Source organism: Ceratotherium simum, chromosome 2, assembly GCF_057802395.1.
Source record: "Ceratotherium simum simum isolate JZ-2026a chromosome 2, ASM5780239v1, whole genome shotgun sequence".
NCBI classification, from domain to species: Eukaryota; Metazoa; Chordata; class Mammalia; order Perissodactyla; family Rhinocerotidae; genus Ceratotherium; species Ceratotherium simum.
This window is the reverse complement of record NC_141901.1, coordinates 1,284,893-1,355,394: the sequence shown is the minus strand read 5'-3', so window position 1 is coordinate 1,355,394 and position 70,502 is coordinate 1,284,893. Positions and strand designations below refer to the sequence as shown.

The window sequence follows — 70,502 nt, the reverse complement described above, 5'->3', positions numbered from 1 at the left end:
TGTGCATGTGCATGTGGGGGAGGGGGTTTATTTAACCCATTGATGGATGTTTCCAGTCTGCCCACAGCACTCCCAGTGTCACTCCAACTGCCCATATCCTCAGAGGTTGGCCTTCCTGCCCCTGGAAGAGAGGAGGTTCCTCCTCCTCCTCCGGAGGTTGATCCTTCAGAGTGTAAACCTGGTGCTCCAAAAAGCCAGAGTGCCAAAAAGCAAAGGGGCCCCCAGAAGAGCCAGAGGCATCTCCTCCCTTTTCCTGAGCTTTCCCCACCCCTCCAGCTCCTTTTGAAGAACTGGCCCCTGGTGAAGTGGGGGGTGGGGGCAGGGAGCTGCAGGGCTGACTCAAAGTTATTGCCAGGACAGCTCAGGTACCCCCTGTTGTCACCTAACACCACCAACTAACAAACCAGACCTGTCAACCAGAAATAAACTTATGGAACTCGTTCTCCAAGAGAGGCAGCACAAAGTACCACGGTGGGCTATAGACCAGCTCTGCCATTAACCACTGCAAGGTCTCAGGGTCTCCACCCACAAAATGAGGGGCTTTGTCCAGATAAGTCTAGTCTATGTGTAAGGAGATGGGGGAAAGGGCGAGACACTCCCCCAGCTGATTGTCTACCTTCCTGGGAGCCCTACAAGATCAGGATGCAAAAGATGGAGGTAGGCCTCGATGGGCAGTGGGGAGATGGAGTGTATTTAGAGCAGGACAGGCCTCTGTCTTTCCCTTCCAGAGATTTAGGGCAGAGAGAGAGAGCAGACCTCCTGGGGCTATTCACGTGGGGAGGAGGTGAGGGTGGTTAAATGAATCAAGTCTTAGAATGGCCCTTCTAGGCCCCCTACCCCAGACCCCCTAAGGTGGCAGCACTACGTGTCCTGTGCCAACTGCAGTGTGGAGCCTCGGATCACCAGAGCACACCACTGGCTCAGAGGATGCAGACGGGCCCCAAATAAAGCTGCAGCAGAACTCAAGTCCAATGGTAACTGAATTCGGGATCCTCCTTGAACTTGAAGGTGAAGCTGCTTAGGCTTAGAATAATCAAATAAACACAGTAAGTTCATAGTCCTGCCTCAGAGGGTAGATAACCCACTTAGAAGACAATACCCCAAGAGGAGGCACAGGCTGGAAATATAGAGAGCTCCCAAATGAGATTATAACGATTCCCTGAAAATGGATTCACTGTAGGTTAGAAGAACTAAAGTATTTTAGCTATATTCCTAATATTTGAGAATGCCAGGAGAATCCAGCCCGTCTGCACCCACCCTGGACATCACACGAGAGATCAAAGCCGGGCCGGGGCTGACAGATGGTGGTCACAAAAGCTGAAGCTTCCTTTTTTCTTTAAACCAAGAAATGGACATGGGTGCAATCCACAGCCCTTATTCAGATTTCACCGGTTTTACGTGTGTGTGTGTGTGTGTGTGTGTTTCATGCAATTTTATCACACACGTAGATTCGTGGAACCACCACTATAATCAAGACACAGAACTCCTCCATTCACAGAGATCCCTTTACAGTCACACTTGCCCCTCTTCTCCTCCTTAACGCCCCTCCTCCCCAACCCCTGGCAACCACTAATCTGTTCTCCATCTGTATAATTGTGTCATTTTGAGAACGCCATATAAATGGAATCATGCAGTATGTGACCTTCTGAAATTGACTTTTTTCACTCAACATAATGCCCTTGAGATCCATCCAAAGTGTTGTGTGTATCAATAGTTCATTCCCTTTTTGTTTCTGAGTCGTATTCTGCGGCATGGATGTACCACAGTTTGTCTAACCATTCACCCGTTGAATGACATTTAGGCTGTTTCCAATTTGGGGCTCTTACGAATAAAATTGCTTTGAATACTCATGTACAAGATTTTATATGGACATAAGTTTTCATTTCTTCAGGAAACACCTAGGAAGGTGATTGCTGGATCATATGGTAAGTATATGTTTAGTTTTTGAGAAACAGCAGTTGGGGGCAAATGGACAGATAGGCACATCTGGGAACCGCAGGGGTCTCCATCGCGTGGCAGAGGCGTCCACTATGTCTAGGCCGGGGCCTGCTGGGAAAAAAACTGATACTTATCGCCCTGCAGAGGCTGAGCCTTCAGCTGACACAGCCGGGAAACGACCAAAGGCAACCGGAAGGAAGAGCTCTCTGAACTCCGGAGCTATTCAACGCGATCTAGGGAGAATCAGAACCAAAATATAAACAACAGAGTGATACTGGCCTCCAATAAACCCCTAACCACGCTAGAAAGATGGGCTGCCCAGAATGATTTTTAAGCTCTAATCATGTGCTGGTAAATCAGAGCCCTGTGCATAAAGAGCACAATCGGAGAGGCTTCACTGTTCACTAACGAGCCTCCCCCAGGCTCTGCCTCACCTGACTGGAGAAGCTGCCAAGTGGAGGGCACCGGGTCTTTCACTCACTCCCTCAACAAACATTTGGTGAGGCCCTCCTATGTGTGCAGCACTCTGCTAGGCTTCTGACCTGACCAGAAGAAGCCGGTGTCTGGACAGGTGGTCACCATTTGGAGGTGAAACATAAGTTCTGCAGAGCAAGAGGATGTTGAGAGCTGTTCTAGGGTACCTTAAGAAAATTAGCATCTCTACTGCTAGAGCTTCCTAACAGAGGGCAGACTACAGGACACATGGAGGAGGCAGGGTTCGGGGACCTTAAGAACAATGGCTAACACTTATTGAGTACCGCGTCACACGCCAGGTGCCAGCACTGTGCAGGCATTTGATACTAATTTAATAGTGTAAGATGCACACGACATATACTTACTGAATTTCCTACTATGGGCCGAATGACCAAAGAAGACTCTGATTTCATGGGATGGGGAGAGCGACTTGGACAAGAGACAAAACGGTCCTTGAAGAGTCCCAGCCCAGCACCGCCAACGCTTTTCTGCTTTCTTGTGCTAGATATTAGGGCAGTGATTCCATGACTCTCCAATGGGGAGGGATGGGGGAGCTTAATCTCCAATTTGGGATTCACATAGAGATTGAAAAAGCGTATCCAAAATGATACTATAATTCTATATTTGGAAAATAAAAATTATTTTATTTTATAATACAAACTACAGTAAGTCAGGCCTGATAAAATGGTCTTAGCTGGTGCAGACACATAGAAAAACAGTAATTCTCAAAGAGGGCAAAGTTCTGGGGCAAGATGCAGCAGAATCTCTGAAAGCGTGTGCTATTTCTATACTTATCACAAAGAGAGCTCCAGTGAAAAGAAAGAAAATTTACAACACTGTATTTACATTGTATCACATTCACCCTGGCCCTACTCACTTTCTTAAATGATAGACCCTCGCCCAGCCAAAGTCAGAAAGCATGAGCTTCAGAGCACCAGTCAGGGGGCCTTAGATGTCTCCTGCCCCATCTTTCCTTGGCTAACCTTGTCCCCTTCTTGCAAGAAGCCCTTTGTGATGTCAAGTTGTTCCCCTGTTCTCTGAAGGTTGTACAAGGAGGGAAGCACCTCTCGCTCCGGAAACCGACCAGAGCAGCCCTGGCTGAAAGGTCCCCTCTGTTGGCGAACTTGTCAAAGTTCTGCCTGCGTGGAGGGGTCCTGCCGCCTCAGACATTCCCTTTGGCAAATCTGGCAGCAGGAGGACAGGGAGGCTCGTAGTGGGAGACCATAGAGTCTCCACCCTGAAGCACCCACTAAACAGCATCTGGCAGCCCCTAGAATGTTCTAAACCTCAATCAGTGGAAAAGGAGCAAGATCAGCTTCTTCTCTTTGTCCTTAAGAAAAAAAGATACATTCCAGATAATTTCACCGTAATGAAAGAGGAAGAACCGCTGAAGTAGCAAAGGAAATAAATTAATGCCATCTCAGCCAAAATCACACACAATTAAAACCTGGATCTGAATGTACTTTCCTGTGCAGAGAGAGCATCTTGAAAATGACATGCATTAGTCATCCACTCCAGCCACCCTACTCGATTTGTGGGGAGAGCATCTCTGACATTGCGGGGGTGCAGGGAAGGAGAGGGGCTGGGGGGCCTGGCCCAGGTCCTCCGCTTTCTGTTGCCCCATCTGGAGTCTGACGATGCCACTAGCCCAGGGCGGAGGCATCCAGGGGAGCCAGTTGGAAGAGCCTCCTCCAGAGGCCACTCACCATCTTCCCTTCCAGGGTGGGACCCACCAGGCAGAGGCAGGTGTCTGGGGTCTGTGAAGGGATGTGGACCATTAGCATTCCTGCAGAAGTACACAGCAGTAGCCCAGCTTCCGGACTCTCTGCCTGGGGTCCTGGCCTGCCAGGAGGCCAGCATTTGGGGGTCACCCTTCATGTCCTGTCCTCAGGCCGCTCGGTCTCCCCCCACTCAGGTGGAGCTGAGCTCCTTTTCTTCTCCCTCCTACTTTTCTCCTTCCTCTCCTTATCATTTTTCTTCTTCAGAAAAGAAAAGAAGACCCCCAGCAAAGGAGATGGGTTTATAGTGCCTGAAGAAAAAAAGACAGAAAAGACTTGAGGAACCGAAAGGCCCCCAGCTGCCTACACACAGAGGCTGGTGACCAGCGACGGGCTGTTCTTCATCTCCCCTGAGGTTAGAACAGGAAGAAGGGGCAGGAGGAGCCATAAGGATAAAACATGAGGACGAGCTTTCTGAGAGTGAAGATTTTAATCCCGTTGACAAGTGGCTCTCGGGAATGGTGGGATCTCTTTTCTATGAGAGGCGGGGAGCTGCGGAGGGGAGAAAAAAAGGAAAAAACAAGAAAACCCGCGTGAACTTTGACTGGAGGATGTGGGCTGAGTCTGGTTGTGGCCTCTCCCCAGCTGGGAGACTAGCTGCCGTGAACCTTAGGAGGACTCGGGAGACGGCACGCTGAAGGCTCCCCGCACAGAAGCAGGGGCTCGCTGTTGGTTCTGCTCACCTTGCTTATCACGCAGGACAGCTCCTCAGGACAGCAGAATGGACCAAGCTGACCTCTGCCTGAAGAACCGTTTACTCTGGGATCAGGACTGTGCCCAGCCCAGGCCTTCCTCAGCCCGCTCTCCCGCTGTCCATTTTAAGGCCTAAGTGTCAGGATTTAGGGCCCAGGATGCTTGCTTTAGGCTGCACAGCAGGGCTGGCACTAGGGTGAGGCAGGGAAGCGTCTGGAGCCGACATTTAAGGAGGTGCCCACTCTCGGGGTCCTGCAAGTGCAGGGTCAGCCCCTGAGGGAGAGTGCTTTCTTAAATTTGTGCCCTAGGCAGCTAGCCTGCCTCATTCTGGTTCTAGTCTTGCTGCTCAGCCCTCTACCTTTGCTGTTCGATGTGTTTCTGGACGGGAAGAATATAATAGCCCTTGACGAAGCTACAATCCCGGGGGGTCATCTGGACTCATTAGTTTTTACCCATTGACTTCTCCCTAAACCTATGGAGGTGAGATGGAAAGGACAAAGTCAGACAGAGTTGGAACCACCCAATCGATAATACTGCTGGATCTGGGGGACAACTCAGACACTTACCCCTGCCCTGAGCACTCCAGGGTGGGGACCCCCAACCCAGGGACTGGGATATATGGGAGATTCTGTCCTATGCACAGAGAGCCTACGGGAAGTCTGCCATGAGCAAGGTCCTGTGCTGGGCACTCTGGGGAAATAGTAATGAATGATACAGTTCCTTGGAGGAGTTTATAATTAAGTAGGAAGGCGGGATACCCAGACAAAGTACCTTTTCAGACAAAGCGCAAATGATTGCAAATAAACATAAAGTGGCATAAACCAAGACTATTCCTGCAGAAGGGAAACAGAGTGGAGTGACCAGAATCAGGAGTGAATGGGGAAAAGCTTCCTGGGAGGAGCTGAACTTCCTCCATAGTTTACAAATAGTGTTCCTCAAAGTGTGGTCCTCAGAATCACTTAGGGAGCTGGTCAAAAATGCGGTTCAGGAGCCCTACTTCAGACCCACTGGGTGGGATCCAGGAAACTGCATTTTAATCAGTTCCCCAGGTGGTTCTTGTGCACACACACTTTTAGAAGCACGAGTTTAGAAAGCAAAAATAGACCCAGGGGGTGGCTACCAGGACACACCTCAGGAACGATCTCTGGAGAGCCCTGGGAGCTCTAAGATCTGTGTTAGAATTCATTCAAATATTGGAAGTGAGATCATAAAGAGTCCTTCTCTGAGAGAAAATAAGGAGGAAAATATAGAGGTCAGAAACAGTGCAAAGAGAAAGGCAGGATCAGGATACGTGGAGTTCTAGTTCCTTTGCCCTGTGAACCATTTCTGAAATGAAATGTTCAGAAATGAATAGAGTCTGATTGGAAAAGAAGACAATCAACAGAACTAACGCCAAGTAAAAAGGCTGGATTTGGGTCAATACTTTATTCTTATCATGTGACATACTCTGTGTGTACCTTATTTGCAGGCTCTGGGAAGAAATAGGCAAGGTGCCATAGAGATGCCTGGTGAGAAATACATTGAACACTGTGACTCAGTACACACTTGTGCTTACAAGAAACTGGAACACAAGTGTTAGTGGAATATGTTCTATCCCATTTTATTTCATTTTTTTAAAGTTCTTATTGTGTCCCACTAATGGGTCTCCACCTGCAGTTTGAAAACATTGAAGTAGATGGGAGGTGGTTCATGAACACTTAGGAACAGTCTTCTTGGCAGCCTGTGGGTTACAGTAAGGTGGGTCAACAGTCAAATGAGAAAGTCCTTGAGGGTCCCGGGGACTGACCTCTCAGGAACCCTAACCATTCTTCTCTCCTGCCTTCAATTATCTTCTCAAAAACTTCCTCCTCCAGAAAGCCATTCCAGATCAGCCTCATCCAACTTCAAGTACTACAAGCCCTCTCGTGTCCCCCATTCCTGGTGTATGTGTAGACAGCCCTTAACTTAGAGACAAGCACTTCAGAGTGGGCCAGGGGGACCCGCAAAGGATGCTGCCTGGTTGGTCTGTTTTCAGATGTGCCATGGGGCACAAAACACTTATTCCCCAGCTTCGGACCTCTGAGAGCCTCCTTCTTGCCTATACGGGTTCCCTATGGAGGGAAGGGGAGTCTCTCCAGTCCTCTCCATGGCTCCCTCCTCCTCCCCAAAATAGCATTTCTCCCAGGAATCTTTTGAATACATTCAATTAAACAGAATGGGATTTGGTTACCATATTGCCCAGTTTAGCTGTTTTATATACTCAAATTCAATTTAACAAATACAGAGTACAGGTGTATCATTTACAGTTGATTAAATATGGTGCTTATGGTGTTTATACTTTTTCCTATAAAAAGTTGGGCACCAGGACCTTGGTGAGGAATGTAATTTCCATTATCACATTGTTTCTGGGCAAAAACAGATTCAACCTACATCATTTTTACCTGCAGCGCCTTTTCCAGGAATATAACCCAAGACGAATCTGAGGACTCCCTGCAGCTACACACAGCTCTGCCATCTGCAGTGCCCTCCTATCCTTCTAGTTCTCTGTGCTCCAAGGGTGTTTGTGGATCCTGGGAGCTCCCCGAGGGCAGGGGCCAGGGGAGGATCCGGGTTTTGTGAGGCCCTCTTAAGACAAAGAACACATACAAAATTAAGTCCAGTGGTGATATTTCTTTAGAGCCAGGAAGATCATAACAATTTATGTAAGCCTTGGAAATTCAGATCCCTTTCTTCTGACATCTCTTCATTCGGTTTACCAGAAATGCTCACATAAAAATGTTTCCTGTTTGCAAACTGGCCTCCTCTACCCACTTGGAACATTCCACAACTTCCAGCTCTCATAGCCAACCCTCCCCTCATCCCCCATGTGAGCAACCCTAAAGCTTAAGCGTCATCAACTCCATCGTGAACCTGCCTCTGGCAAGGACCCCGTATTCTCCTTTCACCGTTGTCCCCAACAACCAGAGAACAGGGCTCTGCACTCACTGAGCCCAGGCAGGGAGAGGTCAGAGAGCACTGGGCACACCAGGCCAGCGTGTCTTAAAGCAAGGTTAATCTGGTCACCTGAATCAGAATCACCTGGAGAGTTTGTCAAAATGCAGATTCCAAGAACTACGGAATCTGACTCCAGTGTAAAGCGGGTGAGTCTGCTTTTGTACACATACTCTAGGTGATGCTTCAACCTGAGGACCACTGCTCTAGGGCCACGCTCTCTACCTAGTTGGGTCACTGGTGGGACAACAGTCCTCAGTGACTCCAAAGGCCCAATCTAGGGCCTGCTGAGATGGGAGCCGGGCAGAGGCTGCATCCAGCAGAGGAGGGCCTACTGAGGAGGAGGCTCCACATCTCGAGCCTCCCTTCTCTGACTTGGCTTATCTGCCAGGCTCCAGGAGGAGCCCTCCTCTCCTTACTGCCCCCGCCACACAAACAGCATGCCTACCAGCTCAGTGTCTGATCCCTACATTAAAGAGCCAAATAGAGATGAGCTGAGGATCATCTGGAGCAGCATGTAATCCCAGCATCCTTCTCCCAAAACACTCTGGTGTCACAGAGTCCCATGCTCCCTGGCAGGAAGTCATGCATGGCTAAGCCTAGAGATTAAACTTAGAGGGCAAAAGGTCACTAACAAGGCCATTAAGTCCTCTGGGTAATTATGTAAGAGCTTCCAAAGGACTGAATTGAGTCTCCATCTTTTCCTGGGAAAGGATCTGGCTCAGGATGGCAGCCATGGGAGCCGGGTTGAGAGAGAAGGAGTACCATTTACTGAGACTTGCTGTGTGTCAGACACCACCTCATCGCCGGACAAGTGTAACCCGTCACCTCGCACAACGATCCTGTGAGGACGGATTAATGCCCTTACCATTACCCTTGTCTGAAAGGAGTGTTGCAGGGCAGTGGTTCAGTGCTTGGGCCCCACCATCAGATACTCCTGGGTTCACATCTCAGCTCTACCGTGTACTAGTTATGTAATTGTTGAATCTCTTTTTTCTCCTATCTCCAGAGTCCTAGGGTTGGTGGAATCTTCAATGAGCTGAGGCATAAATGTGCTCATCATCATGCCTTACACGTAGTAGGTGTTCAACAGTATGACTTGCTCTTACTTGAATTAGTATTTTTACATAGGAAAGAATTGGAGCTCAGAGAAGTTAAATACTTTCCCTAAAGCAACACAGAGTAAGTGATAAGCAGAGGTTCAACCTCTGGCTCTAAAACCTATGCTCTTTCCTCAGTCCCATTGGGTTATAAGAAATTTGGAGTCAGCTCAAGAGAAAGTTGCCCCATTCTCTCCCCGTAGGCAATGCAATTCCCTTATCCTTTACCCAGCCTGTGTCTTATGGGTCCACCATTCAGGAACCAGCCCCTTGGCAAATGTTACTTGCTGTTCCCCATTTATTCTTCAATAATCAGTTATTGAGCATTTGACTTGATGCTGTGTAGGACAACCTCACCCTCCAGAAGACTTCAGTCTGGTTGGGAGCTAAGACACGCTAGGCAGCATGCATACGTGCTGGGAGTCTGGGTCACCAGGTCGCTGGGCTGGTAAAGGACTGGTAACATTTCCTTCTTTTCATGACAGGCTGTGTACAGTGACATAGGCCCTCAGGATGGTGAGGTGGCTCCACTGAATTCACAAGGGACCCAAATACTCATGCTCAAGAGCTTGGAGTCAAGTTTTGACCCCTTTCACTCAGTCTCAAATTTGGCCAAGTCTTCCTTACAAAGGTCCACTGCATTTACTCTCCATTCTCACTGCTCCCCTTCCCCTCCTGCCTATGGCGGCCTCCCACCTTCCTGCCTCTTTCATCCCAAATCACGTGTGCACTGGGCCGCAGCTAAACTGCTCAGCCTGGCGATTCAGGCTCTTCATCAGCTGCTCCCACTCCGCACGCCCAGTATGGTGCTATAGCAAGGGCACTGCGGGCTCAGAGAAGAGGGTTGAAATCTGCCTAGAGATCCCAAACTTTCTGAGCCTCCATTCTCCTGTCTGTTAAATGGGGTCCAAGTCCATTCAGAGGATAAAGTGAGAGATACATGAAAAGGCCTGGCATCCAATTGCAGCTCTCTGTAAACCACCCTGCAACCCTCCAACCCTGCCCCGCCCCCCATTCTACTCTGCTGGTCTCTACTTTCCTGCATTTGCAAGTCCCTGTTTCCTCTGTCAGTTCAAATCCTATCACACCATCTAGGCTCAGTTTGAAGCTCAACTCCTCCGTAAAACCTTCCACGAATAACCCTAGCCCATAATGGCCTTTCTTTCTGTATGTCTATGGCACTTCCAGTGCCTTGAAATCTTAAAATTTGTTTCAAACAGTTCCACCTTGTTCCTCTAAGCTCCCCAGGCCATTATGGCCCACAAGCGGGGGTGGAGGGTGGGGCTTGCCGGGGTTAGGTGGTGCAGTGGGAACTGCCTACTGGCTTATTGACTATACGAAGGCAAGAACCCCTCTGCGTCACAGAACACGCAGACCTTCAAGCCCACTTTACAAAAGCCTCCAGGCATGGAGTTACCACTGGTTGTGCCCTCGGAAAAGATAGAGCCAGAAAGCTCTGTCTGTGTTCTGTCCTGTGCTCCGCTCACAGGAGGCATTGAGCTCAGCCCTGGATGAAGGAAGACAGACAGATGCCACTGCTGGCAGGACTCACCATACCTTGGGCTCACCCTCATCCCTCCCCTATTGTTGGTTCTGCAAGCTCTGGTCAGGACCATCAGCCGGGTGTGGCCTGTCACCGAGCTGAGCTTGTTGTCCATTCTGAGTGTCCAGGTTGAAGGCCCCACTAAGGCATGGGCCTTCAGCCCTCACTCCAGCAGGAGACCCACTCTCCCAAGCCCAGACTAGTAGCAGTGACTCAGCCTTTGGAAGTCACCAGGCAGCGGCCCGGCACTCACCTTCAGCATGGATCAGCTCCTGCTCTCCTTTCCCAGTTCATAACGCCCAGCCTACTGGATGGACATCCCCAAAGCCAAGCCCTTGCGTGGGCTTGCCAGCTGCTACCTACACCTATGTAGATTAACATCCTTTGCTAAGGGCCAAGATGGGATCTTCCAGGATGCCAGAACTGCCCAGCTCAGGGGGCAATGCTGGAAGGGCTTAAGAACTCAGGGTGGGTAGTCCACTCCATTCTTTAGGATGAGAGGTGCCTGCGCTCATGGACAAATTCTAACCCACCAGCCAGCAGCGGCATCTGTCTTCCTTCATCCAGGGCTGAGCTCAATGCCTCTTAGGAGCTGAGCGCAGGACAGAACGCTGCATTCCTTAGTCCACTGTTCACTTCGGAGGGGAGCACCACGCAAAGCAAAAATGTGGCCTTGGGTGCATGCCGTGCCTGTGCGCTGTACCTGTCCTCTAAAGGCTGCTGAATTTCCCCTCTATCCTCCTGGCCTTTGCAACAGGGTAAGAGACAACATCAGAAGACCATCCCTTTCTCTCAGACCCAGGCGCTGTGCCCCCTTCTCCTTTCAGCCAAGCCTTGCTTCTAAAGGCGCAAGAACACCACCGGCCCGGATACTCAAGCTTTAGCATCTGGCCCCACCCAACTTCTGCCTGCGGAGTGTTCACGTGTGTTAGGGAGAGGGGGGGCCCCTGGCCACTCAGGAGTTAAAACGGCAGCGGGACCGGAGGGGGTGGCGGGGCATGCAGACGGGGAGGAGGCAACCGGAGCGGGCTGGGGAGGCTGGGAGAGCGGCGGAGCTGCGAGTGAGGAGGGGCGCGCGGCGGGGGCGCCGCGAGGGCCTGCTCGGTGCACTTGCGAACGCGCGGAGCGCAAGAGGGAGCGCCCGGCTCTCGCCCGCCAGCGTCCGGCCACGACGCGCGGAGGGCGCGGGGAGACTGTTATTCTGCGCTCGCCTTCGCCGGCTCTGCCCCAGGACAACTCCGCGGCGGGGAGGGCGCGCCACGACCCTGCGCGGGCGGCGCGCGCGGACCGGCCTCCCCCAGCCCAGCGCAGCCAAGCCCAGCCTGGGCTGAAGGCGAGCGGCGCGCGGCGGACAGCGGCCGCGGGGTGAGTGTGCGGCCCCGGGGCTGACCCAGGCGGGCGCGCGCTGGGGGCGCCGGGGCCGTTGGCGGGGCGGCGGGGGCTGGGGGAGGGGCGGCCGCGGGCTTCCGCCGAGATGCCTGCAGGGGAGCTGGGGACGCGCGGAGGGAGGCGGCCGGAGGGGAGCGGGAAGGAGGCTGGGGAATGTAGAGAAGCGGGCCGACTGCGCGGCTGGACCCGAGGCGGCGGCGGAGGGGGCGTCTGGGCCTTAATCCACCCGGAGAGCCCGACCCGCCCCAAACTGTTGCCGGGTGGAGCGCGGCCCTGAGATGCCGGGAGCCGAGAGGCGGCAGAGAGGTTAGGGAGGGCGTGACGGGGGCGGACTCGCGGGTGAGCGCGCCAGAGCCTCGGGGACTTCCCCTTCCTTGGAGCTCGGGTCCGTGCGGGGACAAGGTGGCCTTGGTGCCTGCCCGAAGTATCTGGAACCAGGAGCCAGGCTCCTCCCGGGCTGGCAGGGGTCTCTCCGCAGCCTGGGATGGGACATTTGGGGGTGGGGGATGGGCCGGCATTGGGCTCCGCCTCGGGGTTCTGGGAGTGGGAAGCGGAACAGAAGACGGCTCTGGGCCCACCGCAGCACCCAGAGACGAGAAGGCTGGTCAGCCACAGGTGGTCCGTCTGTCCTGCAGGCAAGGGCGGCGCAGGCTCTGGCTGCCCAGCCAGCGAGGGGGCGCCGGGTGAGGGGGAACTGAGCTCCATTGAGGGCCGAGCTGAGAAGCTAAAGAGGTGCAGGAGACCTGGACCTGGGGGTGGGCCCTAGGGGGTTGCTGTGCCCCTGTCTGTTCCTGGGATCCCTCCCCCACCAAAGCAACTGGAAGGAAAATGTCAGCTGGGCTTTGTGCTCTGTTTCTCAGGCTGCCGCAGCCCCCATCTGTTGGAGCCAACGCAGCTTCTAATTGGGCGACTGGCAGGGTCGGGAGGGGTGGGCTGGGCACAGTGCTCAGTTGCCAGAGGTGCGTGGGATAGGCCCCCTGCTTGAAGACCTCCGGAATTGGAGTGGTAGAGAGAACAGCCTCCCCAGGTCAGGGAGTAGAGGTGGCTCCCTGCCAGCTCGCTCACCATCATGGGGGAGATCTGGGTCTTTCCATGCACCCAGGCTGACGGCAGTTTCCCCCTTCCCCGCCAGCCTGGGATGGGCTCTGGCCCAGTGTCCTATTCCTGAATGAGAAGGCCAGGATCCCTTCCCACTGCCCACTGCTCCTTAAATGTTCCTACAACAAAGAGCTCTGGGCATGGGGTGGGCAGGGCTATGTACAGGGCTCTGAGGCCCCCTTGCCTGTGGGCCCTGTTGTTACCAGAAAAAAGTCACATGTGGGCGGCCTGACCCACTTTCCTGGCTGGCCAGGTGGCCTTATGGGGAGAAGATGGAAAGAGAAAGGCGCAGCAAGGGGGTCTGAGCCTTCGAGGCCCTCTTCCCTTCGGTGGGCTGCCTTACACCAAGTCTCCGCCCTCCTGCCTAGGAGTCCCTCTGGACCTGGGATGGGACCTGGTTATTTGGAAAGGATGGAACTAAAGGCCTCAGTGCTTCAGGGATTGAGACCTGCCTGGGGTCTGGCAGACGCCTGGTGTCTAGGAGCACCTCCAGATCCACACCCTGCCCCTGGCACAGCCTAACCTGAAGGAGACGCGGCTTGGCAGTGGGAACTCAGAGGTCGGCTCAGAGCCGTTCCACTGAGGCTGAGAGCAGCTGTCCTCTGTCCTCTCCACAGTTCCTCCCCACCCCCATTCTTTCTCCCTGTGCCTCCCTCCCTCCTCCTCCTCCCTTCTTTCTCCTTCACTCTCTTTCCTCCTCAAGCATCTCTTCGTCTCCCTCTCCCCTCACACTGCTCTCCCTCTTCCTTCACCCTCCTCCTTCTTGCTGAGACTTCTCCCTCCCCCCGCTCCAGGTCTCTGTCGCCACCTTTGCCCCCTTTTCTTCTGTAAACTTCAGCCTAAACCACAAGCCAAGCATGTGCACACGGCTCGAACATGCTGACAGCGGGAACACGCGCACTGTTGGCTTTGCTGCATCCTCTTTGCAGAGGAGGAGAGGGGCTGGCGGGCCTGGCAGCTGCATTTCTCTGTACTCATGTGTCCTGTACCTTGCCATTTGCCCCTCCTACTCCAACCCCTGCTTCCAAATTTGAAAGTAAAAAGAAAATCTATTGCTTTTTTAAAAAAATTCATTCAGCAATTTATGAGCACCTACGTGTGCCTAGCATTGTTTTAGGAGCTGAAGGTACAGCAGTTAAACAAACCTCCATGTCTCAGGGCAGAGCTGAGCTTGTATGTGGACTTCCCAGCTGAGTAGTTCGCTGCCCACCAGGCTCTTTCAAAGACCTGCTGTGTGGGGGTGGGGGGGAGGAGTGTGAACAGTGCTAGTGAATTGTCATCATCACACTAGTGACCTCCAACATGACAGGCCCGTCTCCTTACAGTATACCAGGTCCCGCAAAACTACAGACCCAGGGTTATTCTGTCCTTAAGACCTTTCTGACTTGAAAGGATGGACCAGGTCGTATCTCACTCACCGTTTATCTGGGAGGGCTGAGTAGAAGGCCAGTGTGTTAGACAGAGAAGGAGGAAAGAAACAAGTTTATTATTGAGCACCTACTAAGCACCAGTGTGTGTCCGGAGCTTTACAAAAATTACCTCATTCAGTCGTGCCGACAACCTTCTAAGGTCTGGATTACCAGTCCCTGCTTTACAGCTGCGGAAGTTGTGGGGCAGAGAGCATCAGCCACTTGCCCCAGGTCATGTGGGTCTCCATTTTTGAATCTCTGTGGTTCGTGTGGCCCCTGTGATGTCTATGACATCTAATAACTTGTACAGTTATCTGAAGATTACTTTTTAAGTGAATTTTTCAGGAGCATGCTTTATCTCTTCCGTTAGAATATTAGAATATATGGCGATTTGCTGAATGGTTGCGTGAATAAGCTTTCTCAAGTGATCAGGGAAGGCTTCCTAGAGGGGTTGGGAGCCTGGGAGAGGAAGCGGGGAAGGCAGCGGATTCTCCTGATCCTACACAGATCTGGACAAGCTGTAGGCAGGCAGCCATCCCCCGCAGCCCTCCCCCCCCCCCCCCCACTGCATGCAGGTAGAGTTGATGGGAAATTGCTGTTTTCATTCAGGGTCAGGGTGTCGGAGCTTGGTCGCTGGCCAGTCTAATGAGTCGGTGTCATTGGTGTTCTCAGCCTCCCTGGGCCAGCCTGGACGCTGGAAAAGCTCCAAGGCAAAGAATGGGGGTGGGAGGCCTTGGAGCCGACAAGAATACAGGGAAGGACAAGAACAGTGGGCGGAGGCTGGATGGGGCAGGCAAGGGGGAGAGTGACCTAGGAACAGAGGAGGACAAGGGCAGAAGAGAAACTGAGGAACAGAAAACAAGGCCAGAGACGTGCAAGAAACGACACAACCCGACAGGACAGCCAGCAGTGTGGTGGGATTGCTAACAGAAGGTGAATAAGAAGGATGCCTTTATCTTCTACTTCCCTGGGGGCCTACGTCTCTGTGCTGCAGCTCAGAGGCTGGAATACTCACCAAGTTAGCCTAGTGCAAGCATTTGCTTACTTGATCAGTCCATCTTTTCTAAGAACCTACTGTGTGCTCAGCCTGTGCTAGGTGCTAGGGACAGAGACAAATCAGATGTTGCCCCTTGCCTTCCAGGAGTTCATAGTAAAAGTATAGATTCTGGAGCCTCACAGTTGGGGTTCAAACCCAGGCTCCACCACTTCTAGCTGGGTAACACTGGGCAGGCCACCTCACCTCTCTGTGCCTTGGTTTCCTCATGTGTAGCGGCGTAATAATAGTACCGACTTCACAGAGTTGTTATGACAAGTCCGTGAGTTAATACATGTGACGAGCTTAGCACAGTGCCTGGCGTAGTAAGTTCAATGTAAACATTATTATTATTGTCGTTATTATTAAACGGGAGTCAGTCTTATAATAATGAAACAAGTGCTATAATACAGGGAGGCAGATAAAGAAGTGACTCTGTGTCTGCAGATTAGAAAGTGGTTCTCAAAGGACATGACATTTGGGGCAAGGCTTGAAAAGGAGTCAACCAGGTAGAGGTGGTGGGCCTGGGGGCCGTGGTGCCGAGGGCATCTGGGACACAGATGGTGTATGAAAGGCACCGTGTTGTGCATGTGCTGCCTCTGTGGCTATCAGGAACGCGGGGACAGGTCCTACCTCGGCCTCTTTGTTTCCAGTGCTCGGAGCTGGGCTTGCAGAGGGGCCGACCGGCCGCCCAGAGCATCCCCACACTCTCCAGCCTGAACCAGGTGGCCTTTGGGCAGGGCCTGGTGTGTCCCTGCTGGGAGTGGCCTCCCAGCGTGGCCTCCTAAGTAGTCTAACCCGTCATCAAGCAGTCTCTGTGCCCAACCCAGAGCGGCCTCGGCCCTGTCCTCGGGCTTGTCCTCGGGCTTCTCGCACGTCCGGGACCCAGGAGACACCTTGGCCTGAGGGAATGCCTTTTAGGAGGTGAGTTGAAGTAGATTGGGTTTGGAATTCAGTTTCTTTCTGTGCATTTCTTCCATCCACACCTTCTTGCTGCTCAGCATTTGATGGACTCAAGTGAGTTCCCAGATGAAGGGCAGGCAGAGGTCCTGGGGCCTCCACAGCTCGCATTGTGATGTCTTCTCACATTGCAATGGCACCAGCATTTATTGAGCGCTTACTGTGTGCCAGGCTCCGTGCCACGTGCTTTTCCTACATTGTCCCATTAAATCCTCAAAAATGTCCCTGTTGGGTGGGTACTCTTCTTATCTCTAATCCAGACTCGAGGAAACCGAGACTCAGACAGGTCCAATAACTGGCTCAAGGACACAGAGCCAGAAAACAACTGAGGGAGGATTTCACCTTCTCTGACCTGAGGACCCCTGCTCCTTAACCACTTGCAGAGTCCAGTGTCCCTCGGGCCCAGAGGCTGCATTGGGGGCATCCAGCCTTTTCTGCTCCCTCCCTACAGTTAGAAGCTCCCCAAGTCCTGTCCCAGCCAGGGACTGCCTGTCCCCTTGGGGACCTTCAGAGAGGGTCTCCCCTCTTCCTCCTGCTCCCGCAGGTCACAGCTCCTCGAGAGCCAACGTTTCCTTCTGTCTCAGCTAAGTGCCTCCAGGGCCACACGGGCTGGTGGCCTCAGAGATGCTGGACCCTAAGAGTCAGTCCCCCTGGCCACAAGTGGGAACCAATGCAAGGATGACTTCTGGGAGATGTGACGACAGGGCAGACCGCAGGTTAGGCAGACTGGGTGCTCCTACCCAGTACTCTTGTGCACCGTCCTAGGCAGTGTGGGGTGTGGGTGGGGGAGAACGTAAAGAAACATAAGGCACAGTCCTTGCTGGTAAGGAAACCTACAGATTGGCTGGGGAGGTAGAACTTATACTCACAAGAAATAATGAGGGAATAATACCAGACAGTATTTAAAACCAAGTGCTAAACTGTGTGATTTAGACTGTAAATGTTATCAGAACTGTGAGCTCTGTGTGGGAGTATATAGGGAACGCTTCGTCGGGAGGTGCGGCTGATTTGGGCCTGGAAAACGGGTGGGGTTTGGGTCTGCAGAGGGAGGATTCTCGGGAGGGAGCTTGCAGCTTGTGGGGGTGGGGGAGGGAGGGCGTGTGGGTGGTAGTAAGGAGCAGGGGTGTACGCTCCCAAGGGCAGTGCTGTGTCTCTGGGGCAGTCCCTCCCGCATCCAGGTTTCTGGTGTCCCCCTAGTCTCTCAGGGGACAGGAGAGCAGCCCTTCAGAGGATGAAAACCCATTATCCGGCGTTCTTGCCCTCTCCTCGCGGGGCCGGCTGATCTCCGTCCTTTGAAGCCCTCTTGCTTTGAGAAGGTCTCCTTTCCGGCTCTCAAGTGGTTTCTCAGATCCGCGCCCCTAATCTGGAGCCATCCACCGGCCAGCCTCGCCCGCTGATGTCTGGGGCCTGGTTCTCTGCAATTCCCTTGAGCTCCATTGTCCTACCTAGTCTGCAGCAGGCTTCTCTTCTTCCTTCCTCTCACTGCCCAGGCTCCTGTTTGGTAGGTTACTCCTAGAACATTCCAGTTAGTTTCATATATAGCAAACCGGAAATAAAGTCATGCCAAGATGAGTAAACTTCTTCCACTGTGGGAGGGTGAGTCTGTCCTTTCCCTGGAGAGAGGCTGCCTGTCTGGGGGGTTGGGCTCACTTCTAACGCGTGGAGAGAGATTGCCCTGGAGAGGAGCGGGATCCGTTGGTAGTGGCCTCTCCCTCCCGCCCCGGCCCCCTGCCCACAAGTCACGTGGGCACAGTGTTCTGCAGCTCAGACTCCTCTTGCAGAAGGCTCCCTGGCACAGCCACCTCCAACTCGCAGGCCTGATCCTGGGGCTTCTGTCCTTGCGGCTCACGATCCAGAGGAACTGGAATCCGTTAGAGCTAGGGGAGAGCCCCTTCCATAACCACGTGCCTTTGGGCATCTTACTTCACCTCTCTGAGCCTCAGTTTCCCCATCTCTCAGTCTGGGTTAATAACACCCACTTCCTAGGGTTGTTAATAATAAGAGCTAACTTTGGTGAGTGCTCCTGGTCTGCTGAAAGCTGTGCTGCATTTATCTCCTTTCATCCTCTTAACGCTGTGGTGTAGATATTCTTTTCCCCCATTTTGCAGTCAGTAACTAACTGAAGCTGGGAAACGTTAAGTAACTTGCCCAAGGCCACACCAGCCAGCAAGTGGCAGAACTGGAATTCAGCCCCAGATCTTGCTCACTCCAGAGCCCTAGTTCTCAACCACCGCATTTAACCCAGCTAATCTTTGTAAAGTGCGTGCTGCAAAGTAGAAGCTCAATAAACATTAGTTCCTTTTCTCCTCAATTTCCCCAGGGCCGCTCCTTCAAACAATAGCTTTCCCCTGCTGCATCACATTTCTTTTCCAGGATCCCCTGGGACATATGATAGAAGTAGGAATGGGAATGAGCGGCTGTTTTATACTCAGGAAAAATAAGACCAAGAAAGGGTGAATAATTTGCATAAAATCTTAAAACACTGGGGCTGTGATTAGTACCCAGGGCACCTTTCTCCTAAGGGTTTTGTTATGCAGCAGCCCCACTGGGTTCCAGGCAATTGGCAGAGGGTATCTTGCAGAGGTGAGACCAGAGGTCATGCTGTATGAGAGGGGAATGAGAGGCCACCATCTCCCCCAGGGGCAAGGTGGAGGCTGTCTTACCTGCAGATGCTGGAGTTGATCACTGTGGGCCTGGAAAGGTGCTGGCAGGAAGATTCTAAGACCTGTGCTATCTGAACTTGGGTATTGTTTCTGGGTTTGTTAGAAATAATCTGAGGATGGCTCTGGATGGATCTAGGAAGAGGACAGTGTTGAGGTCAAGGTGTGGGAAGAGAGGATGCTATCTCAATTTTATTAGATCCGTATACCCTCTGCACCAGGTACAGTGCCAAGGGAGGGGGATGGGTAACGAGGAGCAAAGGAAAACAAGGTCGCCACCTCGGGGACCATCCAGTGTGATGGGAGAGATCCATTCACATGCATGCATGGATATGCACACACAGCTCTATCTGACCGTACCTGGAAGTAAGAACAGATGCCTGCAGGGTAGTCTGAATATATGTGCACATATGGAATGGAGAGGAGCGAGCTGAGACAGGTGGGTTTCCCAAAACAGCCCTCATTCTTTCCTCCCTAGACCCCTTTTCTGGTGGACATAGAGATCCATCTCTGCGCACCCCACCAGGACAGCCTAAGCCTGCCAACATTCACACTTGATGGGCAGGCCCCAGAGTTCCTCTGAATTTCCTTGTAAGGATCCCCCAGGGAGAAGAGGAGGAGTCCAGGTCATAGCACTTTAAAACAGATGGCAACTGAGAGTTCTCTAGTCGTGTGGCTTTCAAACATTTATAGAAATTGATCCATTTTTCAAAACAAAGCTATATATCTGTGGTAGGCAGAACAACGGCCTCCCAAATATGTCTGCCTACTAATCCCCGGAACCTGTGAATGTGTTATGTTACTGGCAAAGGGAATTCAAGTTGCAGGTGGAATTAAGGTTGCTAATCTAGCTGACTTTAAAATAAAGAGATTATCCTGGATTATCCTGGTGGGCCCAAAGTAATCACAGGGTCCTTTAAAGATGGAAGAGGGAGGCAGAAGTCAGTGTCAGAGCAATGCAGTGTGAGACTTGACTGGCCAGTGGTGGCTTTGAAGGTGGAGGGGGCCGTGGGCCAAGGAATGCGGGCAGCCTCTAGAAGCTGGAAAAAGCGAGGAAGCAGATTGTCCCTAGAGCCTCCTCAAAGGAACACAGATCTGCTAACACCTTGATTTTAGCCCAGTGAGACCCATTTTGGACTTTTGAACTTCTGAACTGTAAGATAATAAGTTCGTGTTGTTTTAAGCCACTACATTTGTGGTAATATGTTAAAGCAGCAACAGGAAATTTATACAAGACTGCTGTAGTTGGAGCAGAGCTGGTGGTTCAGCACTCTGCTGACTCAGCCTCCTCCTGACCCATGACCCCGGAGGAATCGCTTCATAACTCAGAGGCTCTGAAGAGCCCAGTTTGAAATACACTGTGTCTAAAACACGATCTGATTCTTTTCCAGATGATGAAACCAAGGCCAGAGAGAGGTGGCTTTGTCGGAGGTCACACTGGGTTAGTGGAGGAGCTGGGACTCTAATCCAGGGCCTGCTCCTGTCTTGTCAGAAATCTCGGGTGCTTACATACCTTCTCTCAACCACTCATCCATTTTCAACAAATATATATGTGTGTTTTTACCTACAAAGACCTAGGCAGAAGCAAAGTGGGTTCCACGCTCAGGAAGATGGGAGAGTGTTGCTTGAGTGTGGTCCTGCCCTTGGTCCCTCACTGGGCTCAGTTTCTCCAAATACAGGCTATCAGCTCAGGTTGCTGAGGGCTGTCGGCTTCCTTGTCCCTGGGGCTGGTCCCCAGGTGGGCTTATCACAGCCACCTCCTCTGGGCAGAGACACAACTCTATGAAGGGAGGGGGCTTGGCCCCCTGGCCCAGGCGCACCTGCCCGCCTGCAGCCTGTGCAGCATTTATCACACCTAACAAGCCGCAGGTGGGCAGGATGTGGGCTCTTGGGGAGGGGAGGGAGAGGAGGCGGCAGAGCCCGGTGCCCTGCCTGGAATCCGCACCCCAATAGCATGTTATCTCCCCTCTGCCAGGCCTATTTTGGCCTTCTCAGCTTTCCCCACAGCACACCTGAGCCACAGGCCGGCCCCCAGGGCTGCCAGCTCCTGGTGTCAGTCTCCATGGTAACCCCACATTTGCCGTTCTGGTTTCTAATGACTTATTGGCATGTGTGGTAATTTGCAGAGCTTGGCAGGCAGAGCTAGGGGAGCTAGTGAGGGGAGGGGAGGTAGGGAGAGGGACTTGGCAGTGGGGAGGGGGTTTGAGATTTGGGTGAAGATAGAGGCACACTTTTCTTCCTGCCCCACCCTTCCTATTCTCTGCTGATTAATATCCAGAGTAAGGGAGCTGCTTCAGGTCCAGGGCCCCCCTCCCTGAGGAGCATCAGCTCTCTCCAGGCCATTGAGAGGGAGACAGATGGACAGACAGATGTGGAACACAGCTGCTCACCTGTCAGGCAGAGGCGGGCAGGCATAGGGGTGTTGACGGGCGTGTTCATCCATGGCAGGTCAGACTACTCGTGTTTTCTGCCACTCCCCTGCCTGCTCCCTGGGCCCTGAGGACAAGGGGTACCTCCTGGGCCCAGTAGTCGCACTGCCTCTTGGGGGAGGGGAGCAGGGTAGTATAGCCACAGGACAGATCCTTGCATCATCTTGGCCTCTTGCTCAGAGATCCGAGCCGAGCAGCATGAATGAAACGCCAGATTGCACAGGTAGTGGGTGAGCCAGCCAAGCAGTCCAGGAAGGGTGGCGTGAGGGCCTGGCCCTCTCCACTTCTCTTCGGCAAAGCTTACCCAAGCTTAAAACTGCTTCCCCAGGGCAAGGCAGTGGGAAGCCCCAGACTGTCTGGGTTGCTTCAATCTTCCCGCACACTTCTCTGCCTCCCCTTCCTTCTGTCTCTCTCAATTCCGTTCTCTGTTTGTCCAGTCCTAAGAGGCAACCTGGTGAGCACCCTCTTTAAAGTTGGATCCATCTGGGTTAGAATCCTGTGGCCATTGCTTACCAGCTTTGTGACCTTGGACATGTCTCTTAGCCTCTCTCTGAGCCTCAGTTCGCTTATCTGTAAAATGGGGTTGACACACCCATCTCACAGGGTCATGAAAATGAAACCAGCTCACACTCATGAAATGCTTGGCATGTAGTAGGCGCCAATAAATATGAAAGAATTTTAAAAGTTGTCTTTTATCTGCTCAAATAGGTGCAATGTGATCAATAACTTAAGAGGTTGTGATGGGCTTGGTAGGGTTTTCTTTTTTAAATATTTCAGAATAGTCTTCATATATTCAGTAAGTGTTCATTGAGTATCTACTGTGTACAGTATACACAGGTCCAGGGTGGTAGGGCCAGGGGCTAGGTCTGTTTTATGATTAGGGTGAAATCAGGTTGCCTATACATTCTCTAAGCGTGTGGCATCTGACAGGAGAGGCCAAGGAGGGCTAGTAGCAGAGGGAGGGTGGCCTGAGGTCCACCGTGTAAGTGGATTTTCCGCAGATTTCTGAGAAGTGGCGGCCCCAAGAGACAGCTGTGCGTGGCGAAGGCTCTCCGTGGGTCGTGTGTCCTGAGACATGCTGCCCTCCTGCTCAGAAGCGGTGAGTCGGCTTTTGGAACTGGAAAGGGGTGAGGGAGCCAGTGGGTGGTTGCTCCTCCACTTTCACAAGCTGCCGCTGAGGCTCGAGGGGCCACCAGTGACCACCCGCCCACCAGACATGAGGAGCAGGTGCACCTGCCCTCACCTGGGCACCTGAGCAGATCACAGCTCCCTCAGCGGGTGCTGGGAGGGAGGCGAGGGGAGCAAGGGGGAGCTGGGAGACTTGGCCTCCATCTCTGCCAGCAGATGGACTTCTGCCTGCAGCAGGAGCCTGTCTGTTCTTCTACCAGCCTCCCCGCAGCCTCCTCCAAGATGGAGCACCAGAGACGCGCAAACAGAACGTCAGAGACAGCTGGGGCCCTGGGGAGTGTCTGGCCCATGCTTCCCCACCTTCTCATTCACATTAAGCGCATATACACAATGACAATGGCCCAGGGACTTTGACTGACCCAAGGGCTAAGGGATCAAGGTCTCAGCACACCTGTAACCCATTTGTGGCTCCCTAACATGGGCTGGCTAGTTCCCCCAACCCTACTTTTATTGATGAGAAATCTGAGGCCCAGGGAGGGGAAAGGACTTGCCCAAGGTCACACAGCATGTTCGTGTCATCAGGACTAGATATAAATCTCCTAACTTCTAACCCTGTGCTACACCTATGATCTGTTCTCAAGACTCCTTCCACTTGCTTTCCTGACCTTTCACTCTGGAGAACATACTTCAGGTGCAAGGGAAGGTAATTTCTCTAAGAGACCATGACTTCCCAAATCTCGTGACATCAGGCTGCATCTCCCCCTCCCCCTCATCATCACCAGCCACCCTCCTGGTTCAGCGAAGCCTTTGGCATCTGCCCGTAGACATCCTCCCCTTTCCGAGTCCGTCCATGGTCCTGGGTGAGAGCAGTGACTAGATGGGCAGCTCATCCTCCGTGGTTTCCCTGCCTCAGCTGCTGACTCCCAAGGTCACACCCTAGGTCTCGCCATCGCCTGAAAATCACCTAATAGAGCACCTGCTTTCTGGTCACCACCTCCTGGTCTCCCAGCTTGTCCACTGACTCCCACACAGCCCTTATTGAACCTCATTTTGGGACCTTTGGTCCACTGGTACCTCTACTTTCTTGCCATCCATCCATTACCTTCCTCTGCATTCCCTTCTCAGAGTCCAGATAGATGCCATGTTCCATCATTTTAAGAACTCCCCTGCCAATATCCTAAACTCTCTTGACCCTCTGTCTTTTTATTGCCAGAGTCTGGCAAAGTCCCAGTTCTGGATTAATCACTCTATCTGCTTTTTCCTGCCTGCATCCAGACAACTCAACCTGCTAGAAAAAGACCCAAAGTAAGGCAGATTGGTACCTCTAAAAATTCACCATCACCAACCCAACTTATTCTTCAAAAGTGCCTGGTGTTCCTACCACATTCCTCTGGCTGTCTCTCCCCTGACTCTCCACAGTGACTATTTCACACCTTCCTCCCCAAACCTCCCCCCACACCCCCACTCTCAGCTGAGGACCTCACCTCCGACTTCACAGAGAAGCAGAACTTCTCATCAGGCAGAACTGTCTCAACTTGTCCCACGAAACCCTCCAACACACCTGCCTCTGCACAGTGCTCTCCTCCTTCCCTCCTGTCTCAGCAGAGGAGACGACATTTCTATTGCAGCCCAGTTCCTCCACCACCTGTGTTCTAGATCCTGTCCTCTGGTCTCCTCAGGAACATCCTTCCACCATGCTCGAGTTTCTCCCATCTTCAGAAACAACAAAAACCTTCCTCAAGCCCAACTCCACTTCCTGCCATCTCTTCTCCTTACACACCAGATTTCTTGACAGAGTTGGCTACACTGGCTCTCTCCATTTCTGCACCTCCCACTTCTTCCTCAGCCCCCTTCAGTCTGGCTTCCTCCCGCATCACTCTGCGGAAACAGCTCTCCATGTCGCTCAATGCAGGGAACAGTTTTCAGCGCTCAGAAGCATTTTTCAGTCCTTTCTGACGCTTTCTTTTCCCTCGGCTTCTCTGACCCCATATTCCTGGCTTTTCTGGTTACTCCTACGTCCTCTTTGCTGACTCATCCTTCCGTTCCCTGCCTAAACATTCGCGTTCCTTAGGGTCTGGTTCAGGATAGTCTCTTCCAACTGGATACTTGTCCCGAGGCCATCTCGTGAAAGGCCTCTGTTATCAGCCACACGCAGGGGACACCCCAATGTATGTCTGCAGCCGGCATCTTTTCATCTGAGCTCCATATCTTTATAGCCACCTGCCTGCTTGACTAAGTTGGATGTCTTAAGAAACCTTGGACTTGGCAAATCTAAAGACAGAGTCATGATTCTCCTCCTGAATCGTCCACTGCCTTCACCCCCTGCTGGATCCCCTTCCAGCATTGCCTGTTTCTGTGAATGGTACCACCTCAGACTGGTTCTGTAGGCTGGGAGCCATAAACTGGGAGTCATTGTCACCTCTTCCCTTTTCCCCATTATATCCAGTCCATCACCAGATACTGTCTAATCTCTGAAACAGCACCTACATCCATCCACTCCTCCCCATCTTCACAGCCTCCACCCACTCCTCCCCATCTTCACAGCCTCCACTGCCCTCACCTCTCACCTGGACCACCGGTATCACCTAATTGGTATGCCTACATCTGCCCTTGCTCCTCCAGTCCAGTCTCCGAATAGCTGCTGGAATGGCCTTTTAGGGACACAGTCTGATTTGGTCACAATCTGCCATACTTTCAAAACTCTTCAGTGATTCCCAGTGCCACCCCCTACTCGTGCCCTGCACTCTGCACACTAGCTTCTTTCAATTCTTTAATTGCTAAGGTTTTCTTTGCCTCATGGCCTTCACACATGCTGTTCCCTGGCCCTTAATCACCCTTCCCATCCCATACTTCTCCTCCCTAAATTCAAGTTATCTTTCAGATCTCAGCTCAAATGGCCCTTCCTTAGAAAAGGTTCCCCAGGGTACCTCCAGAATTTTATCAGGCCCTGTTAAACACTCTCCTAATGCCCAGTTGCTTCCTTCATCACATGCCTCATGATATCTAATTATATAATTGGGTGCTTATTAGATATATGTCTGTCTCTGCCACTAGACTGTGACCCAGGAGGGCGGAGACCCTATCTGTTTAGTTCACCATTGTAGCACTGGTGCCTGGCACAGATTAGGTGTTCAAAAATACTGGGGGAGTGAATTCATTAATGAAAGGTCTTGAAATACAAAAACCATCTCATGGAAAAAGCCAGAGGGGAAAGCCACCCCCGAGTGTGGCGTTGGTAGACCAGATGAGCGCTGCCGTGCCAGCGCCATGCTGTACAGCTCCTGTTCCTGTCCCCTCCCTTTCCCTTCACTGTCCTTCCCCAGCTAAAGACTGTGCCCAGAGTCAAAGGAGATTTACTCTGATTTTCCAACCACAGGTGGAGGCTCTTCTTCCCCGATAGTTCTCTCAGAACAGTAGGAATAATCTTCCACAGCTGAACCGTTGTTTACACCCTGTAGAACTCTTTCACATACATTACGGTGTTGGATTTTTGCTAAGTCCTTTGAGTCCCCCATGCGGAAGCTGGGTGTGGGTTGTGATTACTTGTTCACAATGGAGGAAGCGACTGCAGAAAGGTTTAGTGGCCTGTCCACTGTCACGGGCTGGTCATTGAGGAGGTGGACTGGAGCCTGGTGCTATGGCCCCACATTCAGGCTCTCTGTACTGCTGCATAAACGTGCCTGAAGAAGCGAGCCTGCTTCGAGTTCTGGATTGTCCACAGTAGTGGAAGGAAGAGTGGTACCAAAAACACAGACCCGCACAGGGTCTGGAAGGTCACATGGAGTGTGGTTAGCAGCAGATTTCCTTGCTACGTAAAGGCCAATCCAGGTTGGCTTTGCAGAGCCTGCACGGGGCCTCTCGATGTTCTCGGATGCTCACAGTGCCTCATTCAGAACCAGGACAGAGTGACTGAGGGGGCTCTCTGGGGTCCCAGGAGCAGGAGGCCCAGGGAACCCACAGGGTAAAGAACGAGGGTGGTTGAGGCTGATGGGGGACAGTGGCTCCTCACGCCGCCTCTGAAGGCTGATGTCTGGGCCCCTGAGACATACGCAGCCTCCCTGGCTTGGGTTCTGCCTGCTGTGCCGGCCTCTTCCCCTGCTACACTCTGCCTCCCAAATGCCCAAGGAAAACCATTGCCCCTGGTTCCTCACCATCCGTGCTGCCCCACGCCTCTGAGCTTTGCTCGGCTGTTCCTTCTGCCCAGGGTCCTTCATCTTCTCCTCACCTGGCTGGCTTTACCCCGGCTTCAGTACTCAGCTCTAGTGACGTCTTTTCCAGGAAACCTTCCCCCAAACCCGGAGAACTCCTCCCATGTGCTGAGCACACGTAGCATATTCTGTGAAAAATCTCTCTGCTCTCTTCCTCCTCTGCTGGGTAGGAAGCTCGTTGAGGACAGACTGACTTATTCCTGTTGGTGCTGCCAGTGCCTGGCATGTAGTAACAACAACAACGTACAGTGAAGGCTCACTACGTGCTAGACGCTGTGTTAAGTGCTTTATATTAACTCATTGAACCCTAAAAATAACCTTTTGCTGTAGGTTCTATACCCTATTTTTTTAACTTTTTAATTTTAAAATAAGTATAGATTCACTGGAAGTACAAAGAAATGTAAGTCTTGAGTACCCTTCATCCAGCCTCTCCCAATATTAACATCTTACATAACTATAGTGCAATATCAAAACCAGGAAACTGACATTGATGTAGTTCATAGAGCTTATCCAGATTCCCCAGTTATGCGTGCATTCGTGTGTGTGTGTGTGTGTGTGTGTGTACCACCACCACGATCAAGAGCCTTAACTGTACCATCACAAGGCTCCCTTGTGCTAACCTTTATAGCCACACACCCCCATCCCTAACCCCTGGCAGCCACTCATCTGTCCTCCATCTGTATGATTGTGTTATTTCACAAATGTTATATAAATGGGATCATATAGTCTATTGCTATTGGCTTGTTTTCATCTGCATAATTTCCTTGAGGTTCAGTATCAGTAGTTTGTTCTTTGTTGTTGCTGAGTAGAGTTCTGTGATAGGGATGTGCCAGAGTTTGTGTAACCATTAACCCACTACCCCATTTTACACGTGAGAAAACTAACTTGCCCAAGGTCACACAACTAGTAAGTGGCACTTAAGAAATGTTTAGAGACAGGCACCTTGTAGATATTTATTGTACCGAGCTCAACTGAGTGGGTGCACTTCATGCTCTTCTCTTAGCACCCAGCATGGTGTTTTACTGAGTTGGTGCTCAATAAAGGTTGCCAGTGACAATGTGGATGAAGGAGCATCGCTGTGTACATAGGTAGCAGCGATGTCTAACTTATCCCTGTGCCTGGACATTCAGGAGAGGAATATGTCCCTCTCAGTGTCTCACATCACTGCACTTTCAGTTTTACCTGGAATATCAGAAAGGGAAAATTTGCGCAGTAAATATGATCACATACAGGGCTGCTATTTTATTGCCTAAAATGCCCAAAGCTATTAGTTCCAAATTAACATGTCTCTTTGCATGGTGTGGGCCTCTAATGTGCAGGTAGCTCATTTTAGCACAATGCAGAAAAACTCTTCCAGCTCCCGCTGCTGGTCACCGCCGCCCTACCAGCTGCTCCTGGGTCAGGCTGTGCGGGTGCAGTCTGCAGAAACAATGGGTTGGGTACTGAAAGTGCCCACCCTAAGCTGCAAAGTCTGCCCAGGTGTTTTTGCCTGTGGAAGAGAAGCAGAGTTGTTGCCACTCAGCAGGAGCCTCAGGAGGTTTAATTAAGGAGGATTTGTGGAGCTGTTGGAAGTCCTCAACCTCAGGTGTGGAGAGCCAAATGTGATTGATTGGAAAGAAACCACAAGTTGGACTAGTCTCGATCCTGGGCACAGCGCCCAGGAGATGCGCTTGCTTAAGCACCTCTGCCATCCCTCTGTTTGGAGAGGTGAGGTACAAGAGAGCCAACCCCAGACTCTAGGGACACGGAGTTAAATGGGGTCTCGAGGGTGGGACTTTCATAGAAGGTGTTTGGAAACATGTCCTGTGGCCTCAAAGGGAACCTGTGGTTGTAGTCCAGTCAAGGCCTTACGAAGGACCACTGGTCAGAGGGTCAGATAAAAGGGTGAGACAGTGGGCCCTGCCCTCAAGGAACTGCTAATGGTGTTGACCCACCCTTGAGCAATTAAGAATAATTAAATGCCAAACTAAATTGTGCCGGCCTTCAAGTCAGTGGTAGTTGGTGGAAAAGAGAGACCACGCTAATTGGAGAAGGCCTCGTGGAGGAGGTAAGACTCACGCTGGATGTTGAAGGCTAGGCCTGGGAACATGCTTCCCAGTGGTGGTACCACATGGCCTCAGAGACTCAGGAAGGAAATACTCGAGGAGAGCCAATACAGACCTAGTATGAAGCTCACAAAAAGGTTTAAAATAAGACTTCAAAGCACTTTTGACCTTTGGCAGGTGATTGGTATTATGCCTCCAGGAATGCGTGATCACTCTTGTCAGGGGCACGTCAAAGGAAGAGTTGAAGAATCATCTCCTTAAGGAGATGAAGCCATAGTTACAGAGACAAGTGGACTGTTGGGAGAATGAGCTCATAGGACGGGGCCAGTATTGGGGGAGAGGGTGTGACGCTCTGATGGAGGACCAGTGTTCTAAGGACTCAAGTAGGAGTTTGACATTGAAGGGAACTGAATGGGGAGAAAAGATGACAGCAGGAGATGGTCACTGGGATAGAGCTGCATGTGTGACAAGAGACTGCATGAGGGCGTAAGGAGAGGCCGCCCAGGAAGAGTGGGGATGAGCCTGCAGCAGAGGCTGGTCCCAGAGGGAGGGTGAGCACAGGAACTCATGACGAGGAGAGCCTTCCGGGAAGGAAGGGTTTTCAGCCATGCTGGATGATTCAGTCAAGCTCCTGGAGGCTGAACGTTAAGAAAATGCTGCTGGATGGAGAAGAGCTTTGAGATTGAAAAGCAACTCACAGACGTGTAAGCAAGAAGGTCTGTGTTTAGAGGGAGTAACAAACAAAGGGGGCATTTTTACTGTTTTTAAAAGTGGAGACAGGGTAAGTAAAGGACTGAGTTTCCTGAGGAGATGCGAAGGGATGAGGTTGATTGTAAAAGGAGGAAACCTCTGTCCTTAAGTCAGAGGGAAGGCAAAGAGAATGGGCAGCTGGGCAGAAGTGTGGGGAGGGAGCACAGTGATGGAGGGCGAAGGAGGTCACACTTGCCCATCCCATCGGTCCCATGAGGTCAGCAGGGTCATCTGTCGAGAGATCAGGGTGCAGATGGGAGCGCAGTGAGAAGCAGATCTAGAAAAAGGCTCTGCAGAGTGTGCCAGGGCATCAGCGAGAGAGGAATAAAAGGATTGCAGCAGGGAGGGCCGGGGGAAGCTGGAATCATGAATCTCTAATAGGGCTGGTCTGTCGGCTTCCTTCTGTATTTTCTTCCTGCAGTGCTTTGGGAGGAGAGGAACAGGTGTGGAATGGGGAGAATTGCTAATTTTTAAGTTGAGGCAGAGGTAGCAATGACCTCAGTAACCTTTGCCTCGTTTCCTGGGGCCTGGGCTCCTAGGCAGCCCAGCCTTCTGCAGAGACCCTCCCAGCCTGGCCTCTTTCTGTGAACAACCCAGCAAGGAGGTCTGTTCGCCTGGCCCTGCTGTCTAGGGAGCTCTCCACTTTTCAAAGCTTGAGGCCATTTCTTCTTGGCCTGACTTATCAGTGGATCCAGTTCTAAGAGAGTCCCATTTGCCCTCCACTGCTCTCTGCACTGTTTTCATTTTTCTCCCCTCCTCGGTCTTGCATCAGCAGCTTAATAGCCTGCAAGAGGGTCAGACTGGAAAGATGAATACCAGCCTGAGGCAGACTCGTCCTGCCTCTCCATTAGGGAGGTGATGGGAGATGGGGAGCCAAGAATGGATAATCCAAGGAAACACAAACAACACATAGCTAGCAGGTTAGTCCAAACAGCATTCCCACTTGTGCCTGGAGTGTGCAGTGATGTCTGGAGTGCCACCGATGTGCTGTTCTAATTAGGTCTGACCTAGAGAACACTGGCTGCATTTCCCAGAGTAGAGCAGACAGTGAGGAGAAACCAGGATGGCAAAGAATGTTTGCTGGAGAGAAGCCACCAAGTGAATCCCGTCATGCGTCACTTAAGGAAGGGGACACATGCTGAGAAATGCGTCGTTAGGCTTCTTCGTCGTTGTGCGAACATCAGAGTGTCCTTACACAAACCTAGATGGTGTAGCCTACTACACACCTAGGCTACATGGTACTAATCTCATGAGGCCTCTGTCGTATATGTGGTCTATCGTTGACCGAAACATCGTCGTGCGGCACGACTGTGTTCTCCAAGTGCACACACAAGCAGAATGGAGGGTCCGCGATGGCTGCCACTATTTGAAGCCTTCGTACATCAGAGCAGTCCAGATACTGGCAGGTCATCCCAGAACACAGCTTCCTAATCAACGTATTCCTCACATGTTGTGTGTTGACCTCCTAATGGCCAGGTGAACAAGGGAGAATGCCTGGGAAAATGGGTTGTGTCAGAGCAGTGATCCAGCATGACATATCCTGTCTCGACCTGAACCTTGCTGACCTGCCCCAGGTCCATGAGCTGATGCCACTGGATGCTCTTTGCCAAAGGAACTATGAAGGCTTCCAGGGGCTGCTGCTCTGCCCTCCCTCCCCTCCCCCAGCATTGGTTGATGCTTCCTTTGCACCTTTGGCATCAGTTCATGGTCCAAATGAAGGAGGGAGGAGAGGGCCACTGCAGCAAAGAACATGAGATTGAAGGGATCGCCCACAAGGCCTCTGGAAATGATCCATTTGAGAAGACCTGGGTTCTAGTCTCAGCTCTGGCCTCAGTGTCCTGTATAATCTTGAGCTGCTCACCAAAGCTTTCTGGGTCTCTGTTTGCCTGCTGAGACCATTTTTCCATCTCAGTCTCTAAGAGGATTTAGTAAAACCAGTTTCCAGTCATCATGAAACCAAGCTGTGCTCTAAGTAGTGGCATCCCCAGACTTATGACAGAGCTGAACTGTTTCTTAGTGTCCAGACAAGGGATTGTGGCAAATTTAGAGCCATCTGAATTTAAGGCCCTGTTCCCAGCTGCTTACCAGCTGGTTGAACTTGGGCAGGTTGTTCTTTACCTGAAGGTCAGTTTTTTGTGCATTAAATGGGACTTACACCTAACACAAGGTGTTTGTGGAAATCAAATGAGATAATGTGTGAGAAAGCATTTTGCAAATTCTTTAATGTCCAATCAGGGAGAGATGGCAGGGAATACAGAAAGTTCATGGGGCTTGAGTCATCTGGACATTTGTTCAAATTCCAACTGTTTGTGCGCTTGTGGCCTTGGACAAGTTGGTGACCATCTCTTAGTCTTGGTTTCATCATCTGTAAAGTGGACATAAGTAAGCCATGTCAGAGAATTATTGTGAGGGTCAGATGACGTGGTGTTTGTAAAGGGTCTGGCACATGGGAAAGGCTCCCGAAATGTTGCTCCCTCCCCCTCCCTAGATCTCAGCCCTCCCAGGCCTTCAAGTCAAGGATGGCTCAGAAGACATAATTTACACGTTTTCAGACGTTCAGCCTGTCCTGGCACGTATCTTTGGAAATGCTGCATCGTCTACACCCTCCCCAGGGTCTCCTCTCCAGCCACGTGTCTTCAGTCTTGGGTTCCTTCTTCCCGTCTACAGCAGGTGCTTGCTGAGGAATGCACGACTGATCAAAGCCAGCCTGCAGGCCCTGAGGAGTCGTTAGGCCATTCCATGGCACTCTGCCTCCTCTTTCCCCAGCCGCTGCCCTTCCTGAGCAGCAGGCTGCTCCATCATGTTTGCCCAGCCATCCTGGGGCAGGGTGCCCAGGGGACAGGAGTGCTGGAGAGGGCTCCTTGCTCAGAGAAATTCTTTTCCCTGAGGAGGGACCCCACTCCCTGTCCTGAGCCTGCTTAGCCCAGAGAGCTGCCCGCTCATTGCCCCCTGCTGCTGTCTGATAGTGCTTCCTCTATGCTGCAGCACGGCCAACCTCTAACCCTCCCTGTCAAGGGTCCTGGGAGCCCTTAACCACCCAGCTGTCCCTCCAGGCTCCCAGCAGGATGGCACTTAGGCCATTTGACTGGGCAGATCTCCAAGTCCGTAAGTGGTCTTGCCTGGTCTGTGGACCACCTGTCTCAAAATCACCCTTGGGGAGGAGGGGGATGCTAACAATGCAGATTCCCAGACAGCACTCCAGACCAACTAGATTCCAGGGTGGCCAGAAATCTGCATTTAAATAAGCTCCCACGTGATTCTTATGCACAGTAAAGTTTGAAAACCATTGATGTGACTTTTTTCCTCATTTTTGAGGTAGAACTCATACAGTGAAGACATGAATCATGAGTGTGCAACTTGATGAATTTGTACATGGAGTGTACAGTACCCCCCGTGTTACCACAGCCCAAGTTGAGATGGAGAACACCTCCAGCCCCCCCGAAGGCTCCCTCATATACCTTATACCCAGTAACACCTGAAGAGGTAACCACTATTCAGAATTCTAGCAACATCGATTAGTTTTGCCTGTTTTTGGATTTCATGTGATTGGAGTATTGGGCTTCTTTCACTCAACATTGTGTTAATGTTGCCTACTCTTAAAAGCCCAAACGACTTATTTTCCGTTCCTTGCACTTGAACCTCTCCCTCAAGACAGGTATGTAGATAGTAGGAACAAATGAAAAAGGAAGGAAAGGAAACAGATTTTTCCAGGGCCTAAGCTTAAACCCCTCTCCCTGCAGTTTCCTCCGTGCGCTCCCCTGGTCAGGCCTTGTGGAAGACACATTTGGTCACCATCCTTCAAGCCTTAGTGTCTAGAGACTCGGGACCCATCACTGTGCTGCCGTGGAGGACCTGGGCCCGTTCCCTGCCAGTCTCTCTGTCACAGCTACTGGGACACTCATTTGTTGTGTGTGGATTGCCAGAGTCCAGGCACATTCCAGATGAAATTGGCCAATTTAAGCTACAAATGAAAAGACAAATGAGATGGAAATTGCACAGAACAAGCCTACTCCTCATCTGTAGGTATCAGTCCTGACAGGCTGAGCCGTGCAACTTAGTGAGGCCTCTCCCTGCAAAGAGGCTTTCCCAGCGGTGGGAAACACCATCTCCTCCGCACCCAGCCAGGCAGAGGAGCAGCCCAAGAGGCTTTGAGGGGAAGCTAGTGAGAGTGTGTGGGTGGGGGGTTGGGGGGCAGAGGAGGGGATGGGCAAAGGACACAAAGCAGGTACAGAAATAAGGCAGTACGGAAAGAAGAGGATTTCATCATTCCAAAAAGAAAAAATATATATATTTCGAGCATCTACTATGTGCCAGGCCCTGTACTCGGTGTTCAGGCTACAAAGACGGACAGGACCTGCCCTGCAGGGTCTCCCATCCCAGGGGAAGAAAGGAGAGAAAGTGAGATGATGGTGACAATGACAGAAAAGGCAGGGAGAGATGGAGACATGTCTGTAAAAGAGAGAAGTAGCAGCTGGAAGGGAGAAGTGGGAGTGGGCAGAGGAGCTGGAGATGAGCATACACAGCCGGAAAGGAGGAGCAGGGGCCCCGTGGGCAAGCCAAGGCCATTTCAAGACCAGGGATGTACTGGAGCAGTAGGTACAAAGCTGGGAGGAGGAGGAGTGGGGCCTGCCTCTCACCGCCTGGACCTGGGAGGGGCAGCCATGAGCACAGCCTGGAAGGGGGGAGCGCTCGCAAATGGCTTTACAGACATCGGCTAATTGGTTCTTAGTAAAGTGTGAAGGAGAGGGGCTGGCAGGGGGTGGGCTCACCAATCCAGTGAATGGAGTGAACCAATCCGCAAAATATTTGGATGGTGGTTTATTCCCTGTTGTGTAAAGAGGAGTCCAAGACCCAGGAGTTCTCAACCCCTGGATCTCTATCTCATGCATTTCTGAGTGGAGAGTTGCAGAAAGGTGGGGAATGCAAATTTGTTTCCCTGTGGACCTAAGCTAAATACAGTTTTTGTAATAATAATAATAGCAAACACTTATAAAGCACTTACCATGAGCCAGGCTGTTCTAAGCACTTAACATGTACTAATTCATTTGCAAAGTAAATATGCCAGGGGAAAAATCCTAGTGCATTTCAAAGCCAAACACAAGTGACTTCTGAACTGTCTATCTCCTCCCCCCCCACACACACACTGAAAGTTGATTATGAACTGTTGATCACTGAAAGCTCTGAGCCAACTCTCCTTCGCTTGGGTGACCATGAAGCAGAAGTCCTGGGAGGCTGGATTTGGAAGCAGTCCCAGGAGCCCTTGAATGATTCCAGATCTTGGTGGGCCACACAGGCTCACCCTCTCCCTCCTCGTCCTCTGAGCTGAAGCGCTCCAAGCTAGGCCCCATGCTAGGTGCTCAGGGAGAGAGGAGACCCAGGAGACGTCCTGAAGGATATGGCTGGTCATTAGGGTGAGTGTGGCCCTCTCTCCAGGGATGCTGTCTGCCCATTACCAGAGCCAGAATCCACGTGCTTCGCACCATTGTGAATGTTGCTAAGCCTGTCACCAGGGAACTAGTTTCCATAGCGACAGAGGTACACCAGACCCTTGATATTCTCCAGGGATACATCATAGCCCTTCGTGAATCCATGGATTGGAGACTACCATGTAATTTTCCCCATAAAATGCAGTCAAGTATGACTGAGAAACGTAATGAGGATGGCTAGTGAGGGCAAAGTCACCTAACTCGGAGCTGGCCAGGAGGTTTCCCTGAGTCTCTCTCAGAGCACTTGCAGCTCAGCACTGGACACTATTTCATGTCAGCCCAGGGTTGGTTGTTACAGTAGAAACAACTTTATGATAAACCTAAGAATGCCAAGTGTCTGCTGCTTTTCAAACAACAGGTAGCAAAGAGGGACTTCCATTACATGGTAGACTAACACCTCCCTGTTTTTCTCTGCCACCACACTAAAACAGGAGTAAAGGAATGAAAAAGGTACAAGCCCACAGGGCAAGGGAGAGGACACCAAAGTGAATCAGTGATGTCAGTACAATTTTGGAAGTTGAGAAGCTGACTGACTTGGCTTGTTAGAAAAAGAAGAACCTAGAGACCCCAATGGAGGAGCCAATGAGAAATGGGCAGATTCCTACCACAGAGGGCTCAGAAATGAGTGACTCTCAAGAGAGGGTGTGGAGTAGGTCCTGGAGCAGGAGAATGAGACCCCAGAGCGCCTCCTCCCCCATCCACCAGAGAGCTATCCCTGCATCACCCCAGCAGCATCGAGGAGAGAACATCATTCACCAGAGGGACTGAACCCAAGAAGCTGTGGCTGGTGGACATTCACACAAGTATGGGTGGAGATGAGGCAATATATTGAAAAATGGGCATTTGCTGAAAGTTTGCAAGCCAAGTGGGGAAGCCCCTGGCCCTTTTCCTCCTGTTGGCTCTCGGAATGCTGGTTGCTGGGCAAATGGTGACGTTGGGGGAACTCCATGGAAACTTCCCCCAGTGAGACCCACCAGTCAACAAGCTCTGCCCCTGCACCTTGAGCTTCAGGTCAGCTTCTCACTGCCTCACTTGTAGACATGAACCATCGGCGGAGGATGACTAGATTTTTAAGGGCAGCATCCAATATAAAAAAGCATAAGCCAAGATAGAAAACAATTTGAAGAAAGCAAATAGTATGCAGGGAGCAAAAGGAAACAAAACCCACCACCACTCCCACCACAGTTGATACCTTCGGGGAGATGAGAGGATTACGCCCACAGAGCAAGAACAAGGGGCCTTTTAAAAAAATTGAGATATAATTCGCATACCATAAAATTCACCCTTTTAAAGTGTACAATTTGGTGGTTTTTAGTATATTCACAAGGTTGTACAACCATCACCATTATCTAATTCTGGAACATTTTCATCATCCCAAAAAGAAACCTCATACCCATAAACAGTCACTCCCCATTCTTTCTGCCCCCCAGCCCCTGGCAGCCACTAATCTACTTTCTGTCTCAGTAGATCTGCCTATTCTAGACATCTCATAAGTGGAGTTATACAACACGTGGCCTTTGCATGTGGCTTCTTTGACTCAGCATAGTGTTTTCAAGGGTCATCCATGTTGGAGCATGTGTTAGTGCTTAATTCCGTTTTATGGCTGAATAATATCACATTGTAGGGATGTTTCATATTTTAATTATCCATTTATCAGTTAGTGGACATTTGGGTGATTTGTTTTTTAAGAAAAATGCAGAGAACAAGAATGAGCTCTTAGAAATTGAAAACGTATTCTATTTCCTTAAATGAAAATGATTACTTTCCGGATTGCAAGCATCCGCTAGGTGCCCAGCACAGTTAATGAAAACAGACCCTCACAAAGACAGTTTGAAATTTCAAAACATCAGGGATGAAGTGAAGATTCTACAAGTATCTAGAAAGAAAGAGACAGGCTAATAGTAGCAGACTTCTCAGCAGAACCCTGGAAGCAAGTAGATAATGGAAAAATGCCTTCAAACGTGAGGGAAAGTGATTTTCCATCTGAAATTATTTCCAGTCAATTTATCAGTTAATTATGGAGATTGAATAAAACCATTTTCAGACATGCAAATTTTCAAGAAACTTACCTCTTTTCCAAAAGTAACTTGAGAGTGTGCTCCACCAAAACAAGAAAGATGACATGAACCTGGGAGAGAGACAGTAGGAATATTTACTACCGTAGGAAAAAGCCTGGAAGGACCTGCACTAAAATGGTAATATGGTTGTTAGCATTGGAGGCGGAAAAGGAGAGTGTTTAAAGCTTCTCTGTGTGTTTTTCTATGTTTTCTCATTTTTCAGTAATGGTGCTGTATTGTACCTCGATTACTGTGTATTTGTCAGCAGATACAGAGAGCCAGAGGCAGGAGAGGTACAGAGGAAACAGGAAAGGTGTGGCGCTCTCAGGGCTGCTGGGCTGCACTAACCGCCGGCCGCATTGCCGGTGCCCCTGTCTGACGCACCTCACAGCCCCAGGGCCCCGTCAGATCTGTGAGTGTCAGTCTATCTGCCCTGCTAGGCTGAGAGCTTCCCCAGGACAGGGCTGGATCCTGTTCGTCTTGTATACCCCCAGTGCCTGGCACGGAGCAGGCACAGAATCAGTGCTTGAATGAAAGTATAGAGACAGAGAGGAGGCACAGAGAAGAGGAGGAGACTCCCACCAGATGTAGCCACAAGGTGACTGAGACCTGGTGTGGGGATGTGATAAAGGTTTTACAGGCCTCCTGGCCTAGACATCAGAGAGGTTGATTTGAAATCGAGGAGGCAGTTAGCCCTGGGCTTCCTTCAGGGTTCCCCAGCCTGGGCCAGTGGAGCCAACTCCTGGAGTGAATACTCCCCCAAACACAGAGCTTCAGAGTTGAGAGGGACTGGCGGTCATGTAGCCCAGCACTGTCATCTTGCAGGTCAGGCTCAGAAGCCCAGAGTTCCAGTGTGCCCCCTTGCACAAGTCACTTCCCTGCTCTGGGCCACAGTGTCTTCCACTGAAAAACAAGGGAGCAGATGAGGTGGATGCGCAGATGGCTTCCAGCTCTGACCTGCTGAGTACCTACAACATCCCAGGAGGCTGAGGACCAGCTCACCTTGCGCAGGTGTGGAGGCTGCCCAAGACACAGCCCCCAGGTGAGGCTAGAGGGTGGGGGGAAGGCTCCCCCTCCCAGCCACTCTTCCCGCCTGTGGAGGCGGCTTGTGAAATGGATACAGGTGCAGAAAGCCTTGGGCTGGCTCTTGTGTTCCCAGGAGGCAGACGCCAGCCTGGGACAGCAAGTGTGGACCCAGCTGCCTACATCAGAATCAGCTGCTTGGGAGCTGGTTCAGTCACAGAATCAGGACCAGAGGAGTGGCATGGGTATTTGTGTCAACAAGCGCTCCAGGTGATTCTTGGGCACACGCTGATTTGAGCAATGTTGGATTAAGCGGGCTGTGGTTCGGGATGGGAGGTTCACTGCTCGTAATCGAAATAGCTACCGTTTATCCAGCACCTACTCCGTGTGGGGCACTTTTTGATGTCTCTGATCTTTATAACAACCACCTTACAAAGTAGGTATTATTACTCTAATTGTACAGAAGAGAAAACTGAGACCCAGAGCAATTAACTTGCCAGAACTCACACAGCTAACGAGACAAAGAGCCAAGATGTTAACTCACGTCCTCCTTTGCTCTTCCCTGCACAACTCTGGCTCCTTGCTTAGGGCCTAAACAGCCGCGGCTTGCCTGCCTCCAGTGCTTGGAGGTGAGCAGCTGAGGCGGGAAGCGAGTGGGTTCACGTAAAGGTGGGGCAGCCATGGGGAGGGGACAGCGGTGCGAGGGGCCCTCCTGTGGCTCGGGCACTCTTCAGGCTCCTAGGCTTTGACAGGGTGTGGAGCTGTCCACAACCTCTGTCGGCTTTCCTTCCCAGCCTCCTATTGTCGCACTAATGAAAGACGCCTTGAATAACTCCCCCGCTGTGTGCTGCTGGTGGTGCGCCAGCATCCCGCTGGGAAAGCAGCAGCAGCTACCTGATACCCTGGCATCGCGGAGACATCTGGGCACTGGCCGAGGCCAGCTGGGGAAGGGAGGCAGAGTGGGGAGAAAGCAAGTAGTCCAGGGACGGGCAGGGAAGGCAGTGGTAATTCTTAAGCCCCGCAGCTGGAAGCAGAGGGTTCTGGAAGGAGCCCTGAGAGTTCTCACCTACCCCACCTCGGGGCAGGCCCAACCTTAGCTAGAACTGCACAGTTACCATTCTGAAGAATTTTCTGAGCGAGATTCCCCAGCACCTCTGTCACCTGCTCCTGTATCTGACAGCACTTCCCTCAGGATGCTTTTCCTGGCGACTCACCTGATGGCCCCACCTCAGAGCCTTTGCCCCAGCTGTTCCCTTGCAGTGACCAACCATTTGGCTTGCCCGGGACTGAGGGGATTTTTGGGACTCAGCACTTTAGTGCTAAAGCTGGGAAATGGGAACAAATGGGGCACTCTACTCTGCCTTCTCATCATCCACGTCTCAGTCCACATGTCCCTTCCTCAAAGAGGCCTTTCCCGGGCCCCAGGTAAAATAGCGCCAAGTCACTCTCTATCCGTCACCCCGTTTAGTGCATGAATTAGTTTTCTGTTGCTGCTGTAACAAATTACCACAGATTTAGCAACTTAACACACGTTTGTTGTCTCACAGTTGTGTAGGTCAGAAGTCCATCTGAATTGGCTTGGCTGGTTTCTCTGCTCCAGGTTTCAAAAGCCAAAATCCAAGTGTCAGCCAGGCTGGACTCTTATCTGGAGGCTCTGGGGAGAATCTGCTTCCGAGCTCATTCAGGTGGTTGGTGGAACCCAGTTCCTTGTGGTTGTAGGACTGAGGTTCCTGTCTCCTTGCTGGCTGTCAGCTCCTTGAGGCCTGTCTTCAGTCCTTGTGCATAGCCCCCTACATCTCAGAACCAGCAACCGGACATTGAGTCCAGGCATGCTTGGAATCCCTCTTCTGCTTCCAGCTGGACAAAGGTCTCTGATCTTAAGGACCCGTGTGGTTAGATTTGTCCCTCCCAGATAACCCGGGACATTCTCCCTCATTCAAAGGGCCACAACTTTAATTACATCTGCACTTTTGCCATGTAAGGGAACAGATTCAGCAGGTTCCAGGGATTAGGGTGTGAACATCTTTGAAGGGCCATTCTTCTTACCATGTTCCTTCAGAGCCCTGGCACTGTCTGATGTGTTGATTACTTACATGCTTCTCCATTTATTGGCCACTCCCCCGACATGAGCTCCACGAGAGAAGGGATGGTGTCTGTGTTGTTCACTGCAGATTCCCTAGCCCTCCTTAAACAGTGCTTGCACATAGTAGGCCATTGGTGTTTGTTGAATGAATGAATGAATGTTGCAATGACTGCTGGACGCTCGGTGGAAATGGGGACTTCTGGCAAGTCCAGAGAGGCTTCCCAGAGCCCACTCCTCAGCTGGGCAGATGGCAGGTAGTCAGGCAGGGAGACACCTCCAGCTGAAGCGCCCCCTCCTGGCAGCTGGGCTGGAAGCTCCGAGTGCTGCTGGCTTCTGAACAGCTGTGCCTTCTGACGGACCAGCTGCTCCCCAGCCCTGCCGCTCTGCCAGTGTCGTCCCCTCCTCCTACCCAGGACCCCCAGACCCTCAGTCTCACCCTGCCTGAGGATCCCAGAGGACAGAAGCCTGAGGCTAGGCGGCTGCCCTGAGGGGTGGTGGAGAGGTGGAGGACCAGTGCAGGAGGCAGGCACGGCCTTGCCTCAGCTGGCTTCAAAGGCAATCCACCTGAGACTTCAAACAATTAATTTCCCCAATCTGCAAAACGATCAGCTTCTGAGAGAAAACAATTAGCCCACTGCAAATTGTAATTGTCATCTCACTTCTGATTTTAATTTGGACTAATGAGGGCTAAGTGATTCCAGCTCCCTCCCCCTCCCACTGCCCCGAGGCCCTGGACCCTCACCTGCCAGCAGGCGTTTAACCCTCGGCTGCCCACCTTGCACCAGAGGCTAAGGGACATTTTGGGGCTGGCGCCAGGCTAGGCTGGGCAGGTGCCAGCAGGAGGGAGGGAAGAAGAGAGTGCCTCAGGCCCACAGGGGAGCTGCCTGTTTACAGGGCTGCCAGGCGATCAATGTTTGATTGGATGGAATGGACTTCTGGCTCGCTCCTCTGTCACAGCCAGGTACCGCTGGCTGCGCATGCTCTGGGGACCAGCTTCCGGGAGCATCTGTCTGCCTCCCTTGGGCCAGGGCACCTCTGCCTGGCCTTGCCTGTCCTCACCCACCTCACTGCTCTGTGTGTGAGGCTGTGGGTCACGGAGGGGGCTCCAGCGTCCACCATCTGCCAGTCATGGGGTGGGTGTGGGAAGTGGCCTTGCACCGTGTAGTCTACCCCCACTCCTACAAACAAACTAAGGCCTGGAGAGGGAAGGGCACTTGCTCGAGGTCACACGGGGGTCTGGACTCAGCAGGACACACAGCCCATTGTCCTTCTTATTGCTTGCTTAATCCTCTGCTCTCCTTGGACGCTTCTTTCTGCTCTTGCCCGTGGCTGCACCCAGCACAATGCCTGGCATACTCAACAGATGCGGGAAGGAGGGAGGAGGCCGAGTCCCGAGTCCCCTCCACGTTCTTCTACCACACCCCTCCCCCACTTAGCCTCATTTCTGGGTAGGTCGGTTTGATTCATTCACTCACGCATCTTCCGTTCGTTCTTCACTGTGTGCTGGGAACCAGGCTAGGTGCTGGGACACGGAGACAAGACCGTCCCTGCCCTCAAGGGCCTCACAGCCTGGTAGTGTCCAAGTGTGGGGCTGTTCAGCCCTGGTCTCCAACCCCCAAGAGGTCGTGAGAAGTGAGAAGTGACCCTAAATCCTGAGGAGAGTGGCAGGTGAGGGAATCAACCCTAGCCCGGGCCTCTGCCCCTGGCTGTGAGGTGACCCTAAGTTCGTGCAAGTCTTTGAGTCGCTGCTGCTTGAGGAGGTGGTTTAGGAATCAGGATCCTGAGTTCTTGTCCTGGCTTTGTCCTTGACTCTGTCTGTGGCCTTCCACAAATCCCTCACCTGGCTCCTCTGTCCTGAAGCTGGGGCCTTGGGCTCTGCTGCCTGCACCTCTGAGTTGTGGCCGACAGAGCCGCATCCTGGCTGCATGCACTAGTGGAGGCAGCATGGCTGCCGGCGGCCCCGTGTGGTCCGGGGCAGCCTGGGTCGGGGCCTGCCACCACCGTGCCGCTGACATCTCTATGCCTCCCGTGCCTTGTCTGTGAAGTGGGGAAGGTGGTGACCCACTGCGTGGTGACAAGGCCATGCCGGTGAGGGTGTTTGTAAATCAGTGCTGGATGCCTCCGTCACCCTTGACTAGGACCTGCCCTGCCGCACGGGAGGGAGTCCTGGTGTGCCCTGGCCGTCACTCCGCGTCCCAGGTGCCATCCTTCAGTTCAGAGGAGGCACTAGCCCCCGGCACGTGAGGAGGGCAAGGAGCCTGGAGCTGGGAAGCAGGAGAGGAAGAGATGTCCCCTCTCAGAGCCTCAGCTCCCTGGGACACTGGGTTGGTCACCTCTCAGGCTTCCAGCTGTGCGATCCCGCAGTTGAGGTGTCGCCAGCAGCGAGGCAGCCTTCTCAGAGGCCGCAGCTCCATCTGTGTCCTGCCAAGGCTCCCTTTCACTGCCTCCTGAGGGAAGGCGCAACTGGTGCTCCCCCCCAGTATTCTCTTTCCATTTTCCCCATTGTCTGTCCCCTGACCCAACCGATTCCAGCCCTGTATTGTTTGCCCACTGCTGTCTTGCCTTTGGTGGCTTTAGCTGGGCCACCTGCCTCCTCTCCCTACGCTGCCCCCACCCCTGTGCCTCCCCCAGCTGCCACGTCTCCTCCCATCCCCTCCTTGGCCTAACCTGAGGGAAGGCTGTTGGGAGGTTGAGTCCACAGCCTCAGTACCTGTCTCCGTCAGAAGAGCTTAGAGCTCATCGTGGTATGCCTGTCTCGTCACTAAGGGAGAGAAACCAGCCACTCCAGTGTGGCTTGCTCCTCATCACAGGACATTCTTACCTGCTGCTGCAGTGTGACCCACGTCCCCCAGGTGGCCACTTGGAAGTAAGAAGAGGTGTGGGGTCACTCCTCAGCTTTCTCTCCCCCTCAGCATCCCTCCCCAGTCCTTCCCCTGCTGTTCAAACATCTCATGCCCACTTGCTGATGCGGTTGACAGACACGAAAGCTGCTTGGTGGAGAGGTGGGGGTGTTGGCCTGGGATTGCAGAGGTCACTAGAGCCTCCTCACCTGGACCTCCATCAGCGGTTATCAGAGACCACCTCCAGAGTGTGTGAGCATGCAGTTCCCTGGGGCTCACCTCCAGAGAATCCGATTCCAGAAGCCCGAAGTGGTTTCCAGGAATCTGCAGGATTAACAAGCACTCTGGCTGGTTGTTAGGAACCTAATTCTGGGGGCCGCCGTGTGTGAAATGTTGCTTGATTTGGATCTACCAAGAGCTCCTATCTCCTGCTCTTTCAGGCCTTGGAGTTCAGGGTCAGAGGAGAAACCATCGGGCCACCGCACCCACCCCGCCCACACCCCCCCGCCCAGGACTTGCTCAGAGGCCTGGAGGACTGGCTGACCCTAGGTCTTCAGGTTGCTGTCAGCATCCTCTTCTGCCCTGGCCCTCCCTAGTAATCCTGACCTCCATGCCCACCCGGCACTGGCCTAGGGAGGTGGGAGCCTCTGGAGAGGAGAGGGGCTGGCTGGGGGCAGCAGCTGGGAGCAGGGACAGCTCTGTAGCAAGGGTATTTACATCCCCAGGGATTAGGCGCTGCTGTGATGCTCCTGGCTAAAGGTTTTAAGGCCTCCCCCACCTTCTTCAGACACGCTTTGTGATCAGAGCACCTTGAGTTCCTCACCTGGGCTCGCTTGGCTGGGCACAGCCCCAGGCTTCAGAGCCTGATGGTTGGGGCTCCAGCACAGCCCCAGCCCAGAGGGCACTGGTGTCTGCAACGAGGCACAAGCACATCATGGCACCCGAGGAGGGCAGGAGCACCAATGTTGTAGCCCCTCCCTTCGGGCCAATACTGGTACTTGCCCCTCACCATGATTCAGGTGAGGAAACTGAGGCCCACGAAGGTTAGGTAATTCAGGTTAAGGGTCATAGAGCTTTCAGGAATTATCTGCCCCAACCTCTTCATTTACAGCTGAGAAAACAGGTCTACAAAAGGGTCATAGTTCCCAGGTCCTCACAGAGGGCCAGTACAGAAGCCAAGCATGGGGCTGATGAGTGGTGAGGCTAGGAGAGCGTTCCGACCAGTGCCAGGCGCCGGGCGCTGGCGGTTATTGATGGTCCAGGTCGCTGGTATCCTGCAGGCGTTTCCACCTTTAATCCTCACCGCACCCTCACGAGAACACGCTCTAGTTTCACATTTGATGAGAGGAGGACATTGAGACGTGGAGAGGTGAAGAGGCCTCAAGCGAGGGGTGGAGGCGGGATTTGAGCCTGTCTTTCTGATCAGTCTGTGCTAGCGCTATTCCACAGAAATATAATGCAGACCACACATGTGATGTTAATATTTGAGTAGCCATGTTCAAAAAGAAAGAAACAGTTGGAATTTTTTTTTTTTTTTAAAGATTTTATTTATTTTTATTTTTTCCCCCCAAATCCCCAGTGGATAGTTGTGTGTCGTAGCTGCACATCCTTCTAGTTGCTGTATGTGGGACTCGGCCTCAGGATGAACGGAGAAGTGGTGCCTCGATGCGCACCCGGGATCCGAACCCGGGCCGCCAGCATCGCAGCGCGCGCACTTAACCACCAAGCCACAGGGCCGGCCAACAGTTGGAATTAATAACGTTTTATTTAACCCAATATATCCAAAATATTTCAAAATGTAGTCAGCATAACAAATTTATTAATGAGGTATTTTGCGTTCTTTTTCCGTATTAAATCTTCACAAGCTGGTGTGCGTTTACATGTACAGCACATCTCGGTCTGCACCAGCCACATTCCCGATGCTCAAAGGCCACATAGTGGACGGCGCAGGCTCCATTCTGCTGAGTCACACAGTGACTGCGTATAAACCAGAGCCCTCCCACCTGGCTTCTGCCGCCTGACTTCCCTATGTCCTCGGGGAGCAGCCCTTCTCTTCCTTCGGGCGTCCCCTGCCAGTCTTCCAGTACACCTCGCTCCCTCCTCAGCCCTCTCCTGGAGAAGGCCTTGTTGTCAGACAAGAACCCTTTAGATAGGTGAGACAAAGGTGACAGATGTTCCTTGTTTACATTCAGGTTCTGTCTGGCTTTTCCAGCCCTGGTGAATGGCACTTCTATCAAAACATCTCATTTGGAAATGTCAGAGTGGCTTTTGATAAGTCATCAGTCACCCCGATGGCGGCTGACAGACGGGTAACAGTGCCGTGGTATCTAATACACTGTGGAATGCATCTTTTGCCATTGTGTACTATTTTATTTATTCAGCGTGGCATGAAATCTCTCTTGAAGGAAAGAAACGATTAGCCCTGCCCCCCAGGCTCTCAGGCCTTCTGCCCTAACTTTCCAGCCTCTTTTTGCCTGCTTGCTCCTTGCCTACCTGGAGTCAGAACCTTCCGGTTGCTGCAGGCCGTGCTCTCAGCACCTCCTCTCTGGCCCCAGCAGGAGTGGAGCCAGCTGCCCTCATGGCTCTCCAGGAAGCTGCTGCTGCCCTAGCTCTGAACCGAGGTGTTTGGGGTTGCCTGTGATCTCAGCTGGGTCCTGAAACAGCTCCCGTGCAGCAGGGACCCCAGCCTTCCTCACAGCCACTGCTCCTTCCTGGATGTAACTGCTGATCTTCCCTCCCTCTCACTCCTCCCTCCACCTCTCCCCGTCCCAGCTCTCCAGACTCTTCAAGGATGATAGCTGCCATCTCTGAGGGGCTGTGTTGCTCCACGCTGCACACTAACCCAGGGGCCTGCCATCCCTATTTTCTCTCAATTTCAATGGAAACAAGAGTAGATTTTTTAGAAAGGAACATTAAAAACTAAAGAAAAACAATAACATACATGCCAAAAAAAAACACCCCAAAAAGCATAGAAATAAGTTACAGATTTTTCAGGTCAATATTTCTGATCAAAAATAAAGGCACTCAAGTCTGTGATGAGATGGTCTGGTTCAGTCCAAGGCCCCTTCCCACATTTCCCTCTGTCGAGAGTCCCCATCTTTTCTCACCGTGGAGGGCTCCCTCCTCTCCTCTCCGCACCTCCTTCCCTCCCTTTTGGGATTGAGGCTTTGGCCAAGTAGAGTAAGTAACCAAACACGGTGGGATAGAAACATGATAGGTTGTTCTGAGTTAGAGGAAGAAATCGCTGTGCTAGAATAGCCATTCCTCGTCCTGCTCAGAGGGTTGATTGTAACCTAAACCCCGTGTGAGATCGTCAGACCCACATCCAGACATGTTGGAGGAACAGCTGTCCAGTGCCACTTTGGCAACTGAGTCAAACCATCCTCCATCTATATTCTTTGTCTTCGTCACCAGTGAAGGAGAAATATACGCAGCCATACGCGTGCGCGTGCACACACACACACACACACACACACACAGTGTGAGCCTTTCCCCATCCCTGTTTCCTCAGGTGCTCTGTTAGGATCTTGTCAAGGAAAGAACTCGCTCTGGAGCTGGACCACCTGCCTCTGTGCAACGTCTGCGTGGCTCAGGACAAGGCTGTCACCTCGGAGCCCCAGTGTCCTCGTCTGTGAACTGAGTCAGGATGCCCATCTTGCAGAGCTAGACCTAACACTGCCAGCGCTCATGGCAGTTAACTCCCTTCCTTGTCCCCTCCCCATCGTCTCCGTCCCCTTGTGCAGGCGCAGGGTAGAGAAGGTTCTGAGGGGACTGGAGTAGACCAGCGCAGAATCCAGACGGGATGAGCGCATCAGCCGCCTCGCTGTCTCCCACCCACCCTCTAGTCTAGACGCAGGGCTGGGCTTCCTCCTGCAGGACCCCAGCTAGCCACCCTTGAGGGGACTGCCACCTTGATCTGTCAAGGGGGTCCTGCCGCCAGCCAGGGGCCACCACACCATTTGTCTCTTCCCCAGCCCACATTTATTGAGCCCGACCCTGTGCAGGGTGACGGGGAAGCCAGGATGGAGCAGGCCCAGCCCCTGCTCTGGGAAGGCTCAGTCTAGGGAGGTAGACAGCTGCCCCACGGCTCCTCTAAAGTAGGGTAAGTGCTGCGGGAGCAAGAGCAGGGGAGGGCAGGTCTCACAAAGGAGATGACAATTGAGCTGGCATTCGGAGGATAATTAAGAGCTCCCCGAGCAGAGAATGGAAGGACATTCCAGAACAAGTTCAAAGACCTGAAAGCACAGAAGAGAACAGCCAGTTCCTATGCAGTCTGGGGGAGAGACGGGGGCGCCTGGAGAGGTGGGCAGGGGTGGGATTGGGGGGTAGGGCTGCTATAGCTGCCAAGCGCCTGCCCTTTGATGGAGGAGAGCCCAGGACCTCTCTCATCACAAGGAGAGGTGGAGTGGAGGCTGCACGATGCAGACGGAAAGCCCTGGTGGCAGCTGTGGGACATCAGGAGAGAGTCCTGTGAGGGATACTTCCTGGAGGAGAAGGGGCCCGGGGAAGCCATGGAGGGCTGGGAGATTCTGGTCAACGTCGGGAAATGGCTGTGACTGCCATTCCGTCTTCCCACGCAGCCATACCCGGGGCCCCTTTTCTGTGACCTCGCAGTGGTGCCGCAGGCAGGTGGAGGTGTGTGTGTCCCCTGTGCATGCTGGGCTCCTGCTGTGTGCCGGCACTGTGCCAGAGTCTCTGTCAGTGTTACCTCACTTAATCCTCAAGATAACCCTGTGAGGTATTATTCCGATCCTACGGGTGTAGAAACTGACATTCAGAGAGGTTGACTAATTTGTTCAAGGTCACACAGCTAGTAAGAGGCACGAGCAAGATGTGAACTGAGGTCTTGCGTGTTCTGAAGGCTTTGTTCTTTCTACTTTGCTGTGCAGGGCACTTGGTTCTCAGCTTCCTGAACGGGATCTCCTTCTAGCCCCTGGGGTCCAGGAGGAATTTATATGACATTGATGCTGCCCTCATCATTAGAAGGCTGTCATTGGAGTGACAGGGAACAGCAGATATGGAGCTGTCACAATGGGGAAATGAGGTGATGGGGAAAGCACTTCATCACTGCTTCTGGATTAGAGGCGGCTGCAGCTTTGCCTGGCAGGAGACGGTGACAGTTCTGCTTCATCTGTATCCGCAGACTGCCCTAGCCCCTCTCCAAGCAGGTGGAATCCAGGCCTCAGAATCCACCGCTGGTTCTGAGAGGTGAAATCACCTTGATGGAAAGGGACCCGCCCGTCCTCTTCAGAATGGACCAAGGAATAGCTCGAGGCTGTTTAACATCTTGTGGGTCGTAGACCCCACTGACTATCTGACACGAGCTGTGGAACTTCTCTTCAAAAAACCATACCGTGCACATACACACACACAAACACACACACACACACACACAAACGTGTTTGCACAACTGCTGGTATTTCCAGACTCAGTCCATCTGTGGACTCAAGAGATTAAGTAGGCTTTCTCTCTGGAGATGCTGAGGGAATACATTTGTGGTAAACACAGCTCCTAACCATGGCTCCCTCTGACCCCTTCCCGTCCTACAGCTCTGGGAGGAAGAGAGGGAAATGTAACTCAGGTCCAGTCATTGCTTTTCAGGACTGTGGCGGGGGAGGTTGAAGGCACTGGCCAATGAGAGCTTTGACTTCTGTGTCTATTTAAATGGCTCAAGGTCCCTCCCACCCGTCAGGGCGTGGGTGGGTGGGCTCTGTGTGGGAAAATCGCCAGGTTCCAAGCTGCTCAGGATGCTGGCTCTCGGAGCCTAGGACCTCCCCCTTGCACTGAATTCACTGGAGAATTCTTTGGAGGAGAGGAACTCGTTGCCGCAGGGCCCTGAGGTCCTCCTGCCTCCCCCGCTTGGCCACCCCTGGTCGCTGCTGTCCCTGGCAGGAAGCGCTCTTCATAGAGCTGCCTAATCACTTGGTTAAACCTGGCATTCGGTGCGTAGTGACTCCTGGCTGGGACCAGAGAAGGCCATCAGCCATCATCTGCAGGGACCAGACCTGTAGGATGTGCCCCACTGGCTGTAGGAGCAGGGGACAGTCCTGCCTAAGGCAATGCCAGCTATATGGGGGAGCCCAGAGGTTTGGGGGGGGCTTCTGGAGGTTGGGTGAAGACAGCTGATGCCTGCTCCCTCTCTTACCTACTCTGCTTCTCCTGGGCACAGGGTAATCCCAGCACTTGAGGGGTGGTGGAGTGGGGAGGTGGGAGGCACAGTGCCTGTGGTCGTTTCCCAGCCCTGCCAGTGGCTCTCAAAGGGCAGCGCCTGGGACAGGTCAGTCCTGTGTGTACCTGCACTTGCCTCGCAGCTGGAGGAGGAGACAGAAAATCTGGCAATACCTGAGGCTTCCCAGGCCCTGGGGCGTAGCTATGAAGCCAGCAGATTTGCTGTTTTCCCAGCGTTATTAGGTCTGGGGAGAGAGGCGCTGGAGAAATAGAAGCTATGGCCATGTTAATTATTATTATTTTTATCATTATTACATAGGAGAATGTTCCCCCTGTTAATTCCCTGGGAAAATGGCTGTGAAAACGAGCTGGCACCGCCCAGACCCTGTGCCCAGGAGAGCAAGCACTGGCGAAATGCAGCCTCCAGATCCACTGCCCTCCAAGCCAGCCAAGCACCGGCCTCTGCCTGCTGCCCCCACCCCCACAGGCACGCTCGTGCACAGATACACTCACACATATGCTTGCACACGCACACTCACACACATGTGCAGCCCAGACTGCTCCAGCAGAAGAGGGCCTGTAGCCCCTAGAGCACTTGTTCTTTTTTTTTCTCTTGTGATGAGAACTTTTAAGATCTACTCTCTTAGCAACTTTCAAATATGCAGTACAGTATTATTAAGTACAGTCACCATGCTGCACATTACATCCCCAGGACTTATTTATTTTATAACTGGAAGTTGGTACCTTTTGACCCCCTTTGCCTCCCCCAACCCCGTGCCTCTGGCAACCACCTATCTGTTCTCTGTATCTGTGAGTTCAGTTTTTGTTTTTTGAGGTTTTTTTTTTTAGATTCTACGTATAAGTGAGGTCATATGGTGTTTGTTTTTCTCTGTCTGACTTACTTCACTTAGCACGATGCCCTCAGGGTCCATCCACGTTGTCGCAGATGGTAAGATTTCATTCTTCTTTATGGCTGCATGCTTTTCCATTGTGTATGTATACCACATCTTCTTCATCCATTCCTCCATCGATGGGCACTGAGGCTGCTTCCGTGCCTTGGCTGTTGTGAATAATACTGTGATGAACAGGGGTGCACTTCTTCGTTTCTCACTGGAGGAAAACTGGCCAAGCAGAGCCATGTGAAGTTTGGGGGGTTTTAAACCCCATCTTTAGTTGTTCTGGAGCTTTCTGTTTACACACACACTCATTCCACAGGCTCCCTCACAGCCTGGCAGGTGGTGTGGTGGTTAAGAGTGAGATCTTCGGCATCACACAGCACTGGACTTGAATTGTGGCTTCTACATGTGCTAGCTGTGTGACCTTGGGCAAGTTGCTTAACTTCTCTGAGTCTCCATTTCCCCTTCAGTAAATATAACACTACTATGCTCGTAGAGTTGTTGTGTGGATTAAATAAGAAAAAGAGCTTTGTGAAAGGCCCAGCAGATAGTAAGTGTTCAGTGAAGGATACCTATTAAAATTCAAGACAGATATTCTTATTCCCATTTTACGGCTGAGAAGAAACTCGGGCTCAGTGAGACTGTCTTGTAGTTGGTAAGTGATAGAGCTGGGATTAGACCCTGGATTTCCACCCAGACCAGCTCTCTTCCTGCCAGTCCTTCAAAGGCTGCTGTTTCCCTGGGAGACCACAGAGTGGCAGTGTGGACTTGGGTTGCCCTGAGTTGGCCCTTCGGCCCTCCCCTGCAGCCAGCTGTGTCCTTCCTGGCCTGCCCACACTCATGGCCACCCCTCTGGGGACTTCTCAAAGGGGTCACCTGGAGGGCACCCACAGCCGTGGCTCAGTCTCTGGCAGGTGCGGGGAGGGAGTGGGGACGGGTGGCGGAGACCCCGGAGCCAGCCAGAAGCCTCAGGGGCCAGTGGGGGCAGGGAGAGGATGGTGACTGATGAAGAACGAGGTGCGGGGAGGGGGACACAGGTCTCACCACCAGGAGCTGCATGGCTGGGCCCCGCTGGCTCCATTGGCTGCAGCCCTTGACTGCCCCTCCCAAGAGGAGAAGCCCCGCATTCACCAGACCTGTTTCTTCCATCAGATAACAACACATCCTTAAGCTTGGTGGCAAATCCAGCTATTAAATTTACTTTTCAAATATAATGTGATTGTGAATTTATAGTCTATGAATTATATCTCAAAGCTGTTATTAATATATACAATTATGTAATAGTATATATACATATATGTGCATGTATAGATACATATGCATATACATAATATATATGTACATTTATACATATATGTACACAGACACATATATATAAATATAATGGGATTGTTAACAGAGCACTGGTTCTCGCCCCTTACTAGCTGGATGAGCTTGGGCAAGGGGCTTACCTTCTTTTGGCCTGAGTTTCCTCATCTGCACAATGGGGATAATATAATCGAGTTGTTATGAGGAGTAAAAGAGAATGAGTGGCAAGAGCCTGGCAGAGAATAAGCCGTTATTGGGTTTTTTGCATCTGTTTTAGCTATACAACGCACACGTCATTGCCTCCATTTTAGAACTGGGGAAACTGAGCCCAAGAGAGTCAGGAGGGCAGGCCACTTCTCTTCCTCATCTCCAAGATGCCATGCACAGGGCGGGGCTCAGCGAATGTTTACAGAGTGAGAGGCATTCCGCCCCTTGCTGGCACAGCTCTGGGCTCTCTCGTCAGGCCTGGCTGACCACCTGGGTGACCCAGGAGCCGACCAAGCCCCAGAGGACAGGAAGCCTCTGCAGAGCTGCCCAGGGGCTGCTGGACTCCCTATGCTTGCTCACACAGGAGAGACTCCCAAAGTCCCCGCCATGGGGGTAGTCTCAGAGTGGAGACCCTGGCCCAGCCCAGGGGCAGGACCCTGGGGGGTTCCAATAGACAGGCCCAAAGCCCTCTCCAGTTAGAGCAGATGCGGTGTCCTGTGGTTTCTTGGTAAGTCATGCCTTTTTTATTTCAACTTCTCTTACCTGGGAAGTTCTTCCCCACATACAGCCACAGCGTCCTGTGGTCTTTTGTCTGGTTTCCTGACCTCTGGTCGTCAGAGGAGGTGGACTTGGCTTCAAGTCCCAGCCAGACACTCTGGGTCGGCCAGGAAGAGAGGCTGGGGCCCCTGAGCGTGTTGGCGGTTCTCGGGGCCGAGGTGCGACCTTCCATGAGGCACATTCACACGTTTTAGGCCTGGTAGGTTAGGAGTTCAGGGTCCTGGGTAGCCCCACTCCCACCCCAGCTTCACCCTAGAATTGTTTTTCTGGCTGGGTGGCTTGAGTGGAACCCATTCTGCAGGATGAAATAGGAGAAGATCACCAGCCCTAGGAGGCAGCAGGAGTAGTTCTGAACCAGGCGCTGCAGTCGGCCTGTCTGGGCTTGTTTCTCTGCTGCATACTACTTACAGGGTCTTGGGCAAGCTACTTAACATCTGTAAGCCTCAGTTTCCTTATCTGTAAAATGGGAATGTTGAGTTCTTTCTCCAGGGGTGTGGGAGGCTTCAGTGAGATGATGCATGGGAAGCTCTGAGCTGGAGGCCAGCAACATGGAACGTGCTGTTGTGAACACTGAAGCTGGGCGGGAGGCGCGGCCCTGAGAAGATGTGCGTGGACGTGCTCTGTGAACCGTGATACATGGCATCAGGGCTGGAGATTGTATTCCCCAGGCTGCTGCCTGCAGACCTTGCCAAGGCCTGACGCCTGGGTTGGGGGAGCAGACAATCACAGTTGCGGTCCCCCTGTGCTCAGTGAATGCTTTCATGAAGCAGAAGGGAGGCTAGGAAAAGCAAAGAAGAGAAAAGAAAACTCCAGCAAATTCTCCTCTGTCCTCCCCCAGTTCCACAGCTCCTGGGGGAACTGAGCTGCATAATACAATGGGATTTAATAAAAATGCCTTTAACTCACAGTTTGTCTGCTGCCAGCTCCTTAATTAAATTGCCTAATGCTGGTCTGTGATGGCAGCACAGACTCTTGTGTTTAAGGAGCACGGTGTTGCCATGGCATTCCCCCAACAGGGCCAGCGGGTGTGGAGGAGCATGCAGATGAGGCATGGGGTCGGGTCCCGCCCGCATGTCCTCCCTGCCACACATGCACGCACACACACCCACACACACGTGTGTGTGCGTGCAAGTACTGCCAAGTCAGACTCCGGTCTGGTTTTCCTGGGAAAGGATTTCATCCTTGCTAAGAATACTGAGCCCGGACCTTAGAAAGGGGGCGCTCGGGGGCATTTGAGCAGAGCAGAACTGGCCGGCCAGTATGGCTGCGGTGGTCCAAGTATGGCCCTAGGCAATCAGGGCAGCGGGCGTCTCCCCACTGTGCTCGCCTGCTGCGAGCAGCTGCCTCCGTTTCCCCAGGTGAACCATACGAATCCACTCGTCTGCGTGCACCACCACTTGCGAAGGCTTGGGAAGCAGTGGACTAGAGGCTGCTTGGTTTGATGAGAAAGGGGTATGTTCTTGCACACACGGAGGGTGGAGGAAAGGAAACTTACCTGCTTGTGGAGTTTCCCTTCAGGTGCAGTGGTTCTCAGTCCTGGATTCACCTTAAAACCAATTGGGAACTTTTCCCCCCAATACTTTATTATGAAAAATTTCAAACATAGAGCAAAAGTTGAAGGAATGTTACAGTGAGCAACCATATACCCACCACCTAGACTCTACCATTAACCTTTTACTAGACTTGCTTTATCACATCTCTCTCCATCTTTTCGTCAATCCATCTTGTTTTTGGTGCATTTCAAAGTAAATTGCAGACATTGGTACACTTCTCCCTAAATACTCCAGTATCAACAACTGTGGAGTTAAATTTTTGTTTACAGTTGTTTTTTTCCTATTGATGTAAAATTTACATACAAAAAAATCCTGGAGAGTTTTTCTTTTTTAATACCACACCTGCATCCTAGCCCCCCCCCCCCCAGATAGATTGAATCGGTCTGGAGTGGAACGTAGGCATCGGTATATTTTAAAAGATTCCCATATGATTCTATGGTGCAGCCAGAGTTGGAAAACACAGATATCAGGAGGCAAAGGATTGTCATTTTTATTTCCCCTAAGCAGAATGTGGAGCTCTCCTGGCCACACCCAGGCCTGTCCCCTGCTTACTTTCCAGCCCCTCCCCTTCCTCCAGTGTTCTCCATGTGTGCATCATACGTCCATATTTATGCTTCTTTTAGGGTGGACCTCTGTGTACATGTGAATCTACTTGTTCTCATGTGAGCATTATAGGGGTCTCATCCTCTAATGTACATTTACCAATGGCAGAAACCACATCTGTTTCAGATTCTGTACATGTCACAGTGATGAAGCCATACAAGGTTTCATATGATGATCAGGGTACTTATGATGACCCAGATTGTGGAGGTGGATGGAGAAGCTGCTGATGCTAGTGGAGGGTGTTCAAAGTGATGTGTGGTGATGGCAGCGAGCCTGGGCGTCCTGGTGATCACAGCTGAGGATAGTGGCAACGCTGGGGCCAGTGATACTGATAGAGATGGTGGGCGACCACATGATAGCGTGGTGTAAATCTCAGTGATGGCATTGCGAGGGTGGGATGGTGGTGATGCTGCTGATGTCACCCTTCCCTGTGTGTGCAAACAGATGCTTGTTCGCCACACTGATTCCCATCAGGAAGAGCGTTGGTTGTCACGTGGCAGGAAGGTTGGTCCCCCCATTTGAGAACCCCACTGCTGCAAAGTGTAGCTCCTTCCAGAATTCTGAGAGACCACCTGAGAACCTTCTCCCCTTGGAGCGCTGGGTGAGGCCCTGACAGAGCGGCAGCAGCTCCGTGCTCAGGTGCCCTGTTCCATTGCACTGTAACGAGACACAGCTCCAGGATTAAGTACAAGTGGATCATTAGGAACGTTTATTTAAGATGGACAGTTGTGGGAGCCAGCCGGACCTGGGATGCCAGCCATCTCAGAATCAATAGAGATTTTATTTGCTGCCTGCGTGGTTTCCTGTTCCTTTCATGCCTGGTAAGCTCGAGGGAGGACAGAGGACAAGTGCTCTGGTTCCTCCCTCCCTTAACGCAGGCAGTAGGGGCAGAGAGGAGCGAAGGCCGAGCACTCCTGACCCCTTCTCACTGGACTTCGCCAGCATCTGAATTGTCCTGGGCACCGGGCTGCGGAGAGAGGTCTAAGGATGAGAATGAGGTTGGACTGCTAAGACTTTGTACTTTTTTTTCTCTAATATATAAATAAGCCCAGAGAATGATGCCGAAAAATACCTTTAAAATAGTGTTATCCAACCCTTTCATTTTACAGATGAGAAAACTAGGGACAAGTGGGCAGCATGTAAAATCCCTGTTGAGAACGACAGTAAAATACCCTCGTGTATATACTGTCTCCTCTGACACCAAGAGGCATCACACAGGACCTGGTTGGACCAGACCTGCGGGCAGGTGGGGGACCTCCTGCCCACCTGAGGGACAGCCCTGAGCCCCTTCCCAGATTCTTTCCACTAGCGAGGAGCCTGGGTGATGTCTGCGTAGCACTTACAGCTCGTGGTGCATGGTTCACACGTCCTTTCATTTGATGTGTACCACAGCTCTGTACAAAAGACAGAGGAGAAAACTGAGGCTCACAGAGGTTCATCATCTAGCCAAGCTTGCACAGGTAGTAAGTGGCAGGGTGGGAACTAGGATCCAGGGTCCCAGTATTCGTCTCCTAGGGATGCCGTAACAAACTGGGTGGCTTAAAACAGGAACTTACAGTCTCCAGTTCTGGAGGCTGGAAGTCAGAAATCAAGGTGTCGGCAGGGCCGTGCTCCCCCTGAAACCTGCAGGGGAGAAGCCTGCCTCGCCTCTTGTGAGCTTCCAGTGCTGGCCGTCAGCGGCTGGCGCTCCTCGGCTTGCAGCTACAGTGCTTCAGTCTCTGTCTCCGTCATCACGTGGAATTCTCTTTGTCTCTGTGTCCGAATGTCCCTATTCTTATAAGGACACCAGTCATTATAAGATTATAGTATTGTAATTAAATTTAATGTGATAATGTTTAGTGTAATGATGTTTTAATGTTATAAGGTTATAAGACCCCACCCTGATCCAGTGTGACCTCATCTTTACTTGATTAATCTGCCAGGACCCTATTTCCAAATTAAGGGCCCATTCAGAGGTACTGGGAGTTAGGACTTCACTGTATCTTTTGAAGGGACACAGTTCAACCCATAATGGTCCCTGACCCAAGCGCGTGGCCTTCCACAAGATGCTGTTTGCATCCTGGGCTCCATCCCATCCATTTTCTCCTCCGCGTCTCCTCCCTCCAAGGATGAGGTGCCCCCCTCTCCTGCAGTGCACAAAGTGGGGCCGGCTGGGAGCACTTTTCATCTCCCACTCTTCCCAGATTATTACAAGCTACTAACGTAGAGTCATGAAATATAGGTGGGTTTTTTGTCTTTTATTCTTAGACAGTAAAAATCATTAAGGCTTGCTCTTAATTAGTTTAATTTTGAAGCTTCTAAATATTGATTTAACCTACACTCCTTTGTACTTGCCGCAGTCACTGAATTATGCCTGTTATTGATCACGGATGGGAGCGTTTCCATCCACCGGGCTCTGGGGCCCTGGGAGCTGCGGGTCCCCCAGTAGGTACACTTGGCTTGGAAGGTGTCGATGGTGTGGAGGAGAGGGAGCCCCTGCCAGATTAGAAAGGGCCTTCTCTTGAAGGAGGGCTGCACAGCATAGGCCAGGGGCCAGTTTCTTGCTCTTGGGTTGGCCCAGGCTCAAGGGAGTTTGAATAAGGAGAAGTCCGTTGGGAATCTCCCCCTTCCATCCTGGGCGCGAGGAGAGCCGGGCAGTGGGGGCTGGAGGAGGGTGATGTGGGGTCGGGGTTTGGAGCACAGGCTTTGGCACCAGCCAGAACCTTAAGTCCTGGCTTCACCAGCTGGATGTTCTTGGGCAAGGTATCTACCCTCTCACATCTGTGAAATAGGGCTAGTAATCCCCATCTCATAGTGTAGTTACGAGCGTTCAGTGCACCCACTCAGGCCCCTAGCCCAAGGCCCCGCTCATAACCAGCCCTCGGTCAAGGGCTACTGTTATCAGCACTGCCGTCCCGCTTGGAAAATAAGGGCTGGACTTGGAAGCACACTTATCTTCTAGCTCTGGCTCCGTTACTTGTTCGCTGTGTGACCTTGGGCAAGTCCCTTAATATCCCTTCCGTTAAAATGGGGGTAACGGCACCTATGACCTTGTAAGGCTGTTGTGAGGATCATAGAGGATCGTGGATATGAAGAATTTAAATTGAAGGTGCATCCAGTCCTAATAGATTATTACTATTAATGCCTATAGTGGTCACGGCCTTCGGTGCCCCCTTTGACCGGCCTCTGCCTGCAGTATCGTGTCCAGACCCCTCTGGCTCCCGCTCACTGCTGCAGCCCTTCACCACGTCGTCCACGTAGGGACCCCTCAGTTCTTGGAATCCGCTTCCTGGTGTCCTCGTGTGTGTAGAATGCCTCCCACATCTGTGCATCTACTGACCTCCTGATCTAGGGAACACTTCCTTGTGAAATTTTTTGAACAACTTTATTGAAAGGGACTTCTGGGCAAGGCCCCTGCATGTGCAAAGGCGCAGGGGCAGGAAACAGCATTGTTTGCATCTCTCTGGAGTCTTTCCCCTCCTTTCCCCTGCACCTAGCCCCCAGGGATCCACTGTGTCTGAAGGGATGTCCTGGGGTCCTGGCTGCAGGAGGGAGCCTTTCAAGAATGCTGCAGGGTCTGCCCAGCACCCCAACCTGATTCTAGGAAGGGCAGGGGGAATTAGAGGGAGGGAGGCGGGAGAGGCTTATAGGTCAGTGGCTGGGCTTGGCTGCCCCTCTGGCTTGTGGTCAACGTGGAATGTGCGGGCTGCCTTCGAGCTAGGACGTTTAGAACTCTGCTTGGAGGGGCCTTCTCAACGTTCCCAGGGGTACCTGGGGAAACAGGAGCTGCTTGCCTGAGCCGGGAGGAGCTGGGTTGGTTATGGGTGAGAGCTGTGTTAGACATCAGTGATCCGTAAGCGAACTGAGTCCTAGAGCTGTCATGAAGACTAGAAATAGGACCCCAGTTGGAGGCCCTGGGGAAGCCTTATGGTTGACCTGGGAGAGGGCAGCCCCATCGGGAAGGAGTGTCAGCCTGCGGTGGGAGGGCTCCCGAGAGAGGGTGCCTGCCTTAGAGGCCACGTGACCCTCAGCGGGCCGGTCTGGTGCTGGCCTGGTACAAAGGTGGTCTAGAAGCTGGGGTCTGTGCCTCAGACACACTGAGGTGGATAAACAGGGAAGGGGACTCGACTGAGCACCAGGCACTTCACAGACATCGTCGTTTCCCTTTCGCCCCATGAGGTAGGCTCTCTGCCGTGTTACGGGGGAAGAACCTGATGAAGAGGACACTCAAGGTCACATAGCCAGCACCAGGATTCGGGTGCAGAGCTGACTCGAAAGCCCTGAGTGAGGTGGGTGGGGTCCACAGGGTTTCTGGAGGGGGAGCCTGAGAGTGCTTCAGAAGGGTGAGGATCATCGTGGGATCCTGTCGCGTCCAGAGGCAGAGGCCTGAGCCGGAAAGAAGTGTCTTCTCCACGAGGGAAAGGCTAGAAAGTGGCCGTGCAGTGGCCAGAGCCAGGGTGCGTGCCTAAGGAAGCCGGGCCCTGTGTGATGCATGTCTCCTTCCGGCTGGCCAGGAGGGAGGCGGAAGGGGCCTGAGCCCAGGCTCTGATCCACCTGGTCTTCTGGAGCTCTGACACAGCCAGCCCCCTTCCTCTCCCCGCCCTGCCCGTCTTGCTTTTTTTCCCTCCTTCCACAGATGTTTTCTGAGCTCCTACTGTGTGCCAGACTGTTGGAGGAACTGGCACTTGGAACACAGTTCCTTCCCCTGAGGGGTTCACAGTCTTGTGGGAGAGACAGACAGGTAAACAGCCAGTGTATGATGGGGGGATGCTGGGGCACTGTGGGAGCCCAGGAGAGGGGCGGAGGGGTCAGAGGAGGTTTCTTGAGGATGGGCAGGTGGTCAGCAGCAGCCTGGCTGCTCTCTGTGCCCTGGCACACTGGCTCCACTCACTGCAGCCTTCTTGGGTGCAGTGCAACCAGACAGACATGACTGTGTGCTACCTGCTGGCGCCCTCCACTCCTACTTAAGACATAACAAGCAGGCTTCCCTCCAGGCTGCAGAGCTCTAACACCCTGCCCAGGCCAGCCAGGAGACCTGGGAATGTAGATGTTTCTGCCCGGGGACAAGTTCCTTCCTTCCCAGGCCCAGGAAGGGGTTTTTACTGGAATACTGACTCCTCTAACTCCAGCACGGGATGGCGAGGGTGGATGTGAGATACCTCATCCTTCCCAGGAGATGCCCGCCCCCCACCATCGTCCATTCTTGGAAGTCAGTATCTAGCACCAGAAGCATGGAAATAGAATGATTTTCTGGAGAATGAGACGTACACCAGGGGTCAGACACTGGCTCTTCCGCATTCTAGCTGTGAGACTTCAGTCTGATCCCTTAGCTTCACTGAATTTGAGGTTTCTCATCCAAAGAATACCTCCCTCACAGGGTTGTTGGAAGGGTGGGAGTAGGTATATAAAGTGGCCAGCAAACAGAAATCCTGGCACATAGAAGGCGCTTGGGAATGTCACATATTTCCTCTGGGGCTTTGCTTTATGTCATCCTTCCAGTGGCATCAACTAGAGTTAAAGGGACTCATCAAGAGAGATGCTCAGAAAATAATGGTTGTCAAGCTTTTATATTTGGGACCCAAAGCAAAGAATGCATGATTTTGCGTCATGTCCCTGCACCTGTGTGTGTGTCTATCACATAGAGGGGAAATGCTTCTCAAAATAATGCCTAGTCTAGCTACACAATGCACTCTGATATTCTCTGTTTTATTTCATTTTTAAAAAATGCAGATTGGGACCCACTTGAAATTGTTGTCATGACCCACTAATGGGTTGCGATTCACAGTTCACAGCAATAGAACACTCCCCACTCCTACAGGGAAAGTCTGCACTGCACTAGGCTCTGGGGATACAAAAATCTGTAACAAACCCTCCTTTCCTGAGGAGCTCCCAGCCAGGTTGTGAAGACAGACTTGCAGCATGGCAGCAAGGAAGGTGCTAGGGTACAGCTCTGTTCAGAGAGTCTCAGGGACTGCCGTGGGGGTAACCTTCCCTGGAGGGAGTCAGGGAGAGCGCCCCAGAGGAGGTGGCGTTTGGGATGTGTTTTTATGGCTGAAGAGGAGGTTGATGGTTGAAGTTGGGGAAGGGCTTTGCAGGCAGAGTGAGAGGCCCAAAGTGTAGAAGGAAATAGCATGTCTGGTTTGGTGGGAGCACGGGGTGTCTGGGAATAAGAGGCTAACTCCAGGGTGAGAAGGAGAGAACAAAAGAGGCTGTTGTAGGGTCAAGACAGGAGATGGAAAGGGCAAGTAAGTGCATGCACTATGGCGGGTATGTGGGAGCTGGGAGACGGTGAGACTGCCAGTCTTGGAGACTGGTGGACGGCGATGCTGACTGATGGAGATGGGACCGAAGAGGCAAGAGCAGGTTTGGTGGGAGAAGACGCTGGACTTGGGACAAGTCGGGTGTGAGGAGCCTCTGAGATGGCCAGGCTGAGAGGTCCAGGGGCAGACAGAAGTGAGTCTGGGCCCCTTCTTCCTGGCCACTCCTCCGTTTGTCCTCTTGCCTGGTGGCCCAGACTCTGTAGTGAGAAGACCTAGAAGCGTGGCCTTCAGGCCCAGGCCAGAAGGATTCCGGCCAGACTGGGGCCCTATGGCGTACAGCAATGTCTAGATATGGGAACTGTAGAACAAGAAAGAGGGATCGGTCCCGCTTCCTGGACATCACTGATTAAGCGTCAGACCCTGAGAAGCTGTAGCCCACTTGGAAGCAAGAGGGGGAATTAAGCGAATTTCAAGTCTGCAGTTCTGGAGTTCCCTGATGCCCAAGTCAGCTGTTTCAAAAGATGCTCATCCCAAATTGTGATGGAGAAGGAAAGGGAAGTCTGGGTTTAAAAGATGAAGCTGATTGATGTGAGAGAAGTCAGGACAGTATCTATTCCCCAGTGGCGGCTGGTTGTTGACTGGGAAGGACACTTCTCGACTGCTGGAGGTATTCACATCTGGTTCTGGGTGGTAGTTGTACTGGTGTCTACAAATGTAGAAATTCGTTGAGCTGTACACTTGGGGTTGGTGCCACTTATGCATTCTCCTCTACATATGTCATACCTCAATAATACAAAAAAACGTTTGTTAGAAAAGGTGAGAGAGGAGGAGAGGAATGAGAGGCACTTCAGGTACCTCTCACCCTCTGCCACTCACAGCAGTTCTGCGGGCAGTGTGTTGTCCCTGGTTCCCAGCTCAGGCGTTTGAGGTGCAGGTTACCACCTTGCCCAAGGTCCACAGCAGAGGCAGAGCCAGGCTCCAAGTCTGATTGCAAAGCCCAGGCTTCTTCCCCTCCACCACTCCTCCTTTACCTAAGTTATTTATGGATTCAGACTCTGGAAGACTAGGTAAATGCTGAGGTCCCCTCCAGCTCCGAGGTCCTGGTTGTCTGTGATTAAATGAGAGGTGGGAGTGAGGGGCCATACTCACCTCCCAGGAGGAGCTGAAGGCCAGGTGTACAGAGGGAAGGCTGGCCTCGCCCCTCTCTGCATCTCTCCCACCCAGCGGTTATCTGCTGGTGAGCAGGCCGGAGTTTATCAGTGCCACACTCAATTATGATGTGCATCCGGCTCTGCAGCTCAGGGGGACCTGGCACTGAAGCAGTGAAGACCAGGCAATGGATCATCGATCACCGGCCGCCTGCTCCTCCCTCTGGACCCTCGGCTCCCAGGGGCTGGGCGGAGGCCGCCAGGGAGGGCGCAGGAGTGGGGGCGTGGAGGGAGAGACTGCATCCACCAGCCGCCTGGAGGACCAGCGATCTCAGTACTGGCTGGAGTGACCGGACTTGCTTGAGGCGGGGCCCGAGGGAGGCAAGGGAGAAGAAGGGAAGGGAGCAGGAGCAGCCCAGGCCCTGACAACAGCTTCTCCAAAACTCTTCACTTAGAGCTTTGCCAAGGGTCTTAATTTAATATGGAGGGTAAGGGATCAGTTCCACACTTTCTGCTCAATCCTGAGCAGCTGCCTGGAGGAGGTGGGTCTGATTGGGCTTGCAGAGCCAGCCCTTCCAAGGGAAATTTTGCCCCTGGAGTGGGCAACCCTGCTTCCTTGATGTGGCCCTGTTGCCGCACAAATGGCACAATCTGCTCGCCACGAGACAAGCCAATCGTCAAGAGGCAAGATGGTGGCAGAGAAAGGGCAGTTTATTACCGCTTGCTAGCAAGGGGGAAGATGGCCAACTCATGTCCAAAAGAACCATCTTACAGAACAAAGACTACAGGCCAGTTATATAGAGGGCTGGTCTCCCAGTGGGGGAGGCATCTGGTCTCAGGATGGGGGCATCCATCTGATCTTAGTTCCTGATAGTCTTTTGTTTCACTGGATATGCATCAGAGACCGGAGCAACGCCCTGTACCCTGATCTTTCAGTTGTCATGATGATGGCTGTCAGCATAGACTCTCTGCCCCAGGGTCATCACATTCCTAAGGAACTCAAAAGAACAAAGTTATCAACTTATTGCAGCTGGGAGGGGCCATAAAGTCCAGAGTTAGTTGGAGGTCATTCCAAGTCACAATATGGTTTCCCCTCTACAATATGGCTTCCCTTATGTCAACCCTGTATTGAGCCAGTATCAGCCCCAGGGCTCTCTGTCTCCTGTCACTGAAGGCCATGGCTGGCCAGCAGTCCCCAGTCAGAAGGCAGGCTGAGGTCTGTGGGCAGCCTGCTGGCTCTGCTGGTCCCTGTGGTTCCAGGCCCAGCCACACTGACACAGGAACAGTGTCTTCCCATGCTGTCCCCAAAGGGGTCAGTCTAGCTGGCAATCAAGGAATGCGGTCTGAGAGGCTCATCAGGTAGCCACGGGGAGGAGGAGCTGAGGACCCAGGTCATCTCTGAAGGGGTTTGCACCTGGGGCAGGCACTCTGAGTCAGCTGTGGGCTCTGTTCCTGGAAGGCAGGCATTGGCCTGCCAGACGTGACTCCACCGAGTCAAGGACCTGGGTCTGAATCCGGACCCGCCATCTGGAAGCTGTGCCACCTCAAAGTCACTTCACCTCTCGGAGCCCCAGTTGCTTCCCCTGCAAAATGAGACTAAATAATCTGTTCTCTGCCTACACACAGGGTTGATGGGGGGACTACAGGTTTCACTGTATCCACTAGGGTACCCTCTGCATGCTCAGTCCTACACTTGGTGCGGGGCACAAAAGCATGTAAGACACACGGCCCCTGCCGCAAGGAGCTTGAAATCCAGTTGGGGAAAATGTTCACGTGACGGTCTGAACTCCCGCTCACCCCGGGAGATCATAGATAAAAGACAATTAGCTTTCTCTGCCGCTCCTGGCAGAAATTGCTAACCAGCCCACATGAGTGGGCCACGTGCAAGACAACCTTCAAAGGTGATGGCAGGGGAGTGGGCAGCGTGGAGTCCGTCCTGGAAGGGGCTGCATGCTCCGCAGCAATGGGGAGGACTTGTCTAGGCCTTTGCCAAGCCTTGGAGTCAGAGCAAGAACGTGACTCATCAAGCCTCTGCCTCGCTCTGGATGGGCTCCTGGCTGCTGCCTCACCCACCCACCCACCCAGCCCCAGGGGGCAAGGAGGAGGGTGCTGCCTGGTGGGGAGGGAAAGGCCAGTCTGGGGAGGTCTCTGATGAAGTTTTAAATGGATTCTCCGTCACAAAGGTGTTAGAACAAAGTGTTGGAGGAGGAGACACCTGGGGCTCAGGTAGGGTCTGAAGGCCGGGGAGATGCTTGGGGCCTGGCTGAAGACCCCTCTCCACCCACTCCAGCCTCCTCTCTGCTTAACAACGGTCTTGGGCTCTCCTGATCATTTTGCATTGTTGGTCCTGCCAGAGTGGCACTCCTTAAAGGTACGACGTGTTCTCTATTTCTGCTCACACCTCCCACCCCACCTGGGGGCCACACCAGCCCACAGTGGGCCAGCTTAATAGGGGCCTGCTGAGCCCTAGGATCCAACTTCTAGTCCCCCTAAGAAGTCCTATAGCTGGAGAGCCCCCCACCCCTGGGTGTGAGTGGAGCTGAAGGGAACTAGCGTTTACTGAGCTCTTGTGTGTACGCTGCACTCAGCTCTGTAACCCTAATGACAACCTCATTTGATACATAAGGAGCAGACTCTCAAAGGAGTCAGTAACTTTTCCCAGGGTGCTCTGGTCGGAAGTGGTAAGTAACAGTAAGATCGCTCTGCTGGCAGGTTCTGCTGTCTCGTGCCAGGTCTAGGCAAGGAGGCAGGGGCCTCTGGTATCTAAGTGGCAGGACTACTGGCCTTAGATCCAGTTCTGTGATGGCCATCCAGGGACTCAGCCTGTCCCTGCAGCCTCTCCACCCACACAGTACACCACCGAGTCCCCTCCCCTTCCTGACCGCCAGGCACTGGCTTGGAAGGCTGGTTCCCGGGCTCCCCTTGCACATGTGCACGTGCGTGTGCACACGTGTGTTTGTTTGCCCTGAGTTTTACGTGTCAATGCACACAAACCCCTACGCAAAACCTCTGCATTTTAAGTCACAGGTGTTTTTCCCACCTTCAGAAATAGCTCCAGAGGAAGGTGGGAAGTAGTCACATGTAAACAGGTTCACTGCTCTCCTGCTCAGGGAGGGCACCACGCCTCCCACTGCTCCCCTTCCCAGCCCCAGCATCCTGGAAGCGGGATGAGGGGGGCAAAGAGCCCCCGTGGCCAGCTGAGGGCACCTGCCTGGAAGGTGGTAGGAGACACGGCCTCCTGCAGCTCCAAGAATGGGCACCCAGCCTGCTGCGGCAGCAGCCAGTGAGCCCCAGGGTGCCCAGGGTAGCTCGGGCCAGACCTGGGGCAGAGAAGCGTGGTCTAAATGACACAGCCTCTGGACGGGGGTAGCTTCCTGTCTCCTGCCGCTTACCAGCTTTGTGTCTTGAGCCAAATTCTTTAACGTCATCTGAACCTCAGTTTCTTCATCTGCAAATTGGGGGTATTAATGCTTATCTTGCAGACTCCTTATAAGAGTTAAATAAAATAAGACATTCAGAGTCTTTGAAGAGTCCTAGCAGATCGCAGGTGTTCAATGAGTGTGCACTTCCCTGATGCCTGCAGCTGGAAAACTGCCTGAGTCAGACCTCCACCCAGGAGTCTCACCAGGCCCAGGAAGTCCTCCTCTTCTCCCTCATCTTGGTTCTAGGCCATGGCTGGACTTGCCTCCAGGGCGATGCGGCCTGGCCGTGGGGTTTGAGAGAGAACCTGGATTGGTTACCCATACCCGGGATGGATTCTAGATTGTGGTAGGCGTGGAGGCCCGACCTACTGGGAGAAGGGGCCCTAGGGCCCCAGAGATTGATTCGTACAATAAACACTCATTGGGCTCCTGCTCTGTGCTACAAGCACAAGGATGAGCAAGACAGGTCACTAGCTGGGGAGACATTTCCACCTGGTGTGGTCAGGGCTGTGACCCAGGAAGCGTGGAGCACTGTAAGAGCATGAAGCAGGCCTCTTAGCCAGCCGGGGGTGGGGAGTTTGGGGAGAAGCTTTCTGTAGGAGGTGACTGACTGTAAGTTGAGTCGTGAAGAACAAGTAGGAGCTGTCTGGGAGACAAGGAGAAGGAGACACGAGAAAGGGAGCATATCAGGGTAACTTCAACCTGAAAGGGCTGTGCACACTGGGTAAGTGGGTGGCAGCAAGAGAAGCCAGGAGAAGTGGCCAGGGCCAGGTCACATGAGGTCTTACCTGCAGGGCTGACGAGCTCAGACCCAGGCTTCTTAACCTCAGCACCTCCTTCTGGGCAGCTCGGCCAGGCTGTTGGGAAAGGGAAAACCCTTGCTTCCAGGTAGGGAAGTTGACAAAAAAACCAAAGCCGGCCTCTACCCCAGGAGAGCCTAAGCAGACCCCAGGCAGGACAACCCCTTCCCCAGCCCGTCTGGGTGTGGGGTCAGGGTCCACTGCCTTTCAGCTTCCAAGCCCTGCGAGCCCAACCTGGAGTTTAGAAGCTACACTTGTTTCCACTACCCTCTCCCCACCCTGCTCAGAGGGATGTCTGAAAACCATCGTTTTATTTTCCGTTTACCGAGGGAGCCACGCAGTGGGGAGGCAAGATGTAAGAAAGCTTTGAGCGTCGACTCCACATCTCTCTGGGCGCAGAAGGACTCTGGAGATGACAGTAATTCCAGCCGTCCCCTCTCCCCCCACCACACACACACCCCTTTCCCAAGTTATCCTGGAAGCTTCCAAGGCCCAGCCTCTTGCTCCTTCCCTGAAGACTCAGTCACTCACTCTCCAGCAGCTTGTGGAAAAGGACATTAAAGCCTAAGGACTAGGACGGAACCCGGGAGCCTGGCCCCACCCACCGCTCTCAGCTCCTGTGGCCTCTTGAGTCAAACAGGGAGACATGGGAGGAGGGAGTCGACTGGGCTTCTCTGCCGCCTCCCTAACTCTGCCTCTTCTTCCAGGGCTGCCCCGATGGGGCGTGGCGATGAGTGAGCAGGCCCAGCGGATGAGGATGGAGAGCTGCACCCAGGAGGGCAAGAAGAGAAGCCCAGCCATCCCCGCATAGAATGACTGCCCTGGGAGGGGGGTTCCCCAGCCGGGCTGCTGACCCTCAGCCTACAAACCGCTAAGAGCAGGACTCCAGACTCTTGTGGATGGTTCTCTGCCCTGCGGCTCCACCATGAGGCTCCTCGTGGCCCCCCTCTTGCTGGCTTGGGTGACTGGTGCCACCGCCGCTGTGCCTGTGGTGCCCTGGCGTGTGCCCTGCCCCCCTCAGTGTGCCTGCCAGATCCGGCCCTGGTATACACCCCGCTCTTCCTACCGTGAGGCCACCACCGTGGACTGCAATGACCTGTTTCTGACGGCTGTGCCCCCGGCACTGCCCGCGGGCACGCAGACCCTGCTGCTGCAGAGCAACAGCATTGTCCACGTGGACCAGAGTGAGCTCGCCTACCTGGCCAACCTCACAGAGCTGGACCTGTCCCAGAACAGCTTTTCTGACGCCCGGGACTGTGATTTCCGTGCCCTGCCCCAGCTGCTGAGCCTGCACCTGGAGGAGAACCAGCTGACTCGGCTGGAGGACCACAGCTTTGCAGGGCTGGCCAGCCTGCAGGAACTCTATCTCAACCACAACCAGCTCTACCGCATTGCCCCCAGGGCCTTCGCCGGCCTCAGCAACCTGCTGCGGCTGCACCTCAACTCCAACCTGCTGAGGGCTGTGGACAGCCGCTGGTTCGAGATGCTGCCCAACCTGGAGATCCTCATGATTGGCGGCAACAAGGTGGATGCCATCGTGGACATGAACTTCCGGCCCCTGGCCAACCTGCGCAGCCTGGTGCTGGCAGGCATGAACCTGCGGGAGATCTCCGACTATGCCCTGGAGGGGCTGCAGAGCCTGGAGAGCCTCTCCTTCTACGACAACCAGCTGGCCCGGGTGCCCAGGCGGGCGCTGGAGCAGGTGCCCGGGCTCAAGTTCCTAGACCTGAACAAGAACCCGCTCCAGCGGGTAGGGCCCGGGGACTTTGCCAACATGCTGCACCTCAAGGAGCTGGGGCTGAACAACATGGAGGAGCTGGTTTCCATTGACAAGTTGGCCCTGGTCAACCTTCCTGAGCTGACCAAGCTGGATATCACCAACAACCCCCGGCTGTCCTTCATCCACCCCCGTGCCTTCCACCACCTGCCACAGATGGAGACCCTCATGCTCAACAACAACGCTCTCAGTGCCTTGCACCAGCAGACAGTGGAGTCCTTGCCCAGCCTGCAGGAGGTGGGTCTCCATGGCAACCCCATCCGCTGTGACTGTGTCATCCGCTGGGCCAATGCCACAGGCACCCGTGTCCGCTTCATCGAGCCGCAGTCCACTGTGTGTGCCGAGCCGCCAGATCTCCAGCGCCGCCCAGTCCGCGAGGTGCCCTTCCGGGAGATGACGGACCACTGCCTGCCCCTCATCTCCCCCAACAGCTTCCCCTCCAGCCTCCAGGTGGCCAGTGGAGAGAGCCTGGTGCTGCACTGCCGGGCGCTGGCTGAACCGGAACCCGAGATCTACTGGGTCACTCCAGCGGGGGTTCAACTGACGGCTGCCCGTGCAGGCAGGAAGTACCGGGTGCACCCGGAAGGGACCCTGGAGCTGCGGAGGGTGACCCTGGAAGACGCAGGGCTGTACACCTGTGTGGCCCAGAACCTGGTGGGGGCTGACACTAAGACGGTCAGTGTAGTTGTTGGCCGGGCTCCCCTGCAGCCAGGCAGGGACAAAGGATGGGGGCTGGAGCTCCGAGTACAGGAGACCTACCCGTATCACATTCTACTGTCTTGGGTGCCCCCACCTAACACAGTCTCCACCAACCTCACCTGGTCCAGCACCTCCTCCCTTTGGGGCCAAGGGGCTGCTGCTCTGGCCCGCTTGCCGCGGGGCACACATAGCTACAACATCACCCGCCTCCATCAGGCCACCGAGTACTGGGCCTGCTTGCAGGTGGCCTTTGCTGATGCCCACACCCAGTTGGCATGTGTATGGACCAGGACTAAAGAGGCCACTCCTTGCCACAGAGCCTTAGGGGACCGACCTGGGCTCGTAGCCATCCTGGCTATCGCTGTCCTCCTGCTGGCAGCTGGGCTAGCAGCCCACCTTGGCACTAGCCAGCCCAGCCAGGGGGTTGGGGGGTGGCCTCTCCTTCCAGCCTGGGCTCTCTGGGGCTGGAGTACTCCCTCAGTCCGGGTGGTGTCTGCACCCCTTGTCCTGCCCTGGAAGCCGGGGAGGAAGCTGTCCTCAGAAGGGAAGACACTGTCACCACCATTGTTGCAAAATTCCTGAAGCTCAGCCTGTTCTCAGCAGGAGAGAAATAACTAGGACTACTTTTTACCAAAACGGAAGCAATCTGGGCCAGACGCCCTGCCAGGAGAGTGACATGGACCCACGTGCTTGAGGCCTGGCAGCTGGACCAAGACAGATGGGGCTTTGTGGCCTCAAGGGGTACTCTAGCAGCCTCCTCAAAGTTTCCCATACCTTCTGGGGGCTCCACTGCTGCCATTCTGAGGAGCATCTCCAAGGGACTGGAAGGACTCTGGCTCGAGACTTCCCCCACCCCAGCTGTCTACGTGCCCAGGGGCTCCTGGGCTCCGCCTGGCTTCCCCTGCCTGTGTCCCCAGGCTCTTGGCCCCCAGGATGCGCCCCTCCTCTCCTCTTTCTTTGTACAGTCTCAGTTGCTTGTTCTTCCCCCTTCTGGGCAAGGGCTGAAGGAGGCCTCCCCACCCACCTTGTGGGACTGCTCCCAGAGTGACCCCCCGCCGGATCTGAAGGACAGCAGGGGAGAGGGATGACCGGGAAGGCCTTGCCTCGGCAGCCCAGTGGGCACTCCGAGGTTGGCTTTCTATAGACAGTTTTGTACCTTTGTGGAAAAACGTGTCACTCCCCCCAACCCAATTCACTCTTTTCTCCTATTTTGTAAAAAATAAAAATAAATAAGAACAACAATAGTAAGAGGGGAAAGGAAACAAAATGAAATAGTCCTTTGAGTACTGACTATAACTGAAGAGCTCTCAGCTCTGGAATCTCTTCAAAGCCCAGAGGCGACAGAGGGAGCCACTGGGTGGGAGAGGCCGAGGAGAGGGAAGTCAGGGAGGAGGACACAGTTCTTCCCTCTAGGTTTGAACTCTGGCCTGCCGGGTGCCTCTGGGCCTGCTCCCTGGAGAGTCCCTGTAACTGTGAGCAGGAGAGGCTAACAAGAGAGGGAGGAAGCACAGGAGGCAAGGAGAGGGGTGGGAGAGGAAAATGGAGAAAACCAGAGATGGAGAGGGTGGAAATTTCCATCACCAAACATCATCACCCTTTTCTTTCTCTGATAAGCAATTAACATGCCAGTGCATAGGAAACACTTCCCAGCCTATTTCTAATTAAACGCAAGAGGCAGAGTCATGCAGAGAATTGCAAATCATTGAGACAGCAAGAACTTTGGCTCCCTGGGCAGGAGGGGCTGTGGGGCGACAGGATTTGGGGAGGGGAGAGCTGTGGGACAAGAAAATTGGTGCATTTATCTTTCTGATCCGTTTCACTATAATTTGCAGTGAGCCTGGTATTTTTTTTAAGGACATGGATTGACTTCTTAGGACCAGATGTGAAGAGGAACATCGTTGGAAAGACAGTAGAACCAAGGGGAGCTGGCTTTTGTGTCCTGTCAAGGGAGTGGCTCCGGGGCAGAGCCCTCTGGGCCGCCTCTCGTTTCTGAGATAGGCTGGGAAAGCCGTGGGTCTCCTGAGACTGAA

General features: G+C 52.9%; 1 protein-coding gene across 1 annotated transcript; it reads left to right on the top strand.

The window, feature by feature from the left end:
* Window positions 1–11,529: 11,529 nt before the first annotated feature.
* LRRN2 (leucine rich repeat neuronal 2) lies at window positions 11,530–70,209 on the top strand. Its single transcript, XM_087436996.1, has 2 exons — window positions 11,530–11,861; window positions 66,704–70,209. The coding sequence occupies exon 2, from the start codon at window positions 66,922–66,924 to the stop codon at window positions 69,052–69,054; it is 2,133 nt and encodes a 710-aa protein (XP_087293122.1). The 5' UTR covers window positions 11,530–11,861; window positions 66,704–66,921; the 3' UTR covers window positions 69,055–70,209.
* Window positions 70,210–70,502: the final 293 nt, after the last annotated feature.

Coding starts and splice junctions, on each gene's coding strand:
- LRRN2 (XM_087436996.1), top strand. CDS start 66,922: ATGAGGCTCCTCGTGGCCCCCCTCTTGCTGGCTTGGGTGACTGGTGCC.